The sequence below is a fragment of the Bidens hawaiensis genome, unplaced genomic scaffold, assembly GCF_021521415.1.
Source record: "Bidens hawaiensis isolate Kalapana, Puna unplaced genomic scaffold, B.hawaiensis_p1.1 tig00042797_1, whole genome shotgun sequence".
NCBI classification, from domain to species: domain Eukaryota; kingdom Viridiplantae; phylum Streptophyta; class Magnoliopsida; order Asterales; family Asteraceae; genus Bidens; species Bidens hawaiensis.
In genome coordinates this window covers 20,631-92,719 of record NW_027497573.1, presented here as the reverse complement: position 1 = coordinate 92,719, position 72,089 = coordinate 20,631, and positions in this window count along the sequence as shown.

Here is a 72,089-nt window from a genome sequence, read left to right as displayed (position 1 = left end):
ACAGTTGAGAAGATGATCAATCAATTTTGTCATCTCATTGCTGAAATGTCTACTATTTAGTTAGAGCCAACTGAGGTGGATAAGATCGACACCTTGAAGAATGCTTTGCCTCCAACGTATTCAACCTTCCTACTCGCTTTAAAGGAAAATGTCTACTTCCGTAATGATAATCTCACTGCTGAAGAGTTTATCAACAAACTGGAAGAAAGAGAATATGACATGAAGTGCCAAACTTCATTGAAAGTCAGCCAAAATTCGACTTTATATGGAGGTTGACGTGCGCGAAGTATATATATTTTTAATAATGATTTTTCACACAACTGGGTTTTAAATTTATAGAAATGATTTCACCTCAAAACTAAACCACACACACATAGGCAAGTGTACCTATCGTATAAGTAGTATATCATCGGTAAGAACCAAGTATAGATCCATGGACACGATAGCTCTTGATACTAAATCTTCGCTAATATCTAACCGGCTAAAATCATAAGTTGTTTGGTTTTAACTAAGAATATAATGCAAAATATAAAAACTAAGCTAACGAACACAAAAGCAAACAATCAAGGAAGAATATCACTTTAATCTCGAATCCATTTAGCTCATAAATGACAATAATTATGGATACATGGCAAGATCACAAAATGCATAAGTGACTAGACTCTCGCCAAAGATATCTAATCACGTGACTTGTTGGAAAGTTAGTATGAAAGGTACAAACTAACCATCTAAAGTCATTCAAGCAGGATGAGTGACACGATTATGTCAATGTTTCAAGATGGTATGGGCTAGTTTCCTATCACGGTTGACTAATCCAACAACTCTTTGGAAAGATAACATGAAAAACACATAATCCACCTAAAGTTGATTAAACTAAGCAATAATGATGTACTTCTTCAACTTATGATGTTCATATCAAGATTACATAAACTAGAGGTTCGTGTCAACAATCCTTAGATAAACAAAGCACTTAACATGACAAATCATAACAAATACTTTGTCTTTCCAAACATAAGCATAAGGATGAACATTCAAGAGTTTATCATGAATAATCAATAATCAAGACTTCATTCACCATTCCTAGTTCAAAAGCCATAGACTAGCATAAAAATATACAAATCCATGAATGGATGCTTAAATCATGAGTTTTCCAACATTACATAACCAAACAACCATAAGTCTTGAATATCATGGCACAACAAACCTTTAAATACACAAAACCATTGAAGAATAATCATGAAATTGCTATAACACTAACACAATCCTTGCCAATAATCCATAAATACCATCAAATATTACTAAACTTTATCTAAATCAAAGTGATAACAAAGAGTTTAGCTCAACATGAGCTCATGAACAACATACAAGCTTGAAAAGATAACAAAATTCATGGTAAAATCAACCAAGAATCCAAGCTAGATGATGTAGATGATGGATGATGCTTCTCTTGATGTTGGAATACTTCAAAGTGCTTGCAATTGGATGGAAATCACCAAGGTTTGGAAGTTAAACAGTGGGTTCAAAACTCCCTGGGATTCCCCCTTTCCTTCTGCGTGAACTGCTTATTTTATCTAATAAAAGAGACTTGATCATGTTTTGAGCACAACATGATCATGTTGAAACAAAATACTTGATCTAGCAATCTGATTGGTTCTCAGTCTCCAAGGTTGTTTATTGTAGGTACACCAGTGGCCTAACGGACGAAAGAGTGTTAAAGGAGTGCATACAACTGGCCTGGGCTAGAATTGGGAACCTCAACTTCCGAAGAAGAAAGATACGGCACGCTTTACTTTGTTGAGTTGGTATTAGATCTGGAGAAAGGTGGAACATGATCATGCCACTCCAAAGGCATGGTCATGTGTAAAAGTGCCCAGTGTGATAAAGACATGGTCATGCTTAAAAGTGAACATGATCATGTCTTGCATAAAGGCCATTTTCTTTTCTTTTTCTTCACAAAATATCCAAGTCTTATAAATCACCAACCAACCCCTCGAAAATCAAAATCAATAAATAAGTATATAATCCCACGATATTTCCAATAAACGAGCATGATACAGGATAAAATCGAGCAATAAATATGTGTAATTTTAAGCACATCAACGGTCATCGTTTGAAGCACTATCTTGGTGGACCGGAGGAAGCAATCGAGATGGAGGAAACTCCTCTCAATCCGTCGCATTAAACTATCACACGTGGTTCTTGAGTGAGAACTCAAGTGTAGAGTTTGTATTTCTATCTCTATTTCTATTTTTATTTTTTATTTTCTCTTTATTTATGTTTTTGCGTCACTAACCGTGTCTTGTAGTTTTCGATTTTGTATTTGAGTCGTGTCAAGGGATCATTACCGACATTAGAAGAGGAATCGCCAGGTAAGGGGAAGCGCCAGGTAAGTCTCACGAGTAATAATCGAATCATGCAATCACCTAACCCTTTATACCCTTTATTAAACCCATAATTTCAAAAAATAAATAATAATAATAATAATATACCCAGGAGCGCAGCCCGACCAGGGGATGAATGCCCGCTGCGTGGCGCGACGGGTTCAAACCAGAAATTTTATTTTATTTTATATAATATATTAAACCAATTCGTTTTCCATTTTTCAAATCATTCTTCATCTCCATCCCTAAACCCACGAAACCCTACCCTCTTCACCACCAAATCCACAATTTTTTCACCATTTTTCACCAAATCAAACCTTAAAATCATTAATATAACACCAAATAACCATTATCCACCATTAATTTTCATCTATTCTTCACCATTCAAGTCACATTCACTACTTTATTTTCAACTTTTTTACCTCTTAATTCTTGCATTTCAAGCTCTAAGGTATGATTTCATGTCACCATTTGTACTTGTTTTTGTATATTTAGCCTAGTTTTGTAAGTTTTCTTTGTTAGTTTGAGTAAACTAGTTTGTCGGGTTGTTGAGGAATTGTTTGTTTGTTGAAAGTAAGTTGGTGGGTTTTGATGACCGGGTTAAGCTCAGTTAGAAAATATATTTGGTTTGCCGGTTTGTGTCGATTTGAAGTTATTTGTTGCATTATTGGTTGCGGGTGGTCCGGTTTGGGTATTGCAAAGTGAAATTTGGTTTGAAGATGTTTATGACTTATTGGAGTTGAGATTTGAGTGTTGGCATATTTTTACACAAAGTTTTAATCATGCATTTCCGTTAACTTTATAACTCATTGTTCGGTTTTTGTGACACTTTTACTTAAATGGGACAATTAATGTGCCGGGTGGGGGTGTTGTACATTGAGTCATTGTTGTTTTGTCGGTTAGTTAGTTTCACTTTGTTTTGAATTTTTAATTATCCTTTGAACTTTACTTGCTAAAAATGGTCGCTCGTTCGTACTCAATCTCCATTCGGACGAGTTCGGTCGTTTGAATTTTTGTAACCGGATACTAACTTTCTCCCTTTGTTTGCTTGTTTATTTGTGTTTTTCAGGATGTCAGGAGAAGGTTTATCACATGGAGCGACTAAGCGAAGACGCGGTCCGGCACCTGGTCCGCAAGATGATGAGCCGGAAATAGAGGATGTGGTTGGAAGAACAACAAAGCGAGTGATTAATTACAAGGAAGGAGCGGTACCGTTGAGGCGAAAGACTAGGGATATACGAGGTTGTACGTTACTCCAATTTACAGAAGATTCGAAAGAATATGAGAAGTTTTATGATCTTATGGGGTCGGATATGCTGATTTTCAAAACGATTAATCGGGATACTTTGGATGAGATCCGGCAAAGAGGTAAGATTGAGGAGTTGTTGGGACCGAAGTTCAAAGCGATGTTATGCTTAAAGGAACAACAGTATAAAGAGTTGAGGCTTAAGTTTTTATGTACGTTTCGGTATAAAGAAGGTAATTTTGATCAACCCGACGCAATTTCGTTTGCGTTAGGGCGGGAAACGTACGAGATGACGATCGCCGAGTTTGGGGTAGCAAGTGGTTTTTACACAGAAGATGAAGTTAATACGGTCGAGTTTCACAAAAGCTTGAGAGGGGCGTTTAGAAATAAGAAGCCCTTTAGTTTGACCAGCACGGAGTTGGCTGCTTTTTGGGTAAAGATTGCGGTTTCTCTATTTTTAGGAAGTATGGTGGCATCGGACGTTCGTGACCCGGTTTTAAGGTACATTCATAAAATTTTAAGTACTACATGGTTGGACGAGGGTCGGGTGAGAACAAGGTGAATTAGTTGGATTTGTTTTGTTTATTGGTTATGGTTGAACAAAGGCTTGTTAATGTGGCGAGTGTTTTGGCTTGGTCGTTTCATCGAAATCGAAGGGGAGGTACACAAAAGAGATCAAAGATAGATATGGGCCCATACGTGACATTGTTGGCAAAGAATTTGGGTGTTTTTGAGAAATAAAAACAGTAATATCTGACACGCGGGCCGGTGGTTGAGAATATTGGCGTGAGAGAGTTGAGGTCGTCTTGGATTTTAGCGCCCTTTGATCCATTAGCATGGGAAGGGGCTCGTTTGGGTCATACTGAGCTTCCACCTCCTGATTCTGAGGTCGCCGCAGCGATGCGAGCCGAGTTGCCTACACGACATTAGAGGCCGTTACACATACAAGAAAGACCAGGAAGACAGTTTCCAGTTCGAGAGCCCCGTCCTGAGGTACTTACTTTGGATTCTTTATATGACAGGATGGAGTCAGGAGTCGACCACATGCAGGGTTACGTGAATGAGCAGTGTGATGGGATTAGACAGCTGATGAGGGACAGTCAACAAAGACAAGATGAGAATATGAGGCACTTGATAACTGGGTTGCGTATTGATCTGTCTAATTATTTGAGACAGCCGCATGTGTCAGGGCCTAATGGGCCGAGTGGATCGAGTTTCCTGGGAGGTTCGGGAAGCTATGGTTATGGTCATGGATATGGGTATGGTGCGCCATTTTATGGGCCAGGTTCACGTGAGTTTGAGGAAGCTGAGCCGTATCAGACATTGGAGCAGAGTGAGGAAGAGGACGAAGACTAAGTGTGGGGACGTCTTAGCAAGCATTGGGAGTTGTATCTTTTTATGTTTTATTTTTCTTTTATGATGTTTTTATTTTCGTTGGTCTGTATAATTATTAACCTGAACTTGTACGACTGGGAGGATGGGTTGGTGTGATGTTTTTCAGGGCACATAATTAGACTTTATTTTCTAGATATTCTATTCACTTAGGTATGTCGAGTGGAGAGGCCATGTCCGTTCAGAAATGAAAGAATGAGATAAATAATCATGGTGAGCGAAGCGGTAAGGAGAGAATTCATGGTGACGAGACTGGCACTTTGACAGTCTTCCATACTACCAGCTAAGTCTTTTCCTTTTTACTTTGCTTTTATATTTTTGTTCTTATTTATTTTTGTATTTTTAGGCTTTGTTTTAAATTTTTGAGTCGTGCTGCATTGAGTACAATGAAAATTTTAAATGTGGGGATGGGAATACATATGTTTTTTCTATTTTAGTAATTAAATTTTTTTTTTTTGAAAAATGTCCCTTGATTTTGTTCTTTTTGCGTATAAATGGGAGATGAGGATACTTATCGGGAATTGGTTTTTCAAACTACTAATAATAAGATATAATTAAAGAACATGCACTTAACTTGGGATGTGTCGGTAGGCTCAGCCTTTAGAATGAAAGGGCGGTTTGATAGATGGCTTTTAGCGATAAATATGATTTTTGGTGGGATACATGTTAAGTCTGTATAAAATACGAGATGAAAGGTCGGCCATACTCAAGCCTCATTTTTAGTTCGATTGTAAAAAATTATGAATTTTAAAGAAATCTGAATACGCAATCATACGATGCTTGGGTAGGTTTAAACGTTAAAGTATACCGTGTAGCCTGTGATATAAACTAAAAACATGCACTTCTAGTTTTAGTGGTTAACACTTCATAGGCGTATGGTTTTATGGCCTTAAATCCTGTATTGATGGGATGCCTTGGGTTCGAAGACCACAGGTCATTTTACGGTTGTTCATCTGGGTATCTTCGGATATTTAAAAATCATAAAAGCTTTTAAGCATAAAACCCGCAGTTTACTACAATCATTACACTCACTTACATCAATTACTGTAAAGTAAAATCTTGATGATCCAGTGATCATCCCGCTGTTAGTCATACGTGGTCCTCTTACTTGCGTCCCATACCATTAAGAACAGGATCAACTAGAGACACGACGTATGTAAACCGACAGATGGAAACTTGTAAAATCACGTGTGGTAATGGGTCCGAGGTGTTTCTTGATAACGGGGGTATGTCATGTAGGGGGGAAAGCTTGCTAGTTAGTTGAATAATTGAACCTTAATCGTATCTAATGGCTGCTTGGTATACTTTGATGTTTAAATTTAGGTGGATAAACAATATCCTTGATCGTCTAAGCTATTCATAAAAAATGTGGAACAATGTTTTAATATGCTATTATGAGGTTTAATCAAGTTGGGGTGGTTTGATCCGGTAAAATCTAAAATAAAACGGGTCTTGATTGTGGGTTCCACTAGATTATATACATAATAATAACAATAATAATAATAATAATAATAATAATAATAATAATAATGATAATAATAATAATAATAGTAATAATAATAATAATAATAATAATAATAGTTGGATCTTACTTGTCCCGGTAAAGACAAAGGCATGGATTTAAGTGGACAACAATATCGGTGATCGCAGTTTTTGCGTTGTTCTAAATTTTAAGATAATCTATATGTTTGTTAGACTGTATTTTTCCGATTCTGATCCCATTGCAATGAGACTTTTTCAGGGACAAAAAAAGGTTAAGTGTGGGGATATTTGATATAACGCTCAATATACATTAATCCCGTGTACATTTTATTTATTATTTTATTGGTTTTTGTCTGTTTCTTGTAAGATTTGTATACTACTAACTTAGTTGATTAAATGTAGCTCTCTGGTTTTAATTTCGGTGAAAAGAGGGCGAAAAATAAGCAAAAACAAGCCAAACCGGAGAACCGACACATCAGGAAACGAACTGGACCGAACCAAGAGTGAACCGGACCAGACCACAATGGACCAGCCCCCCTAGACTGAAGCGTCGCGCGGCTAAGGGGAAGAAGGTCATCGCGCGGCGCGGCGAGCTCATGTTCCAGAAACTTCGATCGTTAACCACCTTATCGTATTTTTGGACACCTGTTGCCTATATAAAGACCCCTAAACTCATTAAGCATACCCTGAAGTTCCAGACGATTTTGGTTAGTTCCGAGGAGTCCGAGAGCAGATTTTGGCAGCTTTGGAGTCGAAGAATCAGCTGGTGTTGCGCGTATTGGTTGAAGATGAAGAACACGGGTTTTATCTTTTGTTTCTTTCGTTTTCGTTTATTTTACGCCATGAATTCTTATTTTCTTGTTTTGTTTAAACCTAAGATGCTAGGCTAAATTGCATGTACTTCCTAGGTTAAGATGAACTTACTTTGATGTTTTAATTTAAATTTGGGATTGTTTATCGTTATGATTTTTATGGTTTAGTAAATGATTTATTTATATTTGATTGATGCGTGTGGATGCTTAGGATTGTTTGATGAGTTTTATTCCATAGTTTTCCTTGATTATTGTTTGTCATATGATAGGATTGCTATTAGGTCAATTACTCCGTGTTTTTGATTATTTTATGATTGATGTCATGATAAGGTCATAGGAATAATATTGTTGAATAAACCTAAGTGTGCTGCTAACCTAAAATCTGTAAAGTGCTAGGTTATTGATAAGTCTTTAGTATTTAATCTTGCTAGATTTAGTTCTTCGTAAGGAGTCCGTTTAGGGTTGATTATTTATTATTGCTTTTCAAATCAATTAAATATAGTAAATTGCCTTTGATTTCCGTGCTGTAAGGTAGGATTTCATTATAAAGGAACTAAATTATAAATAATTGGGTGACCGTAAGGGAACTTGATTTTTAAAACTGGTGTGCGTTAAAACTTGTTAGAAATCCATAGGTGTCTCTTGAGAAGGGTCAGGGGTCCTATTCGTGTTTTCTTTTAAGTGTCTAATTTACGATCCCAGTCCATAACTAAATATTTTCCCGAGTCAATTCACTAATGAAATTTAGGGGATTCTAGCCTAGGTAGTTTTCCTATTATCATCTTATTTTCATAACAAACTTTGCTTTCATTTAAATTACTTTTTTTCTTAATTAGTTTTTAATAATAGTATTAAATTAGTATTTTAAATAACCCCCCCCCCCCAAACAAATACAATTAATAAGTCGTGTTTTGTAGTCGAGTCTAATTAGCTAATACACGTAATTTAAAGAGTCTCGTGGGTTCGATATCCGGACTTACTTAGCTTTACTAGAGTCGACCGGTTCACTTGCCGGTTAGTAGTTTAGTCGAGTTTTAGAGAGTCTAGAGTATTACTTAGTGTTTATTTTTAGTTAATTTAGTTAATAAATATTAAACTACTTCAAGCACATCAGATCTCCTTAAAAAATGTTCAAGATATTCATGGAGGTTATGTTGCTTTCGGGGGTAACCACGGGGGTATGATTACCAAAGAAAGAGAAGTCTCGAACGGCTGAATTATGTTCGAGAAAGTAAATTATTGTGAGAAGGTAGATCATAATTGTTGAGCGTTTCACAGATTTGTGATAAAAAGTACACTACCATCTTCACTTATAAGGAATGTGCAATCCTTCAGCCGGGATTCACTATTCTTGAAGAAATGGTTGCCATGTGATCTTCCAGATCGAATGATATTTATGTCCTTGACATGAGTATTAATGTAACAGTTTCACCTTCTGAAATGTGTTTTGTCTCAAAAGCGACTGAAAAATACTCGATTTTATAGCACAGGCGGATGGGACACATCCACGTTCGCAAAATGAATCACCTAATTACGAATGATCTTGTGGATGGTGTGTCTCTTAAGCACTTCAAGCTTAATGATCATTGCATTGCCTGCAAGAAGGGGAAGCAGAAGAAGAAGTCACACCCGAGCAAATCGATTAATTCGATTGAAACTCCACTAGAACGACTTCACATGGATTTATTCTGTCTAGTGAATTGAGCTAGTGTAGTGGGTGATTATTATTGTCTAGTTGTCACTAATGACTTCTCACGTTACTCATGGGTTTTATTTATGCGGTCTACAGATGAGGCACTGGTTTTGATTCAGAACCTTATCACTCAAATCGAATCACTTTACAAACTGAAAGTGAGACGAATTCGTAGTGAGAATGGTACTGAATTCAAAAACAACGTGTTGGACTTATTTTGTATTCAGCAGGGAATACATAGGGAGTCCAGCGCACCGTATTTTCCCCAACAAAATGGTGTGTCTGAACAGAAGAGCCGAACGTTGATTGAGGCGGCTAGGCTGTGAATACCGCTTGCTACACGCTTAATCATGTCCTAACTGTTAAGAAGTTCAAAATGACAAGTTGTGAACTTCTTAATAATCATAAGCCGAATTTAAAGTATTTGGAGCCATTCGTGTGTTTAAGAAAGACGCCGGGAAATTCGATGAGAAGCTGTTTGAAGGATACTTTCTTGGGTATAACTCACCTAAGAAGTGAGTATTCAATTTTTCTAAGGGTTGTGTAGAAGAGTGGTACTATGTTGAGTGTCAGAGTTACACTACACCTCCAAGTGGCAAAGGACCCGACAGGATATTCGATTATGAAGCATTATTTAACTCATTCACACTGTCAATTGAAGAAATATCTGAAGACTTGGTTCAAGCTTATTTGGAAGATCAATGTATTCCAAAGCCAAGTTCTTCTACATATGACGTGAACAAGATATCTATTCCATCGGAGACATCAAACAATGTTTCTAAATCATCCAATGAAGCTAAATTCGTCGATTCTACTTCGGTTCCTTTGTATGAAGCTCACGACGTCCCAAGTCTATTCAAACTGAAGTGGTTTCGCAAACTGTCTCTTTAGACACAGCTGAGGAGAATATCACCAATCTCGGTGATAACGTATCTTTTTCCTACCAATCCTTCCTTAAGGATTCACACAAATCATCCTCAGGAACAGATCTTTGGTAATGTAGGAGATGGTGTTAGAACATGACACCAGCTGGCTAATGTATGTGATGATGAAGCTGATATTAATGTATCTCCTACAGAAGACTCCGTGATGTGTGCGTACGCAGATTGAACCGACGAGTGTCACGATGGCACTTAAGGAACCATCTTGGGTAGAAGCGATGTAGGAGGAGCTGCAACAGTTCGTCAGACTGGGTGTATGGGACTTAATCGAGAAACCCGACATAGTTAAACGGGCTATACCGACAAAGTGGGTCTATAAGTGTAAAAAGGACGATTGCGGGGTGATCGTGCGCACCAAGGCGCGATTGATCGTTCTTGGGTATAATCAGCAAGAAGGCATAGATTACACAGAGGTGTACGCTCCAATAGCACGACTGGAAGTGATACACATTTTCTTGGCCTATGCAGCTTACAAGAATTTCAAAGTGTACCAGATGGATGTTAAGTCTGGGTTTTTTGAACGGGGAAATTCACGAGGAAGTGTATGGGAAACAATCTCCCAGGTTTGACGACCCTGACAATCAGAGCAAGTTTACCGATTAAACAAAGCTCTCTATGGTTTACATCAGGCCCCGAGAGCCTGGTACAACACGCTTGCTGATCATCTTATTGATAGCGGCTTCAAACGGCGAACTGTCGATTGTACACTTTTCTACAAAAATGTTGGTGATGATCTGCTCCTCGTCCAGATATATGTTGACGATATCATCTTCGGCTCCACAAACGAAAAACTGTGCAAGGAATTCGAGACTATGATGCAGACAAAGTTTGAGATGAGTTCGATGGTAGAGATGAGTTCATTTTTGGGGCTGCAGGTTCAACAGTCTGTTAACGGGATCTTTATCTATCAAACAAAATATGTGAACGATGTGTTGAGCTGATTCAAGATAACTGCCGGAGAAATCCCATCTACACCTTTACCGTGGGATCATTGATGTATTTAACTGCTTCTCGACCTAACTTATGTTTGCTGTTTGCTTGTGTGCTAGGTATCAGTCAAGTCCATGAGTGACGCATATGGCGGCGGTTAAGCGAATCTTACATTATCCGAGGGGTAATCCCGACATTGGATTGTGGTACCCTATGGAAGATAGTTTTGATTTAATTGCTTACACTGATTCCGACTACGAAGGTTGCAGATCAACTTCAAATATACAACGGCGGGATGTCAATTTTTAGAAAACCGGCTTGTTTCCTGGCAATGTAAGAAGCAGACAACGGTCTCTACTTCAACAGCCGAAGCAGAGTATGTGGCGTCGAGCTGCTGTTCACAAGTAATCTGGATCCAGCAGCATCTACGGGATTATGGTTTGAAGTTTCTTACTACTCCGATTTATATTGATAATTTTGCCGCTATATCTATCACTAAAAACCCGGTTTGTCAGGACCGTGAGTCAGATGAAACCTTAGAAAGGTTGACAAGAACACACCGACTCGATTACCCAAAGACCTGTTGAATATCCTGGCGGAATCAGGATATCCAACGAGTGGGAACGAACGAGTGTGAATAATAAACACAAAACAGTAATAAATGGTCAACAAAATCTCATTCAATAGACAAAGATTCACTGTATTGAATACATAATTAATGGAACAGTGAAAGGAATGTCTAGGGTTTTGTGTGACGACGGCGGCGATTGTACGAGAAAACAAGGAGAATATTCTTTGGAATGTTTTTCGTATTCAGTGCGTGCCAGCCTGTATTCCGTCTAGAAATCCGTGTCCTAAAAGGTATCCTAGGACCCCTATTTATAGACCCTGACATTCCTTTTAGAAGTTCCTAATCATTACATAATGAAATACGAAATAGTACAAGTGTTGAGTCCTCGAGCAAAATAACAATCTTGCTCGAGCAAGCTCACTATGCTAGGTATGCTCGATGAATGTCTTCGAGCATACTTACTTAGAATATCTTCATAAGATATTCCCTTCCAGTAGACTTCATTCTTCTTGACTAGTCCAAGCTTTGCTCGAACCAATCCATCAAGCAAGCTCATTCTTCTTGATGTCTTCAGCTTTTCTTATTCAGCAATCTTTATCATGCTCGGATGTAAATCTTGCTCGAGAACTGAACTATGCTCAAAGTCCTTGCTTTGATCACTTGATATCTTTTTATTGCATCCATGCTTGTCCCCATGTGCTCGATCATCCTGTGCTCGTAACACTTGGTTAAAACTTGTATGATCAAGCTGTTTGCTCGATTGGCAATCCATGCTCGATAGAAGAATACTCTTGTTCGTTGAAGTGTAGCTTGCTCGAAGCCTTAAAACTTAGAAGAATTAACCATTTAAGGTTCTGAAGACCTTGCTCGAAGTAGTAAAACCATGCTCGATCGTCTAGGCTTGCTCGAATTCCATACTTAGCCGTTTTCTGAGGAGGTTGAGAAGATTCCAATCTTCCTTATCATAAATCCGACCCAACACGGTTCAACATTCAAAGACTAAACATATTGAAATCTGTTATCTCTTTATCCGTGATTGTTTTTAAAAGAAACTAATTGATATTGAAAAGATACACACGGATTTGCAAAAAGTTGACCTTTATACCAAAGCCTTTGACAAAACAAGATTTCAATACTTGCTTGCTATAAACAGTTTAAAAAGTTTAAAAGATGTTCAACTACTCGGTTAAATCACTTTTATTTTCTTTTTCATGTTTTTATGTTTTATTTGTAGTTTTTAGGGGGAGAAAATATAAAAATATTAAAATATTGTGATTTTAGTTTGTGCAGAAAAATTTCAAAATCCAAAAACATACAAATATTAAAAATACAAAAACATTGAAAAATGATAGTACATTGACAGGATTTGATTTAGTACATGAATAAATTAGATTTAAAAATACCGTAAGGCCAACAATATGATATGCAATGACAGGCTTGACAGACTATATAGGAACTGATAAGATATAAATATAATGATCGCCGAACCTAGTGGAATCACATTTTGATGAGTGATAATATATCTGATTGAATAAGTCAAAAAGTTAAAAGATTACTGTGTGTGCAAGCGTTCATTTTTTAAGAAAATTCTACTTTAATTTTTCTTTAATTTTGCAAAGAAATTCAATTTTATTTTTTCTCTATTTTTTATTCAAATATCAGATCCTCTCCTGCGTGATAAGATTATCCGACCTGAGGATTAGTATTTTAATATTCTGCTTTATTTTCTTGGTGTTTAGTATAAAATCTTGAACTTTCTCCACGCGATAATACGAGATTATCCAAATTGAGATTTATGATTTTATATAACTTTTGCTTATTTTTATCTTTTTTATTTTTGTTAAAATGGAACCTTATTTGCGTGTAGTCATACCGACCTTAAGGGAAAATTTTAACTTTCTAATTTATTTTCATTTTATTATTTTTGCATGAGTCACAGTTAATCAAATTTTAAAGTCAAGAAAAACGTGCATGTGAATACTCACTGTATAAGAGATAGAAGTGTTACATCTGATAGGTGGGGTCCACATAAGATTCGTGCTTAATTGAACCTAAATAAATATCGTAAAGTTTTCGAAAAGTCTGTGTAAAGTTTAGGAGGATAACTATATCAGCAATCATCGTCGGGTTACGTTTATAATAATATCAAAATTGAAGTGTCACTTAGTGATGTCTTTTTCAATATGATTCCCTGATTGAATTCACAAAAATATGTACTGCTTTAATAGTTGTTAGTTTTACTATTTTACATTTACAGTATTTCCTTTTTGTTTGATAAATTTCAAAATCCAAAAAGATTTTAATTTTTCTGCTTTATTTTCAATTTACCGAGCTAGGGAATAATTAAAAATAAAAAAAAAGATTTACCTCAATTTAAGTTAATTTGTGCTTAATGTATTATTTTTTTAAAAGTAAATCCGCTTAAGTTAATTATTTTCGATCAACGATTGATCGGAATAAAGTAAATATTATTATTTAATTCAATTGAAACCCTAATTGGGACTTAATTATTATTTAATTAGTTTGAATAAGTTTTGACTCATTCGTTAACGGATATAGTTATTCGTTATAACTGTAGTAACGAATGACAAGTCATTCGTCTTTATCCATAACCCGTATGGTACTCATTCGTTATGGATGCACATCACTTCCGCTGATATAATGAATGAGAAGTCTTTCGTGTATAGTTGTAACGAATGGACAATTTAATGTATCATTCATTAAGATTCAACGAATGAAAGGGTTATTCGTTAAATATATAACAAATGAATCCCTTTCGTGTGAGTTTTACACGATTAACAGATTTAAGTTAACGAATGAGGTCATTCGTTAATTAAAAATTGACGAATCACCTAGATTCGCATGAAATTATTGTATGGGTTTATAATCCCCAGGTGACGAATGAAAGGTCATTCGTCCATTATTATTTCATCGAATTAGAGAAAGAAACTCTTGCAAAATTTACTCAGAATTCCTAGACTTGTTTTTAAGCAAATTCACTAATTCAGTGTTATTCTACAGGTAATGGCGATTACAAGGATACAAGAATTGTGTGATTTGAACTTAGTTTCAGGGTTTAATTGATGAAAATTGTTAACGTTCATACACTAGTCATGAAATTGAATCAATTAGCTATGATTCTTGATTATTTAGAGTTGTTTGTTAATGTATTATCGTAGTCAAATCATTTTCGATTCACTATACTATGTTAGGTTAATTGAGGTTTAACCTGTGAATCGTTCAAGTTTAGAAGATGTTTAATCGTTTTTGACTTTTGAGTTTCTGGTTAATTTTGATCATGACTCTTGATGGTCAATTAACTTGTTAAAGTCATATTCGTTATTGCATAATGAATAACCAGGTCATTCGCTAGTTCAGTGAATGTGGTTATTCGTTTGGGTAACGAATGGCTCACCTTTCGTTTGTTATAACAAATAGGTAAGTGATTTTATAAGGTAACAAATGAATTGATAGTGAAACGAATAGACTTATTCGTTAGGATAACGAATAGCTTGTTATTCGTTAAAGTATTATAATACGAATGAGTTCATTCGTGTGGTTCATTCTAACGAATAAGTTTTCATTCGTTAATCAGAAAGTTTATTTTTGATTATTTCAATACTAACATATTCGTTTTTAACAGTATGGTTGATGAAAACATGCCTAATCTCGTTCTTGAACAACAACCCAATGTGGAAGTTCAAGCTCAAGTTCAACAAGCTGAACCCGAAGAAGAAGCACCTGTTCTTTTACCATGGGATAAGAAGCACAACATTTGTGCGTTCTTACACGACGATTTCTTCGGTTCTCCCATGTTCAGTGCTATGATTAACTTCCTACGACGGTCAAGGATTTACAGGCAATATCTACTGACACGGTGATTTATCAGAGTATAATCAGGGCGTTCTGTGATACCGCTCGATACGTTGAGAGGGAAAACCAGATCGAGGCCACTATTCAAGATAAGCCAATTGTTATGGATGTTGGGGTCATTAGAGATGTATTGGGATTTCATTATACTATCGATGAATGATGTGAGTTTGGTCATGGATTGATAAGGGGTTTATTTAGACAGATCAGGTATTAGGGGGATTTGGATCGTTCCATGTATAACAAGGTTAACTTATGCGAGCAGCACAAGTACTTGTTACACGTGTTGATACATTGTTTGGGAGGACATAAGGGAGGATACGATGAATGTTGTGTGATGCTGCAATCGGCTTTTGTTGCATTGGTGCTGAATAAACCATTCAACTTTTCTAAATTGGTTTTCTATTATTTGAAAGAGAAATGTGCAAGCTAGCACAAATTCTTGATGTATCCGAGGTTTCTCCAGTTGATTATCAATGATTTCCAGCCGAATTTATTTAAGGATTCGACGAATCTTGCCGATTTGATGTAGTTAGAGCATATGAACTGTCACACCCCCGCCTTCGGGCCTAGGCGTGTGACTCACAGTTAGTACCACTTTTGTCATTTTATCAAAGTTTGCAGCGGAAAATGTTATTTTAAAATATTTACTTTCATAACATAAGGAATTAAATACCCTTGTTTTTTTAACAAAATTACTTGTTTAAAAACAACTTTAATATATATATATATATATATATATATATATATATATATATATATATATATGCCTCAATATAAATTTTGCTGAGCCACCAGCTGTAAACTATGCCTAGTGGTCTTCTATCTCACTGGCATATCATTCACTAATCCTTACTCCTGGTTACCTGAAAACAGTTTCAAAATACGTTAGCTATATGCTGGTGAATACGCTGACTCAATAAAACATTTTCATAATTCGTAATGACACAACACCAATAGTGTTCAACGACTCAATGGGTCTCAATCCCATCTCATCGGAACTAACATACGCACAAACCACATAATTGGACTTCACTCGCCCTAGATACAGTCACTTGCCTCATGGTTAGTATGTCTGTAGTGTGCCCACTACAGTACATATATGTAAGGATCCAGACACATGTGTATTTTAGCCTTAGTGCTTAGTACTACCTTGTATCAAAACGTTTTAGAGGATTTGAACTAACCCCTATGCAAATATTTCCATAACTCTTTTACATATGGATAATAGCCCATAGTTTTAAAGAGTAAATATCTTTTCAAAAATACAGTACATAGACGTATTCACGTCATAAAACATTTCACACTATAAAAGGTTTGGACGTATTCACCTTTTGTTGATTTCAAGATTTCTCACCAACAGATATCTGATCTTTATCTCGGACCTATAGTACGAGAACAACATTCTATAAATAACAAGATCTATGATCTAGCTTTTGATCTTAAGTCTATTTGCATAACCTTTACCTTGATATTCATTTCATTTTATAAAACATTTATATACTACGTTTCTTTAACGTAAAGAAACGTATATATAATTCATTACTTCATCCATAAAAATATATCTTTATAATAAATAATAATATTTTATTCATAATCTTATCTTATGAAAACTACATTTCACTTATTATTTGATCAAGGTATAGACTATACCCCCGACTAGGGTCTAAGCCATATATAATAAAATAATCGGGCAGAACCCCTACCTTGTATGGCTTATCTATGAAATGCTTAAACTTCACATGGGTAGCGCTCCTACTTGCACGTACTTCTAGACAACGAGCGTATCGGAAATGACGGGATTTTGGCACGAAAACCGAGGATGAATGTGTGTGAGTTGAGGTGTGAGGGTGGATGAGGATCACCCCATGGCCCATCTATTTATAGAAATTTTTCTGCATCTTCGCCTATCGTGAAGCTGCTTCGCGTATCACGAAGATGCACTAGCTTTGCTGAGTCACCGCATAGGTTTGCCACGTGTCGCCACGTGTCCTGCTTCTTCACGTATCGCGAAGATGTAAAACGTGGATTCTTCACGTATCGTGAAGATGCAAAAATTTGAATATGTTTATTTTTGGTCCCTGATCTTTTGGTAACTTGCCATATCTTGATTTCGTCTCATCCTCCAAAAACAAAAGCGGCTCGCGGCGATGCGAGCGTGCGAAGTGCAAAGTGAGCCATCAAAGCGCCACATTGCGCCCATCGCCCTTCACCCGAGCCCGTGCCCGTGCCCGTGCCCGTGCGCATCGGGTGCTTCGCACCCTCCGGTAGGACTAGTGATAGTGGTTAGCCATACAAGAACATTATCATGGAAAACTCCTTCTTTATAAAGTGATTTCATTTCTTTCCCACTTTTCATGTGGGATGGAGTTTTCTTTACTTATTCCCTTAGTATAAAAATGCTTTCTTTTCTTTACCATACATTTCCCATTACTTATCTCATGCATATTTTAGTCCTTCAACTTTATAAACTTGTCAAATTTGTACCAAAATTTTGTGGATGTTACATCCTCCCCACCTTGAAATAAATCTCGTCCTCGAGATTCTCTAGAACAAATGTGGATACTTCTTTCTCATTTACGATTCTAACTCCCAAGTAAATTCTGGTCCTCGTCGGGAGTTCCACCTTATTTTGACTAGCTTCAACTTTCGTCGTTTAAGTTTCTTTACTTGGAAATCTTCAACTTGTAGAGGTTGTTCTACAAATTTTAGATTCTCATTGATTTCAACATCCTTTAAAGGCATAGCTAAAGTTTCGTCAACTAGACACTTTCGTAAGTTAGAAACATGAAATACATCATGTATGCCTTTCATCTCTTCTGGCAAGTGTAAGCGATAAGCTACAGTACCGATTCATTCTAATATTTTAAATGGTCCTACAAAACGCGGACTTAATTTCCCTTTCTTTCCGAATCGTACAACACCTTTCCAAGGTGAAACCTTTAATAAAACTTTATCGCCTATATGAAATTCTAACGGCTTACGACGAACATCAGCATAATTCTTTTGTCGGTCTCTTGCCGTTTTAAGTCGTTCATAGATTTGTAATATCTTATCTGTTGTTTCTTGGACTATCTCAGGTCCAGATATTTGATTATCTCCTGTTTTATACCAACATACCGGCGTTCTACATTTCCGTCCATACAATGCTTCAAATGGTGCGGCCTGAATACTTGTGTGATAACTATTATTATACGAGAATTCCACCAAAGGAAGATGATCATCCCAACTTTTTCCTAGATCAATCACACAAGCTCGGAGCATATCTTCAAGCGTTTGAGTTGTTCTTTCACTCTGCCCATCAGTTTGAGGATGATAAGCAGCGCTAACATTCAATTGAGTTCCTAACGCTTGTTGGAAACTTTTCCAAAAAAGAGAAGTAAATCTACTATCCCGATCAGATATGATAGATAATGACACACCATGCAATGATACTATGTTATTCACGTATATTCGTGCCAATCTATCCATAGAGTAAGATTCATTGATAGGTATGAAATGAGCAGACTTAGTACACCTATCAATAATGACCCAAATAGCATTATGTTGACGAGTAGTCTTAGGGAGTTTCGTAATGAAATCCATTGTTATCATCTCTCATTTCCAAATGGGTAGTTCAGGTTGTTGAAGCAAACCTGAAGGTTTCAAATACTCAGCCTTGACTTGCAAACAAGTTAAACATTTAGCTACGTACAGAGCAATATCCTTTTTCATCCCGTTCCACCAATAGTTAGGCTTAAAATTTTGATACATCTTATCACTACCGGGATGCATCATATACTTAGATCGATGAGCTTCACTCATAATCCTTTCACGTAAATCCTCAATTTTTGGTACCCATATTCTAGTTCCAAGTCTAAGTATCTCATTATCTCCTTTGACTAAAGAGTCGATTGTACCATTCCGTTTTTCTTCGGAGATTTAGTTTTCTTCAATTGCTTTCTTTTGAGCCTTCTTGATTTATTCAATTAAATCTATTTGTAGTTCCAATCTTAAAGCTCTAACCCTCTTGGGTTTTTCATGTTCTTTCCGACTCAACGTGTCAGCTACTACATTTTGCTTTTCCTTCATGATAGATGATTTCACAATCATAGTCATTTAAGGTTTCCATCCATCTTCTCTGACGCATGTTAAGTTCTTTCTGATCAAAGATGTGCTTTAAACTCTTGTCATCAGTGTACACAATAAACTTAACTCCATATAAATAGTGTCTCCATAACTTTAGGGCAAAAATTATGGCACCCAACTCTAGATCATGAGTTATATAATTCTTTTCGTGTACTTTCAATTGTCGAGAAGCATAAGCTACTACTTTGTTTCGTTGCATTAATACGCAACCCATCCCAGAATGAGATGCGTCACTATATACAACAAAGTCTTCTGTACCTTCTAGCAAAGCCAGTATAGGTGCATTAGTAAGCTTTTGTTTGAGTAAGTCAAATGCTTCTTGTTGCTTGGTTCCCCATTCATACTTAACATTCTTTCGAGTTAAAGAAGTTAAGGGAACTGCTATACGGGAGAAATTCTTAATAAATCTTCTATAATACCCAACCAAACCCAAGAAACTTCGAACTTCGGTTGGCAATTTAGGGATTTCCCACTTAGTTATTGCTTCTATCTTGGCGGGATCTACTTGAATTCCATTTGCGGTAATAACATGACCAAGAAATTGTACCTCATGAAGCCAGAATTCACACTTAGAAAACTTAGCATACAATTTCTCATTTCGAAGTAGTTCAAGCAAAATCCTGAGATGAACCTTATGATCCTCTTCCGATTTAGAATAAATAAGTATATCATCGATGAACACGATTACAAATTAATCTAAATAAGGCTTATAAATTCTGTTCATCATATCCAGGAATGCTGCGGGAGCATTTGTAAGTCCAAACGGCATGACCATGGATTCAAAATGTCCGTATCGGGTTCTAAATGCAGTCTTTGGAATATCTTCTTCTTGGACTTTTAATTGATGATAACCCGAACGTAAATCGATCTTTGAAAAACAATTTGCTCCTTGTATTTGATCAAACACATCGTCGATTCTTGGGAGCGGGTACTTGTTCTTGATTGTTACTTTGTTCAGCTCACGATAATTGATGCAAATTCTCATTGATTCGTCTTTCTTTTTCACGAATAAGATCGGAGATCCCCAAGGTGAAGAACTCGGTCTTATAAATCCTTTCTCTAACAGTTCATCTAACTATTTCTTTAATTCTTTCATCTCCGTTAGACTAATCTATACAGGGATTTGGCTATTGGAGCGGTTCCAGGTACTAAGTCTATTCTAAATTCAACATCAAGCTCCAGTGGTATTCCTAGTAATTCTTCAGGAAAAACGTCAGAAATTCTGAAACAATTGGTACGTCTTCTAATATCTTTTCTTTAAGTTATTCTGTCACGTACACCATGAATGCTAAGCATCTTTTACGTAAACATTTATTAGCTTTAATCATCAAGATTAATCTAACATGACCTCCGTCTTTGTCTCCAGCAATTTGAATAATTTCCCCGTTTGCACGAATTTCAATTGCTTTCTTATCGCATAAGATACGGGCTTGATTATCGGCTAACCAGTCCATACCTAAGACAATATCAAAGCCTGCTAATGTCATGGGTAACAACTGGACAGGTATGACATGTCCTGCTAGTAGAATTTTGCTTATATTTAAAACTTCAGTTATTCTAACCTGATTACCATCGGCCGTTTCTACTACAAAATATTTGTCTAACTTAACTAAGGGTTCATTTAATAGACTACAAAATTTTTTATCTATAAAACTTTGGTTTGCTCCCGAGTCGAACAAAACTCTAGCATAAACATTATTGACGAGAAACGTGCCGGTGATAACTTCCGGCATCTCAACTGCCTTCTCAGTGTTGAGCACAAAAACACATGCATTCCCTTTTCTACCTTCATTCTTGGTGCCACTACCACTTGCACCTTCTCCTCCAGTCTTTCTCTTTGGACATTCATTTTAAAAATGTCCCATTTCTCCACAACCATAACAAGCAATCTTATTATTCCAGCAATCATTGGTTGCATGACCTACTTGCTTACAACTGGTACAAGTGACTGACTGATTAAACCTGCATCTTCCAAAATGTTTCCGGTTGCATATCTTACACAACGGGATTGGTGATTGAGAATTCTTTTTCTCTCCACGATATTGTTTCTTATTGTCCCTTTCATTTTTCTTCAACACAACATCCTTCTTGAAGGTATTTTCTTTCTTTTCTTCTTCACGGGTTCTAATCAACCCATTCATCATATACCCAGCCAACTCCATGGCTGAATCAATGGTTTGAGGTAGAAACGATCTGACCATATCTCTAATTTCTTTTGGCAAACCCCAGATATAACGAGTGACCTTGTTATTTTCAGGTGTTACCAAATGTGGTACTATCCTACAATACTCCAAGAACTTAGTATTTTAGTCCTTGAGATTTGTCCCAACAACTCTATGATTTAAGAACTTGATTTGAATTTCATCTTTCTCGTTCATTAGGCAAAATTTCCTGATTACGAGCTCCTTAAATTCTTCCTTACTCATTTTGTACATGTTTAATCTACCCTTAGCTTGTATAAGGGTATTCCACCATTGCAGAGCTTCGCCTTTGAACGATTGGGAGGAATACTAAATTGCTTCTTCCTCAGAGCACTTACTAATGATATTAATGGCTTCCATTTCTTCAAGCCATCCCAGTGCAGCAATAACACCATCGCTTCCATCAAATTTCTTGGGTGTAAATATCTGGTATGTCTTATAACTACAGCCTTTCTTAGTCTTCTGTTTCTTGGTTTTCTTCTTCTCATAATCACTATCAGCGTTAGAGCTGACATGTTCTTCTTCTTCTTCTTCCCTTTTAGACTTGTTAGATTTCTCATTACTCGATGTTTCCTTCTTTCTCATAGTCTCGAGCATAGCTGGAAAAGCTTTAGCAATTCCTCTAGCGATCAGTTCTTGCATATCTTCTTTTCTTATGAATTGATCACCAACGGGAGGGGTAGCAGTTTCTTCTTGATTATGGACAACTTGTTTTTCGGCATTTTTCTTTAGTCTCCCTCTAGTATTCCTTGAGGGTCCACTACTGACTTCAACGTTTGAGTTTCCTCTTTTTGACATTCTATAGACGAGAAATAGGAGGTAACTATTAGTTACTATCTCTAAGAACAAAGCAATAGCATATATATCTTATCCGTACTTTCATGAGCTTAAATTGGTTAAAGCCTAAGTACTTTTATCAAATACTTAATTCGCTAAAACAGATGGCTCTGATACCATCCTGTCACACCCCGCCTTCGGGCCTAGGTGTGTGACTCACAGTTAGTACCACTTTTGTCATTTTATCAAAGTTTGCAGCGGGAAATGTTATTTTAAAATATTTACTTTCATAACATAGGGAATTAAATATCCTTGTTTTTTTAACAAAATTACTTGTTTAAAAACAACTTTAATATATATATATATATATATATATATATATATATATATATGCCTCAATACAAAATTTGCTGAGCCACCAGCTATAAACTATGCCTAGTGGTCTTCTATCTCACTGGCATATCCTTCACTAATCCTTACTCCTGGTTACCTGAAAACAGTTTCAAAATACGTCAGCTATATGCTAGTGAATACGCTGACTCAATAAAACATTTTCACAATTCGTAATGACACAACACCAATAGTGTTCAACGACTCAATGGGTCTCAACCCCATCTCATCGGAACTAACATACGCACAAACCACATAATTGGACTTCACTCGCCCTAGATACAGTCACTTGCCTCATGGTTAGTATGTCTGTAGTGTGCCCACTACTGTACATATATGTAAGGATCCAGACACATGTGTATTTTAGCCTTAGTGCTTAGTACTACCTTGTATAAAAACGTTTTAGAGGATTTGAACTAACCCCCATGCAAATATTTCCATAACTCTTTTACATATGGATAACAACCCATAGTTTTAAAGAGTAAATATCTTTTCAAAAATACAGTACATAGACGTATTCACGTCATAAAACATTTCACACTATAAAAGGTTTGGACGTATTCACCTTTTGTTGATTTCAAGATTTATCACCAACAGATATCTGATCTTTATCTCGGACCTATAGTACGAGAACAACATTCTATAAATAACTAGACCTATGATCTAGCTTTTGACCTTAAGTCTATTTGCATAACCTTTACCTTGATATTCATTTCATTTTATAAAACATTTATATACTACGTTTCTTTATCGTAAAGAAACGTATATATAATTCATTACTTCATCCATAAAAATATATCTTTATAATAAAGAATAATATTTTATTCATAATCTTATCTTATGAAAACTACATTTCACTTATTATTTGATCAAGGTATAGACTATACCCCCGACTAGGGTCTAAGCCATATATAATAAAATAATCGGGCAGAACCCCTACCTTGTATGGCTTATCTATGAAATGCTTAAACTTCACATGGGTAGCGCTCCTACTTGCACGTACTTCTAGACAACGAGCGTATCGGAAATGATGGGATTTTAGCACGAAAACCGAGGATGAATGTGTGTGAGTTGAGGTGTGAGGGTGGATGAGGAACACCCCATGGCTGATCTATTTATAGAAATTTTTCTGCATCTTCACCTCGCGAAGATACACTAGCTTTGCTGAGTCACCGCGTAGGTTTGCCACGTGTCCCGCATCTTCGCGTATCGTGAAGATGTAAAACGTGGATTCTTTGCGTATCGCTAAGATGCAAAACTTTGAATCTGTTTTTTTTTTGTCCCTGATCTTTTGGTAACTTGTCATATCTTGATTTCGTCTCATCCTCCAATAATACAAAGGCGGCTCGCGGCGATGCGAGCATGCGAAGTGCAAAGTGCGCCATCAAAGCGCCACATTGCGCCCATCGCCCTTCACATGAGCCCGTGCCCGAGCCCGAGCCCGTGCCCGTGCGCGTGCGCGTCGGGTGCTTCGTACCCTCCGCTAGGACTAGTGATAGTGGTTAGCCATACAAGAACATTATCATGGAAAACTCCTTCCTTATAAAGTGATTTCATTTCTTTCGCATTTTCCATGTGGGATGGAGTTTTCCTCACTTATTCCCTTAGCATAAAAATGCTTTCTTTTCTTTACCATACATTTCCCATTACTTATCTCATGCATATTTTAGTCCTTTAACTTTATAAACTTGTTAAATTTGTACCAAAATTTTGTGGATGTTACATGAACATGGAGACAATGAGTTGTTTATGTACGTACAGGAACCAAAGTTTACAAGATCGGCCGAGGTACAAGAGGTTGATTGTCCATCTTGCCAATATCTATTACGAAGTCCCACCTAATGATCGCTAGGCTAACGATGATTCAGACTCCAAGCGTGAAGGTGGTGATGGTGGTGCGGGTGATTGTAATGATGGTGTTGATGATAGTGGTCAAGGACCTAGTGCTGATATGTCATATTCTGAGAAACGTAAGAGGTAGGGAAAGGAGCCTATGATTGAGAAGGCTGATAAACCCAAGAAGCAGAGGCGGGGCTCAGGTATTAAGATTCCTAGCCAACCGGTTATGCCTACGGTGAGACCGTCTACACATGCTACTGTTCTTGCTTATGTTGCTCCTATGATTCCTCATTCTCCGACACCGATTCCGATGCCTACATCTCCTATTCCTCCTACTATGACATTGATTACTACTGCAATGTCTGATCCTCATTTTGGAGATATTCTACAGACTGTACTTGCACAGATGCCAAGTCCACAGCCACAAACTGCTCCTACAAGTCCTATGATGTTGCCAAAACCTGAGCACTCATTTATGTCGTTTAATCGTACTCAGGGTCTAATGCAACCGGTTCATCCAAACTTCTACCATACGTCACTAAACGCTCAGATGTTTCATTTGCTGAACTTGCTACATCTACAGCAAACCCAGATGCAAGCTGATCGAGTATTTCAAGAACAGATGCAGCGGAATATGTATCGACATATTCAGTTTATACAAAGGAGAACAGGGAATTGAAAGACTGGTTGCTGCTCCTGGGGAGAGACTTGATAAGCAGGATGAGATCATTCTACAATTAACATGTAAAGAAGACTAGTTGAAGAAATTGAAGAATGATGACAAGGATCCTAATGATGGTGGAGTTGGTGATCAACAATCGAGCGGTGGTAATACATCGTCGACAGGTAATACAGCGGGGACAAGTGGTGGTGGTAGTGGTGGCGAGAATAATTTACAGATTATCCTATACAAAGACTATATGAGAGCAAAGCCGATCGATACGATTGCGGCTGATATAATTTTGTTTGTGGGCATGGATGGTTTTGTGTATAGAGTATGGTAATACTGATGAGATTAAAGAGGGCGAGTTTGTTGACCATTCATTGACTAAAGAACAAATCGCTCTACTTCTGGACCTGAATGATGATGAGGTGGAAGAGTTAGGGAAATCGGTGGATGTTGAGGTAGAGTTTGAAGAAAGTGAGAATAATGGCATTCCACGTGGGAATGTGCCAGATTTTGAAGAAGTTGAGGTGGAAGACGTTACTGCTGAGGAGTACCCTAATATGTATACCACGAATAACTCTGATTCGGGTATTCCATTCTTTACTACCAAACATTTCGAAGCAGCAGAGGAACGTCTGAGACAAGAATGAGACAAGTGGAATAAGGAAGCTGAGACCAGTCACCTATCTACGAAAGAGAAGGAGCAGAAGCATGCTTTAGATGGTATGCTCGAGCACAACGTCAAACAGATGAACAAGATGATCGAGACACTTCGCTACAACGAGCAAGAAGAAATCAGAAAAGCGAAGGTTTAAGCATCTGCATACCAGATGAAGAAGTACAAGAGTCCGAAGAATGTGAAAGGTGACATGGTAGCATGGCAGTAAGATTCGGAACTTAAAGTATACGTGATCAAATGGGAGCACGGGATATATTATTTTAAACGTATACATGGCGTGTTAACGATGCCGCGATGGGATGTGAGAACCTTGGCCAGCCAACCATTTGTAAATCAGGGTAAAGACCGGTGGGCCTTGTGGTTCTATGATCATCTCTTACATGAAACCCGTTACGGCTTCAAATTCTTTAAGCTTCAGGTGCCGAAACACAAGTACATTGATGAGATAGATCCACGCACATGCTGGAGGAAAATGATTTTGTTGGTGAAGCCGCCAAAGACTATCAAGAGGGCCCTGATGAAGACATTCCCTCAGAGTATATTAACATCGTTCAATAGATGGTATTACGACAACAGAACGGTGAAGCGATAATAGTGTTGGGATCGGGATTGAACACGCAGTTCATTCGTGTTATTGATCCCATGTGGCTCGTTAACTTATCAGAGTCTGATGACGCTTTATTTCACAATCAGGTCTGATTTGCTAACGTAAGCAACTATGATCTTGCTATGCAGTTTCAACGAGTAGTTCGTGTTTGCTACGCGCTCAAGATCTATAGCTGCAATGATTGGATAACGAAGATGTTCAAGAAGTAAAGAATAAAGAGCTCGAATCGAGGGGGAGTTTGTTGATTCACGTTTCGAGCGTCTCGGTCTTTATATTATTATTATATTAGAATATAATGTAAGGGAATTTTGGTAATTATAGATTACAGTCCATTCGCCTTAATTGTAAGGCACATTCGTTACTTAGTAACGAATGTGTCAAATTCGTATAATGTAAGTGCCATTCATTAACTCTTCTTAACGAATGGAACAACGAATGTAGGGCTATTCGTATGATGTAATGTGTAATGAATGAGTATGTTCATTCGTATGTTTAATGTAACGAATGACTCATTCGTTAAGACCTATCTTAACGACTGAAGTCATCCCTATATATATCGGTAAGATATTCTAAAGTAATAACAGTTCTCTCATTAATCGTATTCCTATTGTTACTCTGCCCAAATTCCTCTAGAACTCACACACAATCAAACACTAACGTAATCCATCATCATATCAGTAATCATAACAATATGAGCATGAATCCGAACGTTATGATGTCATCTATGATCTAGATCCGAGGCTCTCTCAATTTTGTTAAAAATATCATTTTTATTCACAAAGTATTTAATATAACAATATCGGTATGAATGTTTTAGTTTAAATAAATCAAAGATCAAGATTTGGTAATTTTCAACTTAAAATTATAGTGCATAATATATCAAAAACTTAATAGAAAAAGTCATAAATAAAAATTATTATATGAAACAATTGAATTTACGTATTACATATAACACTTTTTTATTTTTATTATATTTTTCACCCGTATGAAACACGGGTTCTAATCTAGTTTATTTACTAAAAGAATAACATTTATATGGCACTGATTAAGATTAGAACTTGAGTGATTGTAAGCCTCTAGCCTATCAGGCATTTTTTTTCTTGTTTTCTCTGTAAATGTATTAGGCTTCTAGCTATTGGTTAGGAGGTTCCCGTTTTTGATTGTATATTATTCGACCATTCAAAAAAAAAACCCGAGAAAGAAAGAAAAAATATGAGTGACTTAAAATTAAACATTAAAAATCCTAGGTTACTATTAAGTCAAATATATATTTTTTTAACTTTATATGAACGGTTATTTTGTGACGAGCACTATAATACTTAACTAATCTGTATTTGTTTATTTGTTGAATAATAAATTGCTGTGTGTTTGGTATTTTGGTATAACAAAAACATAAAAACATGACGATTGTTTCGTTGAAATATGTTTTATAGATCTTCTATGCGTACTCACTACTCAATTATCAAATTGAAAAAAAAATGATTTAATCACCATGCATGGTATTCTAATCTTTTCTTCCCTACTTAGTTTTTATTTTGTTAGTTTTGACTTTTGTTTTTCTAACAACTCTCATGAAAATGGGCCTAATTATATAATTTTATAATCTAATAATATTAGGTTAGGTTAGGTTAGGTTAGGTTAGTTGTCTATTATTTTCATAAATCTATCTATTTATTTATAAAGTGATGTATAATATAATAAAACTAGATTTTATCCCTTGTATTACGTGGGTTGTTTTATATTATTCGGTTTTAATATTTACATATGTATATTTGGATTTTAATTTTATTTATTATAAGAAAGTTAAATATTAATATACTTGAGATTTGATGATAAAATGGTTTCACAAATAAATGATATGTTATAATCTGGTTTAAAAGCTATATGGGGTTTGGTGATACCCATTACCCGTTTATTTTCTTTATTATAAAATTGTTTCTTAATTATAAATAATATTTTTTTTAAATAAAATATGATATTAATTTTTAGTATATCCCTATTTTATAGGACTTTCATATCAAATATTTTATGAGATTAATTTTTAATATAATGAGATGTTATAACCCGTTTAAGAGCTATCTGGGTTTGGTGAGACCTTTACCCGTGAATTCGGGTCAAATGCGTGAGAAACCTGCATTTACAAATAAAGCAATCTGATGACTTAAGAGAATGGTTGTTTTGCATTTTTTGTTTTTTAATATTTATTTTTTGGATTTTAATTTTCTTTATTTTTAGAAAGTTAATAATATACTTAGGGTTTGATGATAAAAAGGTTTCATAAATAAATGATATATTATAACCCGTTTAAAAGCTATCTGGATTTTGTGACCCATGACCCGCTTTGTTTTATACTATAAAATTGTTTATTAATTATAAATAATATCTTTTTCTATTTAAAGCGGATATTAAATTATAGCATATCCATATTTTATAGAATTTTCATATCAAATAATTGGTAAGATTAATTTTTAATTTAATGAGATATTATAACCCGTTTAAGAGCTATCTGGTTTTGGTAAGACCCAAACCCATGAATTTGGGTTAAATCAATGAGAGGCCTCCATTTAAAAATCAAGCTATCTGGTGGCTTCCATAAAAGAGGGGAGCGACCACATCCCGACACACGTAGGATTTTAGGGTTTTCGTTTATATATATTATAGATAAATAGATATAAATATACTTGTGAATATTAGTCGACAATAATCCCCTTTATTTATAAAGTGATGTATAATATAATAAAATATAAATATACGTGTGAATCGACAATAACCCCTCGCTCTAGTGTTTAAGATGAAACACTCAAAATTTTCAATTTAAAATGGGAAAAATTTTAGGTTAAAGTTTTGTATGTGACAGAAAATATAGAGTTCTAAGGTAAGTTATGAGTTTCCTCACCTATAATAAATTACATTCGGATGATGAAATAAAGATCATTATGTAAGCTAATTGCCCGTGAGTGATTCAAAGTGAACGTTAAAAAAATTGTGAATATTAATCAAATGATTTGAAGATGACGTGATAGTTATTGAAATTCCAAAATAAATAATAATAGTTGCACCACCCGTTGTTAACAATAGGTTCCAAAATAAATAATAATATTAATCATGGGTAGTCTCAACCACTCACCAAACACTTTTACACGTTGAGTCAAGTAACCCCATAGAATGATAGAAATACTTTCTAGCTTAGCTATATAACCGTTAAGGTGCACTCATCCAAATTAGAAATAAGATCATGAAAAATGCCATTATGTAGTTTGTTTGATTGTATTATGATTCAGGTTTGTACGACAGCTTATATATGCAAGAGAAATCTACCCATTACCTAATCCTCTAGTGGTATTGTGTTTACCATTTTAAATTGGAGGTGCTCTGTCAAATCTTTACATGTACAAATTTGAAGGAGTTTAGTTGGAAATAAATTGGTTGTTCAATAAAAATAATAAGAAAAGAGAGACACGGAATTTACATAGACTATCCTAAATTATGATAATTTACAATTTGGTCTAATACTATCCCGCAAACTAAGCAAGGAACGACCTGTAGCTTTGACCGCAAGAACTTGAATCTTTAAGACGAAAGTGCCTTCGTAAAGATGCCAGCAATTTAATCATCTGATGATGTGAAATGAATACGGAGTTTTCATTGAGCTACCTTTGTGTGAAGAAATTGAAATTCAAATTCAACGTGCTTTATTCGAGCATGGAACGCCAGATTGGCTGCAAGGTAGGTTGCACCCAAGTTAACGTTAGAGATTGGAAGTAACCATGTTCATTGGGTCAGTGAGCAGGGCAGTGCGTGTAGACTAGTCCCTACGTACGACAACATAAAAAAAGAGTGAAATTTTAAGAAAACATTGTTATATGGATAGAGTTTTTGAATATAAAGGAGATTTTTCTTAATTTCACAAACATAAAGAACATCAGATTTAGAGAAGGTTTCTTGAGATGAAATTTTAGAGGAATTACCTTGAAGAGTATGTATTCCCTTACAATAACCAACATGAAGTGAGTCACTACCATAAAATACGTCTGAACTATCAAAACTTGATAGATTTGGTGTTGCATAGTTGTTTGCAAAGTTAGCTATTGGGTTGGTCTGAAATATGGACGGATAATGGTTTGGACAATCACTTGGTATATGAACAATTCCACAACTATTGCAGCCCAAGTATAGTGTTTTGAAAGGACGCCTAAGAAAACTAACTATAGTCGCGTCCTTTGTTGGTACCACAAGAGGAGCCATAACATTCGAGATTATTGTTGTTACGATTGTGAGGCAGGCAATAGCCATAGGAGGCTTGAGGAGCAGTGTTGGGTGTAAGTTGAAAACCATGTTGAGTTGCCATTGGTTAAAGGGCCATTAGTTGGTATGAGGACTGAGAAGGATATGTCGGAGCTAATCTAGAAGAATCACGTGTGGTGGCAGTAAAACATATGCACGAGTTGGTTGTGGAGGCTTTGTAACCATATAATCATGATCGCTGAGAAGACTACACAGTTCAGCGTTGGATCAGAATCTCACTCAATAGCTACACTCTATAAAGGCAGAGTCAATAAGGATTGTGGAGGCTTTGTAACCATATAATCATTGATATATTAAAAGTTCATTACATAGATACAAAAGATATTTAGAGAAGCTAAACTATACAAATGAACAAACCTTCTATTTATAGAACACATAAACAATTTAAGTACAAGACTCGCGTAGATACAAGTTCTTCACCAGTAGATCCATTACTTCACACATACATCTGCCTTTCTTCACTCGTACATTGTGATTTGTATAATCCTTCACTTGTACATTGTCTTCTACGTTCGTATACCCCACACTTTGACAGTTTGGTCACTCGCACATTCAGTAAGTATAAATAGCCACAAGCGTGCATGATCAACCTATATACGAGACACCAATACTTATATTGCTTGTACGAATTGTCCACAAGTACCGGTAACATGATGCATGTACGAGTGAACATTTTAACTTCAAACTTATAAATGCGAGTGAACTATTGCAATTATGAGAAGCTTTATACAAATCATCAACACTTAGACAACATTCTCTGAGAGTCAAGATAATCAACCAACTTTAGATCTTACATTCAGTAAAGGTGAGTAGAGATGATCTTGCAAGAATAATGGACTTCAGGCCATTGCATTACTCATGGACTCTTGAAATCCCAAAGAACATGATGGCTTTGTCTTTGACTGGAGATGCATTAATGTGCACAACTTAAGTAACCAATGGGTGTTTCATCTCCTTTCACGTGAAGCTTAAGAAGTTGTATCTTATGCATGCATTCAAAAGAGGTTATGTGCGAAGTGCATCGGCTCATTTAAATGAAAGCCATAAGTCATGAGTACTACCTTGTATTTGGTGTGGATAAACTCATGTTGCTATCAATGAAGAATTTTTTATGTATATGTTGCAATAGATCTTAATCCAGTTGAGAGAGGAAAGATTTTATAAATGTTTCTAAGAATAAGTATTTATCTTCTCTCACTTTCTTAATTCTACCGGTCTTTTATTTTGTATTTGTCTTTTTTTGTTATCTTCTTTTGTAACCTTTGCTTTATCTTCGATCTTGAGCAGACATATTTAATATCTTCAAACCGTTATTCATTGGAAATAATCATCTATGAAATATATATCAAAATTCATTAAAGGTTAACTCGTCGCACTGACTTGTAACTTAAATTGCTATAGCCATTTAAGCTCTACCATTCTCTCACGTTTTAAAATTTGATAAAAGGGTGTATCTTTAGATAGTAACTAAAAGGAAGCGTAGCTCCTTATAGTAACTTTTTTTAACAGGAACTCCTTATTGTATTGGGGGAAGTGATGCTTAGTTTAATTCATAGTTAAATAACTTGTTTGACTAAGTGTGAGTTTTCCAAAGTAGGTTACTACAAGGGAGTTAGTTCTATAGAGTAGTAAAGTACTACGTGAAAAATGATGTCTGTTCAGAATTGTGTACCTTAGATGGACTGTTAAGAGTTTGTTAAGTGTTGTATTACGGGTGACTTTATTATCTGGGTACAAGCCACTACAGGTAGTAAACTTAAGGGTTTGTTTTGTATTTCTTAAAAGTTAGGTTGTTAGCGTCTGACAACGGGTGGTTATGATATATAAAGGCTTGTTTTAGACGTATGTTTTCATTTCAGTTAATTAGACTTCATTACGTAATCAATAAAGTTGTGTTAGCCCTAATTCAATTTGGGGTTTCATTGTGTAATTATTCGGATCCATAATCTAACTTGAGTCATGTTCTTTCGTGTTAATCGATATAATTTGCACTAATTCATTAACAAGTATGCACTAAGTCTTTTAAATGCCCACTCGAAACTTGTTATAAGTTAGATACCAATTAATTAGTTAACAAATAACCACCCCTAATATTTAAATGAATATTGTGTAAAACACTTATAGACAACTCCTTTGTCTGATATGATAACAAACGAACAACCATTGACCTTTTAAAAGATCATTATGTGAAGAAACTTACACAAGTTTTGCTTAAGTTGGTCAACAAATAACCAACCAGTGGTGCATACATAACCCACGGGAGAATTTTCCTCATACATCGGCCAACAAATGACTAGTTGTTTTTAGATATTTAACTAAACTATCTTTTGAATTCGTGCATTATACGAGATTTACCAAATGATAAAAATAAATAAGATCTTGATAACGTGGGTATCCCTACTCACTCACGAGCTAAAGAAGCCTAATAGCTAATAAGCCACAAGCTCCAACTGAGAAGCTTGAAGCTTCATCACCAAAGCTAGGCTGTCAAGGGAAGCTCCTCGCTACAGTAAATCTCAGGCTGTCACCTCTCATGTGACATAAGCTAAAGTCTGACATTTCTGACGTGACATAAAGCTGAAGGTTGAGGAAAAGCAACTATGTCTGCTTCCAGGCTCAAAGCAGACTACAAGTTACATCTAAGATGGATGACTTGTCTGAGTAAGCTAAAAGGCGGAGTTGACCCATTCATCTTATAGAAGCTTAAGCTTCTTCGAGGAAGCTCCCACGGTGCATATAAAAGGAGACCCTCATATATTGTGTTATCATCTCATTCTCTCCACTCTTTCTTCATTACAACTCACCCACTCTCTCACTATATTCTCATGCTCTAGAATAGTACTCTTCAGAATATTATCTTCAAAATACTACTCACTAAAAGATCTCCCTCTCCAAAGAGTAATTATTATTTACTGAGTTGTTAGTCCTCTGAGCTGCTAGGTCCATGAGCTGCCGAGGCATAACAATATCAGCTCACTCCAACCCCAACGACCAGTCACCGGTTAAGCAGCTTAAAATCGCCTCAGATGCTCTCTAACCGTCAGAGACCTCGGTCTTTGGTCACCTTCTAAGAGTTCTTTCATGTTGTGATTTTAAGCTGTGTAAGTCCCCCCGGGGCGTCGCCGATCGATACGAGATCCGCACGAGGTCTAGGAGTGCGGAATCCTCCTAGACTCGTTAATGGTGTACAAGATGAAGAACACAAACACGTACACGAACAAATACACGAACAAATACAAGAACGGGATAATCAAATCTGCAGATTCTTATATAATAATCAAAACACTTACATACCAAACATGAAAACAAATGACACGGCCGACCCGAGGTGAGCTCTACCTCGGGCCGTCCCACACGGCTCACTCTCTCGGTTTCTCTCTAGCTAATTAAACTTATCACACAATACTCTGATTTCTGGATTCTTAAAACTAAACACGACACACATATATATATATAAACTTCACGGGCTTGGGCCTGTAGGCGAAGTTGTTACAACTTCGCCTATGGCGAAGTTGATATAACTTCGCCTATGGCAGAAGTTGTGCTAACTTCGCCTATAGCGAAGTAGTTCTAACTTCGCCTGTGGCGTTCCGCTGGTCAGAATTGCATAGCGACGGTCACAAAATGCACCAACAGACTCCCCTTTGACCGTTGCTCTCAATTCTAACAAACACGAAAGATCATCTGTTACAAAAACATGCACCAACAGACTCCCTCTTAACTTGTAACACCCCGACCAAAGGCGGATTATACATCGGGGCGCCACATATTGTTTCATTACTCGTGACACTATTGGGTGTCAATATTTAATAAATACATTCATTCGCGCACGCGCAGGGTAAACACAAGATAACATAAATCAGCATAAATCAATATATTATAAGGCAAAATATTCGAACAACAATAACTTGTCTTGATACATTTTAATCTAGGTCCAAAATAAAGAAAACTTCCTACGTGTCCACAAGCTCCAAAACAGCTACTGCAAACCTGAACATGTGTTAAAATAAACGTCAAAAACTTGCGTGTTGGTGAGAAATCAAGTTTAATACAATACATAGATAACCATAAATCTGCGCGCAACACGTGTATGTCTGGTGTTTAACAAGGGTGCAATCAGATTGTGATCAAGCCTAGATAGATCATAGCTCATAGTTCATAGTTCAATCCGTGCTCCCAATTGAGCACAAAAACGAGAAAACATCTGTGCAAGTGTAAACAAAGAAAACCGTAAACGATAGGTCTCCCGTGTTCATCTAATGGATCCATGAAAACTTCGGAATAGGCCGAACAAAGCGGTTAATGATACACACATACAAATAAACAGCCAAGTAAACGTCCTCAACACATGGGATACTGCGCGACTAAAGTTCATAAACAGGTTTAAGACTCTAAGTTTGTATGAACACATGAACATCCCAAAACAGTAAAAATAAAAAGGGATTAGGTACGAGATTACTCACTTGATAAACGATGCGGTGTAAGATAAAGCAAGAACCAACTTTAAACAAGCACAAGTTAACCTATAAATAAGATTATCGTTTTAATGAATTGATTTAAGTCTTGATTATAAGTTAGCATAATTAATAAGTAAATTATTATATATAATATATTACCGAAAAAGCAGGGCAGAACAGGGAGGAAGACGGAGGCAGAGAGGAAGACGGCAGAGAGAGCAAGGGGCAAGAGAACAGGAGAGATTAAGTGTTTTGTGTGTGTAGTGTTAAGAAAAATAAGATTATTATTTATAGGGAAACCCTAGGAGACATGAATCCAGAAAAAGGGGAAAAGATCTCAAGACAAACAGAACAAGACAAAACAAAAGATAACAAAAGATATCAAAAGCAAGTAAAAGATATCAAAAGATATGGCAGCTGCAGGGGGCAAGATAAAGCTGACAGGTTAACAGTAAAAAGCATGGGCGGGTCAGATAAAGGTACTGGTCAAGCATGGCAAAAGCAGATCTCAAAAGATAATGTCAGTCACTTTTTTTGTCAACCAATGGGGTTGGTGCGCATGCTGCGCCAAAAGTGGCTTTTCAGACATAAAGCAGATTAGGTCAGCAGCTCAAAAGATAAGACAACACAAAAGCAACGGCTAGATTAAACAGAAGAAAACTCAAAGGGGTTCAGCGCGAGAAGGCTAAGGCGCGAAGGCAGACACAGAAGGTCAAGAGAGCGCGAGCGCGAAGGCAGACGGAACCAACCTTAACGCGTCGCGGAAAGAAATACATTTCTAAGCGCGCCGCGGGAAGAATCACATTTCTTAGCGCGCCGCGGGAGGAACTAAAATTCCTAGCGCGCCGCGGGAAGAACTATAATTCTTCGCGCGTCGAGCGATGAACTACGATTCTTAGCGCGCTGCGAGAAGAACTACAAATCCTTAGCGCGTCGCGGGAAGAACTACCGTTCTTAGCGCGCTGCGAGAAGAATTACAATTCTTAGCGCGCTGCGAGAAGAGTTCGTCTCGCGTATCGCTGAAACAGGTGGTCTTCACGCAGGATTCCTTGCAAGGGGTCTGCGCAGACAACCTTAGGCGGGAAGGAACAAAAGAGTTAGAAGAAAAAGAGGAAAACAAGGCTTAAGGGCGGGACGGCGACAAGAGGGAAAAGAAGGCGGAAAGAGAGAAGGAGAGGAACGGCGGAAAGAAAGAGAGAGATAGAGGCGGGAAGGAAAATATATTATTATTATTAAAAATAAAGTATAAGTATAAATAAATATTAAATCATAGAAGAAAGAGATCGGGTCAGAGAAACGGGTACCTGGGTCGGGTCGGATCGGGGCAGATGTCACAGTCTCCCCTACTTTAAGAAATTTCGTCCCGAAATTTATCTCGAAGTAGGTTGCGCAGAGAACAGGTGCGGGTACTTGATCTTCATTTGATCTTCCCTTTCCCATGTAAACTCGGCTCCGCGCTTGGACTCCCAACGAACTTTCACGATAGGGATACGACTGCGCTTGGTTTGCTTTACCTCGCGATCCATAATCTCAACATGCTTCTCAACGAAATGCATAGTTTCATCAACTTGAACTTCATCAAGTGGAATGTGAAGGTTCTCGTCAGCTAAACACTTCTTGAGATTGGATACATGGAACGTTGGATGCACATTACTGAGCGCGGGCGGCAGGTCAAGTCTGTAGGCAACTTTTCCTACACGCGCGAGAATCTTGAATGGACCAACATAACGAGGAGCAAGCTTACCCTTCTTCCCAAAGCGGACAACACCTTTCCAAGGCGACACTTTGAGGAGAACAAGATCACCAACTTGAAATTCGAGAGGCTTTCGCCTACGATCTGCGTAACTCTTCTGTCGGCTTCTGGCAGTCAGCAGATGATCACGGATCTTGGCGATTTTATCGGTTGTCTCTTGAACAAGTTCGGGTCCTGTGATTTGAGCTTCTCCCACTTCGCTCCAACAAATCGGGGAGCGGCACTTACGACCGTAAAGTGCTTCAAATGGGGCCATACCGATACTGGAATGATAGCTGTTATTATAAGAGAACTCAATCAAAGGCAGGTGTGAATCCCAATTACCTCCAAAATCAAGAACACAAGATCGAAGCATATCCTCAAGAGTCTGAATAGTTCGCTCAGACTGACCGTCAGTCTGGGGATGATATGCCGTACTCATGTCCAAGCGAGTTCCAAGCGCAGATTGGAGAGATTTCCAAAAGCGAGATATAAAACGGCCATCGCGATCGGATATGATGCTCAAAGGAGTACCATGGCGGCAGACAATTTCCTTGACATAAAGCTGCGCGAGTTGCTCAACACGGTAGTTTTCACGAATGGGCAGAAAGTGAGCAGACTTAGTCAAACGATCCACTATTACCCAAATGCTATCATGTTTGCTTGCTGTCAAAGGTAACTTGGTAATAAAGTCCATCGCTACACATTCCCATTTCCACGTAGGAATTTCTGGTTGTTCGAGCAAACCAGATGGGCGTTGATGTTCAGCTTTTACTTTAGAACAAGTCAGACATTTAGCTACGAACACAGCAATATCCTTCTTCATACCGGGCCACCAATAAGTAATGCGCAAATCCTTGTACATCTTATCAGCGCCAGGATGAATAGAATACCGAGATTTGTGCGCTTCACTCAGGATATCAGCGCGAAGATTCTCATCAAAGGGAATCCAGATGCGATTGAGATAGCAGAGAATTCCACTCAGATTAGGCACAAAATGCGCTTCCGCGCCACACGCTAACTCGGCGCGAAGGTTACCATTACCGATGGATGCGCGCTGCGCGTCACGAATACGCGATTCAAGGTTGCTTTGAATCGGCGCGAAGTGAAGCTGCGTGCGCGGCAAGATACAGTTAAGCTGGCAGGGTTTTCGGCTGAGCGCATCGGCTACCACATTAGCCTTACCAGGATGATACCGGATCTCACAATCGTAATCGCTGATGAGTTCGTTCCATCGGCGTTGCCTCATGTTAAGTTCCTTCTGATCAAAGATATGCTGAAGGCTTTTATGGTCAGTGTAGAGGATACACTTAGTACCATAGAGGTAGTGTCTCCAGATCTTCAAGGCAAAAACAACTGCACCCAGTTCGAGATCGTGAGTCGTATAATTCTTTTCATGAACCTTGAGTTGCCTTGATGCGTAAGCGATAACCTTGCCTCATTGCATAAGAACACAACCGAGACCTTGGTTGGAGGCATCGCAGTACACGACAAAATCATCATTACCCTCAGGTAGCGCAAGAACAGGAGCTTCACACAACAAACGCTTGAGCGTTAGAAAGGCTTCTTCTTGCTTCGATCCCCAAATATACGGTTTACCTTTGTGCGTTAGAGCTGTTAAAGGCAAAGCGATCTTCGAGAAGTTCGAAATGAAGCGCCGGTAATAACCAGCTAAGCCCAGAAAGGAACGGATCTCGGAAGGAGAAGAGGGCGTCAACCAGTTCTTGATTGCTTCAATCTTGGATGGGTCGACATGAATACCCATCTTGTTGACAACATGACCAAGAAACTGTACTTCATCAGACCAGAATTCGCACTTGTAGTCTCGGGCACGCGTTCCGGAAATGACTGGGATCACCACAGTTAAAGCACGATCTGGGTCGTGGGTTTTGGTAGGTTGGTTGTGGGTTCTGCGGGTAGACTGGTGGTATTGGCGCAATTGGGTTGGCGAGAGGGACTCTACAGTATTCGGCATAGTGACCAACGCGGCCACATCGGTTACATTGTCGACACGGGGTTTGGGTTGGGTGGTGAAGTCTACAGGTTGGGCAAAAGGGTTGATTTCCTGTGTAAGGTTTCTTAAGTGGCGGGGCAGGGAGTGCGGGATTGGTTAAGGCATAGTTATGGACTACAGGAGGTGTTGGGTAGGCTGACAGAGGGTTAGGCGCGTAAACTGGAGGTTGGTAGATGGGTTGCTGGACAATGGGCGGGTTGGTAAGCGCATAGACCTTGCGCCTGCGCTTGAGGTTGTTACGGTTTGAGGGTTCTGGTTTGGTTTCTGTTGGTTCAGGGGCAGTCTTGGTGAGTTTGGTCTTCTCAGTTCCCCGCAGGAACAGGGTTCCTGCTCTGACATGGTTGTCGCTGAGCACAGCGGCCAACTCGATGGCATCAGAGAGGGTAACTGGGTTTCTGTCCCATACAGAATCTTGAATTTCCATGGGGAGACCCCCAAGGAATTTCTCTATGGCTCGGCGGTAAGGGGTAACAAGGTGAGGGACCAGTAAGCTTAGCTCGTGGAAGCGCGTCGCGTACTCGCGCGCTTCACCGCTGTATTGCTTAAGATTCCAAAATTCTTCCTCCAGGCGCTTAACTTCGTTGGGAGGGCAGAATTCTCGCGTCAGAATTTCCTTGAATTCCTCCCATGTCATGCTAGAAGCAGCTTCTGCGCCACGCGCATGAGCTACTCCATTCCACCATGTAAGCGCTCTAGATTCCAGGACACTGGAAGCATACAGGGTTCGTCTGTCTGAGGGGCATTGGGTGTGGAGGAAAGTGTTTTCTATTTTCTCAAGCCACTGGAGCATCACGGTGGCTCCTTCAAGACCTGTGAACTTTGGAGGGTTACCCGCGTTGAAGGATTTAATGTTGTAACTGGAGGTATTGTTTTGGCTCAAGGCTTGGGCTATCGCGGCGGCCATTTCCTGGGAACGTTGCTGTCTACGCATGCGCGAGGCTTCTCTTCTCTGAAATCGGCGAGATGGCGGAGGCATTCTATAAAAATTTTAATTTTAGTTAATATCTTGGTTTTAGCGCAAAGTTTTAATCTTATAAAGCTAGGTTTCACGGAGTCAGTTACAGTCAAAAGTAAAATAAATGACCCTAAATGCAGATTTAATAAAGGTAACAAATTCGAATCAAGAATCGACAATTCATGTATCACCATGACTTTCCGAATTCCCAATTTAAAATATACGAGCAAACGAGTATTGGAGATTGACGATTCATGTATCACCATGACTTTTCAATCTTCAATATAAAATACACAAGAAAATGAGTATTGGAAGTTGACAATTCATGTATCACCATGACTTTTCAAGTCTCCAACCTCAGAACATAATCGTAAATGGGAATTAAAAATCAACTATTCATGTATCACCATGACTTTTCAATCTTCAAACCCAACAAACGAATATGTAAGTAAAATCAATAAAATCGAAATTCAACAAAAATCGAAATATCGCGAAATAAAACATAAAATCATATACTGCGCAAGCGCGAGCATATTCATAAATAACGAGTAATTAACAATAAGCGCGCAAACATGAGATTTCTCTCATGCGCGAGAAGGGACTCTTAGGTATTCTAGGCCGTTACGTCTAACCACCTATCCTAAAGTCAACGAGCTCTGATACCAATCTGTAACACCCCGACCAAAGGCGGATTATACATCGGGGCGCCACATATTGTTTCATTACTCGTGACACTATTGGGTGTCAATATTTAATAAATACATTCATTCGCGCACGCGCAGGGTAAACACAAGATAACATAAATCAGCATAAATCAATATATTATAAGGCAAAATATTCGAACAACAATAACTTGTCTTGATACATTTTAATCTAGGTCCAAAATAAAGAAAACTTCCTACGTGTCCACAAGCTCCAAAACAGCTACTGCAAACCTGAACATGTGTTAAAATAAACGTCAAACACTTGCGTGTTGGTGAGAAATCAAGTTTAATACAATACATAGATAACCATAAATCTGCGCGCAACACGTGTATGTCTGGTGTTTAACAAGGGTGCAATCAGATTGTGATCAAGCCTAGATAGATCATAGCTCATAGTTCATAGTTCAATCCGTGCTCCCAATTGAGCACAAAAACGAGAAAACATCTGTGCAAGTGTAAACAAAGAAAACCGTAAACGATAGGTCTCCCGTGTTCATCTAATGGATCCATGAAAACTTCGGAATAGGCCGAACAAAGCGGTTAATGATACACACATACAAATAAACAGCCAAGTAAACGTCCTCAACACATGGGATACTGCGCGACTAAAGTTCATAAACAGGTTTAAGACTCTAAGTTTGTATGAACACATGAACATCCCAAAACAGTAAAAATAAAAAGGGATTAGGTACGAGATTACTCACTTGATAAACGATGCGGTGTAAGATAAAGCAAGAACCAACTTTAAACAAGCACAAGTTAACCTATAAATAAGATTATCGTTTTAATGAATTGATTTAAGTCTTGATTATAAGTTAGCATAATTAATAAGTAAATTATTATATATAATATATTACCGAAAAAGCAGGGCAGAACAGGGAGGAAGACGGAGGCAGAGAGGAAGACGGCAGAGAGAGCAAGGGGCAAGAGAACAGGAGAGATTAAGTGTTTTGTGTGTGTAGTGTTAAGAAAAATAAGATTATTATTTATAGGGAAACCCTAGGAGACATGAATCCAGAAAAAGGGGAAAAGATCTCAAGACAAACAGAACAAGACAAAACAAAAGATAACAAAAGATATCAAAAGCAAGTAAAAGATATCAAAAGATATGGCAGCTGCAGGGGGCAAGATAAAGCTGACAGGTTAACAGTAAAAAGCATGGGCGGGTCAGATAAAGGTACTGGTCAAGCATGGCAAAAGCAGATCTCAAAAGATAATGTCAGTCACTTTTTCTGTCAACCAATGGGGTTGGTGCGCATGCTGCGCCAAAAGTGGCTTTTCAGACATAAAGCAGATTAGGTCAGCAGCTCAAAAGATAAGACAACACAAAAGCAACGGCTAGATTAAACAGAAGAAAACTCAAAGGGGTTCAGCGCGAGAAGGCTAAGGCGCGAAGGCAGACACAGAAGGTCAAGAGAGCGCGAGCGCGAAGGCAGACGGAACCAACCTTAACGCGTCGCGGAAAGAAATACATTTCTAAGCGCGCCGCGGGAAGAATCACATTTCTTAGCGCGCCGCGGGAGGAACTAAAATTCCTAGCGCGCCGCGGGAAGAACTATAATTCTTCGCGCGTCGAGGGATGAACTACGATTCTTAGCGCGCTGCGAGAAGAACTACAAATCCTTAGCGCGTCGCGGGAAGAACTACCGTTCTTAGCGCGCTGCGAGAAGAATTACAATTCTTAGCGCGCTGCGAGAAGAGTTCGTCTCGCGTATCGCTGAAACAAGTGGTCTTCACGCAGGATTCCTTGCAAGGGGTCTGCGCAGACAACCTTAGGCGGGAAGGAACAAAAGAGTTAGAAGAAAAAGAGGAAAACAAGGCTTAAGGGCGGGACGGCGACAAGAGGGAAAAGAAGGCGGAAAGAGAGAAGGAGAGGAACGGCGGAAAGAAAGAGAGAGATAGAGGCGGGAATGAAAATATATTATTATTATTAAAAATAAAGTATAAGTATAAATAAATATTAAATCATAGAAGAAAGAGATCGGGTCAGAGAAACGGGTACCTGGGTCGGGTCGGATCGGGGCAGATGTCACATAACTGATGATCTTCTGTTTGCCCTTCAACCAGCCGTGTCTGAAACTGTCATGTAGCTTCACAAATCTACCAATCACCCAGCGTCTTCCATATCAGATCTCCCCTTCAGTGTAAGCTTCTCTGACTATAACGATTGAGGTCTTTGAAATGCATGCATCCTCGTGCCAATAGATCATCTCAACCAATCACGTGAGTCCATCTGACTTCACCAACACGTGAAGTTGGGCTTCCTCCACAACTTCACCAACTCGTCGGCATACGATAAGGTTTAATCTTCAACTACTCAACATCAAGTGATCAATTTCATCACAAAACCACATTGACAGAATCTAACACATGACCATTAATTAATCCGAAGCATCTTCAATCACCAGGGATAACGATCAAGAACATAAACACTTTAGTTCCCGATTAAATCCAACTTGTTCCAGAATTTTCACTCTAATAAATAAGCATCACGTTTCAGGATCCAATTCTCGAACGCCTTGAAAATAACATAAATAATATGCTCTGACCGCAATCCAGTAATGACAAAAACCTTCAGTTTAATTTGACTTTCTTCAGTTGGTCAACCTCGAACAACAACAATTTCATTGCCCACAAACACCCAAATATGTGTCAATATCCAGTTTCAATCAATATCCCATTCACAAACTCAACTCCATATCCAGAGTTGACACGTATTTGTTCACACGTAAGACCCAGAGATAACAAGTTTCACTCGTTGACGGAACAACATCTCCGGTCTCACAATAATCGTGTACACCTGGCCATACAGACGAAAACACCAACATACTTTTTTTTTTTTTTTTTTTTTTTTTTAAACTCGTTAACTTCGCCTAAAGTTAACATCGCTCCTCCTTAACTTTGCCTGTCCATAACTTCGCCTGGCTGATAATCGAACTTGTGAGGTAGGCGAAGTTGTTGATAACTTCGCTTAACCTTATATCTTCGCCTAAACCCTACGAACAGTGACGGAAACTTCGCTTGATGAACAATAACTTCGCCTGCGGCGCTGTTCGGCCAGAAACGCACAGAAACGTGCCAGAAACACCAAAACGCAGATCTCGAACCATAGCATAAGAGCCTAAGGCTCTGATACCACATGTAAGTCCCCCCGGGGCGTCGACGATCGATACGAGATCCGCACGAGGTCTAGGAGTGCGGAATCCTCCTAGACTCGTTAATGGTGTACAAGATGAAGAACACAAACACGTACACGAACAAATACACGAACAAATACAAGAACGGGATAATCAAATCTGCAGATTCTTATATAATAATCAAAACACTTACATACCAAACATGAAAACAAATGACACGGCCGACCCGAGGTGAGCTCTACCTCGGGCCGTCCCACACGGCTCACTCTCTCGGTTTCTCAATAGCTAATTAAACTTATCACACAATACTCTGATTTCTGGATTCTTAAAACTAAACACGACACACACATATATATATAAACTTCACGGGCTTGGGCCTGTAGGCGAAGTTGTTACAACTTCGCCTATGGCGAAGTTGATATAACTTCGCCTATGGCAGAAGTTGTGCTAACTTCGCCTATGGCGAAGTTGTTATAACTTCGCCTATGGCGAAGTTGTTCTAACTTCGCATGTGGCGTTCCGCTGGTCAGAATTGCATAGCGACGGTCACAAAATGCACCAACAAGCTGGAAGCTGGAAGGTGACCCTGAAAGTGTCCATGCCATTACCGTATCATACTCTCATTGTCGCTATACCCGTTGTAACAATAGATCCATTATTTAAAATAAAGAAACAAATTAAAGGTAAAAAAGAAATGAAATAAATATTACAACAATGAGAAGTCTAGAATCTTAAATTTACATCATTTGTTGTTTATCACAAGTGTTCCCATCGTCATCCAATATTAACAACTTTAGACTATGCCTGCTTCGATAATGCAACATGTAGTGTCCGCGGAAAAAAACTGGACATTGAAAGAACAAACCAATTTTAGAAAAAGATTATTCTTGGCTATTTTGTACTTGTTAACTTTCATAGAAAAAAGGGGAAGGAAAATGTATAATCTTATTCCTTGTTTCTGAGTTTAATAAAAAGAAAAGGGAAAGAAAAATAAATTAAACCTTGGTGTTTCCGAGTTAAAAGTTTCCGAGTTAAAAGGAAAAAAAAAGAAAGATATAGTTTTTCTAGTGTACCTTCTAAGTAAAACTATAATAACAAAAATACATCTAATAACAACCAAAATCTTAAACTCGTTAAATAACCACTAAATATAATATATAAAATCTGTAACATTAGCTGAAAACACATTCTATCACAAAAACAAATATAACAAAATAACAAATCATTTTATACACATATAAAATGCAACTAACTTGTGAACTCCAGTTTATCTTCACTTCTTTTAATCGAATTATTGTTTATACGCATGAACAAAATTATTTACAGCCAAAAAAAAATTTACATTTTTACTACTATACCCTTTAACTAAAATTATAACAAAGAATACTTGTGATAAACGATCTTGGCTCGTTTGACTTATAAGGGCTCGAGCTCGTTTCAAGCTCTTTTTCTAAAGCTCGAGCTCGATTCGTGAGTTGTTAACCCCAGTTTCTTATCTTCAATTTTTTAATCCAATTATTGTTCATACGCACTAACAAAATTCTTTCCAGCCAAAACAATTTACAATTTTACTATTATACCCTTTAAGAAAAACTAAAATAAAATATGCATTTGATACATGAACTTGGCTCGTTTTGACTTACAAGGGCTCGAGCTTGGCTGGTTTTGAGCTCTTTTTTCTAAAGCTTGAGCTTGACTCGTGAGTTGTTTTTTAAAGTTCCGTCTCGTCCCTTTTACTATTTAATAATTAATTTACATTTGTTTTTTAATTATTTATATCAAAGTAACTAAATTTATTATTATAGCCCGTTTAAGAAAAAAAACTTACTATTAGAACCCTTTTAAGAAACATAAAACCTATTTCTCCAAACACTAAAAATTTATAAATGCAACTTAAGTTTCAAAACACATACTTACGTAATAGATGTATAATCCATATAATTTCAGCTACAGTGTTTGCCATTTTCCTATATTCAAATTTACAACTCGAGTGAGCAACTATTGGATGCTTTTTTGCACTCCTAGAGACGAGATTTCCTCTAAGAAAAATAGAATAACCATAAGTGGAACGTCGGGTTTCGATGCACCAGGTCCAATCTGCATCAGAGTAGCCTACGAGGGAGGATTTGGCGGGGCATGAGAAACGCAAGCCAAAAGTAATAGTACACTTAACGTAACGCGTTATGCATTTGACCATTTCAAAATGGTGTTCCATTGGATTATGAAGAAACTGGCTTGCCTGATTTACAGCGTATGATAAATCTGGAAGAGTAATTTTGAGATATTGTAAAGCACCAACCAAGGACTGGTATAGTGTTACGTCATGAAAGGGCATCCCGAAAGTAGTGAAAATGTTAGTGGTGGCAAGGGGAGTAGACCCTTGTTTGGAATTCAATAATTTAGCTCGTGTAAGAATATCATGAGCATATTTAGTTTGACCGAGGAATAAACTATCATATGTGTAGGAGACTTCTAGACACAAAAAATAATTCAATCAATCAATCAATCAATCAATCATGCCCAGTAAAATCCCACCGACATCAAAGCTATAAGTAGGGTCTGGGGAGGGTGGGATGTAGGCACACCGTACCTCTATCCAAAGGAATAAAGATGTGGCTTCCAGAGACACCCACGGCTCTAAGTACATGTGTATGAAGCAAAATAAAGGAAATCAAAGTTTAACAGTTATATAAAAACTACTACTAATTATAATAATATTAATAATAAGATCACAGTTTAACAGCTATATAAAAGCTAATAATAATTATAATAATAATAATAATATATGTAAGGGAAATACCATTATGGTATGTGACCTAAATAAGTTAAGTCTAAGCCCTAAGGTATTCAATTCTCTCTAAAAATCATTAACTTTAATTCTACTTCTCCACGAATTCCTATCCTCAACCATGTCCTCGGAGAGGTTTAGGTCTATCAAATCATGCTTAATCCTCTCATCCCAAGTCAATTTCGGTCGTCCTCTACCCCTCCTCCCCTCTATAGTAATGTTTTCTACGGATCTAACAGGATTCGTCGTCTGTCTTCTCTTTACATGTCCAAACCATCTCAATCTCCACTCTCTTATCTTGTCTGCTATGTTCGCCACCCCTAATCTCTCGCGAAACACAACGTTTCTTTTTCGGTCTAGCCTTGTGTGCCCACACATCCAACGAAACATTCTCATTTCTGCTACCTCCATCTTCCGCACTTGTGCCTTCTTGATGGCCCAACAATTTGTTCCATATAGCATTGCAGGTCTAACTGCCACCCTATAGAATTTTCCCTTTAGTTTAATTGGGAAACTCTTGTCGCACAATATACCTGTGGCTGCTTTCCATCTACACCATCCTACCTGAACTCGGTGGGTCACATCACTGTCTAATTCCCCATCGCTCTGTACAAATGATCCTAAATACTTGAACTTCGTTACCTGCGGGACCACCTGCCCTTCAATTGTGATCTGTGCGTCTTCATTGTCGTTTATCCCACCAAAATCACAGTGGAGGTACTCCGTCTTAGATCGGCTAATCTTTAAACCTTTTGTCTCTAAGGTTGTTCGCCACTCCTCAAGCCTCATGTTTAGATCTTGTTTTTTCTCAGCAAGTAACACAATATCGTCTGTGAACATCATGCACCACGGGAGAGTCCCCTGAATCGACTTTGACAACTCATCCAAGACTACTGCAAAAAGAAATGGGCTCAACGCTGACCCCTGGTGAAGACCTACCTCTACAGGAAAGAAATCAGTATCCCCCACTGGCGCACGGACACTTGTTTCACTCCTGGTATACATATCCATAATTATCTCTATGTATTTCCTGGGCACTCTTCTACCCTCCAAGCACTACCAGAGCACCTGTCGTGGCACACTGTCGTAGGCCTTTTCTAGGTCAATAAACACCATATGTAGATCACGCTTCTTCTCCCTATACTTTTCCATTAATCTTCTTATAAGGTGTATTGCCTTTGTGGTGGAACGCCCCGACATGAAGCCAAATTGGTTGACCGTAACCTGAGTTTCTCGTCTAAGTCTAACCTCAATCACTCTTTCCCATAGCTTCATAGTATGACTTAGTAGTTTGATTCCTCGGTAGTTACCACAACATTGGGCGTCTCCTTTGTTCTTATAGATAGGAACTACAACGCTGCTCCTCCACTGGTCTGGCATCTTACCTGATTTGAGAATACTATTGAACAGAGTAGTTAACCACATGACTCCTTCCTCCCCCAGACACTTCCACACCTCGATGGGTATGTTGTCTGGGCCAACCGCCTTAGACCTTCCCATCCTCCTAAGTGCATCCTTCACCTCTTCTCGTGTGATCCGTCGGCAGTAGCAGTTATTCGATTGTTGTCGTTGAAAGTTTGTGTTGTCATGTTCTTCTTTGTAAGCTCTCCCATTGTTAAAAAGATTGTGGAAGTAGGTTTGCCATCTTAGCTTGATGTCCTGCTCCTTGACCAGTACATGCCCATCTGTATCCTTTATGAACTTCACCGGTCCTAGATCTTGCCTTCTACGCTCCCTGGCTTTGGCAATCTTAAACATAGCATGTTCCCCCTCTTTTGTTTCTAGACTTTCATACATCCGTTTAAAGGCCGCCTTCTTTGCTTCCGCCACTGCCTTCTTCGCCTCTATCTTGGCCGTTTTGTAGTTGTCCCTCAATTCCACTCGCTCCTCCTCATTCGTGCACCTCATTAGCTCCCTAAAACATCCTTGTTTGTCCCTTATCTTGTCTGCACTGCGTCATTCCACCACCAAGACTCCTTATGCCCACTTGTCTTTCCTGTTGTGACCCCGAGAGTCTCCTTTGCTACTTGGATGATCTTTGTCTCCATAGCTTCCCATATATGAGTTGAGTCCCCATTTAGTCGAGCCCGCGTATGCAGTATGAGTTTATCCTTAAACAGTAGGAGATTTTCGTCCTTCAAATTTCCCCATCGAATTCTCGGTGTACCTTTCTTCTCTCGAACAGTCAGCTTATTTCTGAAGGCTATATCTGTCACTAGTAGTCGATGTTGAGTCACAACTGCCTCCCCAGGTATGACTTTGCAGTCCTTCCACCAACGTCGGTCTCCTTGCCTCATCAAAAGGTAGTCAATTTGCGTGTCGCGTCCGCCACTGCTAAAAGTGATTAAATGAGAATCTTGTTTCCTAAAATAAGAATTTATAATACCTAGGTCATGTGCCACCGCAAACTCTAGAAGATCTGTTCCGGTCTCATTCCTATCACCAAAACCGAAACCCCCATGTACGGCTTGAAAACCATCGTTAGCCTTACCAATGTGTCCATTAAAATCACCTCCTATGCAAATCCTCTCCCCCCTAGGTATGCCCCCTACCACTGCGTCTAGGCAATCCCAAAATTCTCTCTTTTCCTGATTCCCTAGGCCTACATAAGGCGCGTAGGCGGAGACTACTGCCACTACTTCCTCTCCTAGTACTAATTTCAACACAATAATCCTGTCATTATGTCTTATCACCTCCACCACATTAGTGTGTATTTCCTTAGCCACTAGAAACCCCACTCCATTTCTAGCTCCATCAGACCCCGAGTACCACAACTTATACCCATTACACTCAGCCCCTCTATGTCCTTTCCACTTAGTCTCCTGGAGGCATGCTATCTGAACCCTACATCTTTTAAGCACATCTACCAATTCTAGCAACTTACCATTTAATGTTCCTACATTCCAAGAAGCCAAACGCAATATACGCTCCCTATCTTTACTCTTTCCTACACCCCTCGTTTCAGGACATGGCAAACTCAGTTTACACCCCTCTTTCCTACACACAAAAAATAATTCAATTTTCCCAATTCTTTGATGGCAAACTCAGTTTGCAACTGATCATTGAATTCACGGATAGAAGGCTCATAAGTCCCGGTAATAATAAGATTATCAAGGTACACTAGCAAATAAGTCAAGCAAGAGCCACGATGAAAAATAAATAAGGACGTGTCAGCTTGACTGCAAAGGAATCCTTGTTGTAAAAGGAAACTACTTAACCTTTGAAACCATGCTCTAGGAGCTTGGTTGAGACCGTAAAGAGCCTTAATAAGCCGACATACATAATCTGGATTACGATAGTCAACGTAACACGGTGTTGTTCCATATAAATAGTTTCACAAAAAATTTTCCATTTAGGAATGCATTTTTTGCGTCCAGCTGGTGCAAGTTCCATCGATTTGTAACAACTAGACCGAGTGCAACTCGTACCGTGGTGGCCTTAACAACGGGGCTGAACGTATGAGCAAAATCAAAACCAGGAATTTGCGAGTACCCTTGAGCCACAAGACGGGATTTGTAGCGACCTATAGAGCCATCCACGCGATATTTGGTTCGGAAAACCCATTTAGAGCCAACCACATTTGCATGCTTAGGGCGAGGAACTAAAGTCCACGTGCAATTATTATGAAGAGCAATGAGTTCCTCATGCATTGCATCACACCGATTTTTATGCTTAAACCTTTAGGTTCTTTAGTGGCAAGCAACGCAGAATGAAGATAGGTATAAGAGAAAGCAATTAAATCAAGAATATGTTTGTTTTTCACTATGCCATCTCGCCTCCTGGTGATGATATTAAGACACACAGTTCACTCGTTCCCCCCCCCCCCAAGTTCAAATTTTCAATTTTGTAACATTTATTAATATGTAACCTCCTCGTATTAATTGTATTTACTTTCCTTTATCTTGGCCATAAACTACGCCTTGATCTTAGCTATTCTCTTGTATATGTGACCTTCCATTGTAAATGAAAAATATCAAGTTGATTGACCATCATTTTATGTGGTATTCATGTGTGGGTGAAATATCGTGTGTTCAATGAGTCATATCACATGCTTTGTGTGTTTATATGCCAGAAACATGATTACTTTGTGTGAGGAGCTTAAAAAAGCTAAAATGGGAGCATATGAGATGGAAAGGAAATGAATATTTTATTTCATGGAATGATAGAGCAAGTGAAGACGAAAATGTTGCAAAAAACGGGGCATAAATCGGAGTTCGAACAAAGAAGTTACAGGCAATGTACCACAGTGGGTGACAGGCCACCGTAAGGCAGAAGGTGAAGACCGTAGGCTACGGTCCCCACCGTAGCCTACGGTGGGGTGACCGTAGCCTACGGTCGCCTGGACGGGGAATGCGATTTTTAGGTTTCTTGGGAGCTATTTAAAGCCGCTCAATCCTAAGACGCCTATCTTTGATATCACAGCATATTGGACGTTTTGGGAGGCTCTTTCCACCATTCTAACACATCTTAATCACCCGAATCATCTATGGTATCATCTATTCAAGAATCAAATAAGACATTCAAGATGCAAATGCTAGGCTAATCCACTCGTGACCATCTCCGGGTGTAAGGTTAAGTTGTTCATTGGAGTGTTGGTACTCTAAACCTAACTTTTGGATTTTGTTTGTGTGCTTGAAAGTATTTTTGGGTAATCAATGAGATTTACAGTTTATCAGTTATTGATATTGGTCATCAACAATTAAGATTAAGTTCTTAGTGTCATTGGCCTAGTATCTTTAACCATAATACTGAGTGATTCATCATTACCTAGGATTAACAATCAAAAAGATTATTGTTTAGCCGTGCCAATCAATTGGATTAAGTTCTAACGATCAACATAGTCAAACATTTAGTCTCTTGGTTTATTGCTTCAAACAAAGGTTATAAATTCAATAGGTTTAATCATCAATCCAATTCACTTCAAAACCTGAAACCTAGAGATTGGTTACCCTTTCTATAATCGTTTACAAATCAAATTAATAGTCGTTTCATTTAAACAAATCTTATAAACCGCTTGACATCGTTTTTTCGCCTAGTATATTTAGTAATTAAGTATTAAACTTGATTAGCACTTTCCACTGATTCCCTGTGTATTCGAAACCTTACTTGCCCTAGCTAGCGAAGGTAATTTATAAATGTTTTTGATTGACCTTTCGACATCGATAAAAATGGCGGCGTTTCGGGGAATCAACGCGCAAAGTGCTAGTTTAGTGTTTGTTTTTTTTAGTTTTATTTCTATTTTTCTTCGTTTGATTTTACGCGGGGTTTGGTGTTTTAGTGTGTGTAGAGAATTCTCCTGGTTAATGAAAACAAGATATTCTCGCGAGAAGGAACCGCTTCAATTTGATCCTGAGATTGAAAAGACAGCAAAGAGGAATCGAGCATCTCAGAAAACAACTTTCAACAGAAAACTGTAGGAGGAGAACATAAGTACAGAAAACAATCAAGAACCATTGTTACACCCACCTGAACCCCAAAACCAACCATTGAACCAAGAACAACCAATCCCACAAAACGAGCCTGTATTCAACCAAAATCCTAATGTGAACTGTCTCAGACATCAAGTGAACCGTGGGATTGGCAATCGGAATCGAAGACTAGCCTTGACGATAATCAATCAATTCATTGGGAAACAAGAAATCATCAAGGGCCGTTTCAATTTGCGGAAGACGATATCGGATTCGATTTGGGTAACGAAAGAGTTAGAAACGAGGATGAGATGGAAGAGTGGGATCCTGAGTATGAAAATTAAGAAGAGTTGAGGATTACGATGGGGGTCAGTACTACGAGAGGAATCAACAACAATACCCTCAAGATAATCGGGTGCCTAATAGAAATCGTCAACCGAATCAGCAACCGAGGTATCGACAAGCACAAAGACATCTAATTGTTAGAGAGCCACAAGCTCCTGTCTATGAGTTTGATGACGGGGTCCCGAGAGCTTTCGTTCCACCACCTGTCCGAGGGGTTCAGAGCCATTTTATTCCACAGGCCAATCATTATTTCGGTGTGAAATGGAAGAACTTTTTTGGTCAGATAGAGTAGCCTAACCGGACTACCCACATTTCATGGAAAAGCCACATAGGAGCCGTATTTACGTTTGAGTGATTTAACTCGATCTGTGCGACAATATCCAATCAAGGGTTTACTGCAGATGAGGTGAAGATGGTAGTCTTCCAATTCAGTTTGAAAGATGCGGCAAAGCAGTGGTTCCTCATTGCCATCATCCAGTATTTATACGTGGCAAGATTTGGCACAATATTTCTTAGATGTGTATTATATGCCATAGCGAACCTCAGAAGTTAGAACACCTATCAGAAATTATCAGCAGCGTACAGGAGAGACTTTTTATGAATCTTTTCAGCGATTCAAATTGTTGTTGAGGACTTGCCCTCACCATGGTATAGCATTATAGGAATTGATAAAGGCATTCCATGACGGTTTATCGACTGACGATTTGCAAGACCTCCAATCTACCACTAATGGATCTTTTTTTATTAATGATGAACATGTGGATTAGGGGCATCTAGAGAGACATGCTTTGAATTCTAAAAGGCAGGCCTAGTCGAACAGAATGATAAAGAGGTCGGTGGTGAAAGCAGTAGATAGTGGAAGTTCAGATGATCGGATGGCAAGGTTGCAAAAGAAGCTGGATCAGTTAATAGGTGCTGGTATGAAAGAAAAAAGGAATCGGGAAAGGCATATCCAGCTTGTGAACAATGTGGTGAGTTGGGGCACGATGTAGCGAGTTGTGGAGTTATGGAAGAGTTGGAAGATGAAGAGGAAGAAGAGGTAAATTTTGTACAATGAGAGAAAAGGTATAATAATAGTGGTAATATGAACACTAACACAGACCACCCGGGCCTCAGAAACCACCCTAATTTCATCTATGGAAACCCGAATACCCAACAAAACCCAAATTTCCATGGCACTAACCAGAGAACCAGTTATCAATCAAATTAGAGGCAGTATGGGAATGGTTCAAGTAACGGGCAAAGCGGGCACAATCAAAGAGAGTCAGGTGGGTACAACAAGAGTTATCAGAAGAATTTTCAGCAAGGTCAGCAGAGTCAAGGGGTAACTCAAGGTCAAAGTTTTTTGAAAGATTTAGAAATTTTGACACTCTTAAAAGATTTGAGTCGAAGAATGGAGATTCAAGAAAAGGCAAACACCACAAGTGACAAACAGATGAGTCAATTGGCTGAGGAGTTGGCCACACTGAAGAAAGACCCGAAGAAGCTACCAAGCGACACATTAAAGAACCCGAATCAACAAGGTAGCAGCTCATCGAATGGGAAGAACGCTCACATCAACCATGTAAGTACCCTTAGGAATGGTAAGACTTATGATAACGGGGTAAATCCACCACCCTTCATTGAAGGCATGGTGGAAGATTTAGGGGAAGATGGTAAAAGTGATGATGATGTGGAAATCAAACCTAGAAATCAACCGAGAAAATCAATTAATAAAAATTTAAATGAATCAGTATGTAAAAAGGGAGCACCAATTACCAAGGAGGCGAATTTGATGAGTAAAACCATTCCGTTTCCTCAGGCTTTGGTGAATCCTAAAACATCATCGTCGCTTAGAAAGAAGGGGCCACAGTAGGAGGAAATGTGGGAAATTTTCAAACAAGTAAAGATTAATCTATCCCTCATTGATGCTATAAAACAAGTCCCCGCGTATGCTAAGTATTTGAAGGACTTGAGCACTCAAAAACGAACTCATAAAATGCTTAAACAAGTTGACTTAACTGCTAATGTGAGTTCGGTTTTGATGGGAATCCTCCCACCCAAACTTCTAAGATCGGGGAACGCCAATAATACCTATTCAAGTGGGCGATTTCAAAATGACAAGGGCGTTATTAGATCTTGGAGCTGGGGTGAGTATTCTCCCGGGAAGCTTGTATGATCAATATGATTTTGGTCCACTTAGAAAAGCCGATACCACAATGGTGTTGGCCGATTTAACACTTAAGCTTCCTAGGGGAATAGTGACTGATGTGATTGTAATGATTAAGGATTTTTATTATCCGGTTGACTTTCTGGTTTTAGACTACGTAATAGTTGACCTGAAATGGCAACCGAACGTGATTCTCGGTCGGCCCCTTTTTGGCAACTACAAATGCTTTAATAAACTGTAGAACCAGGGTGGTCGACATTGTATTCGGTAATAAAAATCTTCGGCTCAATGTGTTCTCAAATGTATCTAACCCTATGGTGAGTGATGAATGCTTTGCGGCTGAAGTCATTGAAGGGTTGAATCCTCACGAGAGTGAGGAAGATGCCATAGAGGAGTACGTTATTTGTTACAGGGAATCTGTTGAGCATGTGTTATAGTTTCAAGAGGAGGAAAGGGTATTTGAGTTGTTCGCTGCGAGTATTGGGAAACCACCCTGGTCTTAGCAGGTGGAGAGACTACCGGACACCATTGACTCAAAATTGAAACCTTCACTTGAGAGTCCACATGTAGTGGAGTTGAAGGAACTCCCAAAACATCTCAAGTATGTGTTTTTGGGAGAGGGAGAGATGTTATCGGCTATCATTGCTTCGAATTTAACAAACGAGCAAGAAAGGGCATTGATGGAAGTTTTGAAGCAGTATAAAGCGACTATTGGATGGACGATAGCGGACTTAAGGGGTATTAGTCCGTCTGTTGTGATGCACAAGATTATCACAGACCCCAAGGTAAAGCCCGCACACGATGCACAAAGACGGTTGAATCCGAATATGCGGGAGGTTGTGAAGAAAGAGGTGTTGAAGTGGTTGGATGCGGGAATCATTTTCCCGATCACGGATAGTACTTGGGTGAGCCCGACACAAACGGCTCCGAAGAAGGCGGGTATTCAGATAACCCGTGATGAGAGAGGTGAGGAAATCGCTACCCGACAGTAACCGGGTGGCGGATTTATGTTGATTATCGGAAGTTGAACGCAGCGACCTCCAAGGATCATTTCCCTTTACCATCATTAACTAAATCATCGAGAAACTATTAGGTCAGAAATTTTATTGTTTTCTAGACGGTTATTCGGGATATAATCAAATTGCCATTCACCCCGATGACCAACATAAAAACACTTTTACTTGTCCATGCGGGACATTCGCATTTAGGCGAATGCCTTTTGGCTTGTGTAATGCCACGGCCACATTTCATAGGTGAATGATGAGTATCTTCTCAGATACGGTCGGGGAATCACTAGAAATTTTTATGGACGATTTTTCAATTTTCAGCTCATCTTTTGAACTATGCTTAAATGAACTAATGAAAGTTTTGAAAAGACGTGTGGAAACGAACTTGGTCTTAAGTTGGGAAAAGAGCCATTTCATGGTTCAAGAGGGAACTGTTTTGGGTCATGTCATCTCAAGTAGGGGGATTGAGGTTGACCGGCGAAAGTCAATGTCATAGCTAATCTACCACCCCTTAAAAATGTGAAGGGAATTCGGTCATTTTTGGGACATGCCGGATTTTACAGATGGTTTATTAAGAATTTCAATGATAACTAAGCCGTTATGTAATTTGTTACTAAAAGATGTACCATTTGTTTTTTATGAAGATTTTTTAAATACTTTTAACGTGCTTAAAAATAAATTGGTAGAGGCCTCGATCCCGCTGTAGCCCGACTGGTCACTTCCTTTTGAGATTATGTGTGATGCGAGCGACTATGCGGTTGGGGCTGCTCTTGGTCAATGGGTGGACACTTGCAATATACTACGCGAGCAAAACCCTTTCCGATGGTCAAATTAATTATACCACCACGGAAAAGCAGTTGCTCGCGGCAGTGTATGCGTTGGATAAATTTAGATCTTATTTGTGGGGAAGCAAAGTTGTTGTGTTTTCAGATCATAGCGCAGTGAAATACTTGATGGAGAAGAAAGATGCAAAGCCGCGCTTGATAAGATGGATTTGCTACTTCAAGAATTTGATGTGGAGATTCGTGATAAGAAGGGGAGTGAGAACGTTGTTGCGGATCATCTTTCTAGATTGGTAAAAAGAGAAGGGGAGGAAGATGCCCGAGAGATAATGAGTCATTTCCGGATGAACAACTGTTCTCCGTGTCAACCTTGCCATGGTATGCTGACATTCTTAATTTTTTTGGTCCAGGTACCATTTCTGATTTCTGGCCAAAGAAAAAGAAACACCAATTCTTGGCTAAAGTGAAACAGTATGTATGGGAGGACCCAGACTTGTTTAAGATCGGAGCGAAGATGTATTCCAGATGAGGAGATTCAGAGCGTTTTGTCACACGCCCATTCACTTGCATGTGGTGGCCATTTCAGTGGGCAGAAACTGGTCACAAGATTTTAGCATGTGGTTTTTACTGGCCCACTATTTTCAAAGATTTGGCAGAATATGTTAAAAACTGTGTGAGATGTCAATAGTTGGGTAGCATTTCCAAGAGAAACGAGATGCCCATGCAACCAATCATCGTAGTTGACGTTTTTGATATTTGGGGGATTGATTTTATGGGCTCGTTTCCAAATTCGTACGGGAATTATTACATTTTGGTGGCGGTTGATTATGTTTCAAAATGGGTTGAAGCAATCGCCACCAAAACAAATGACCATGCCGTTGTTTGTAAGTTTGTCCAAACAAACATATTTTCTAGATTTGGTGTCCCCCGCATTATAATAAGTGGTAGGGGATCACATTTTAAAAACTTTAATTTTGGAAAACTACTTAAACGGTATGGCGTAAACCACCGAATAGCCACATCATACCATCCTCAGATGAGTGGTCAGGTGGAGGTGTCCAATAGGCATATTAAAGAAATTTTACAAAAGACGGTGAGGCCCGATCGAAAAGATTGGTCTACATGTTAAATGATGCTTTATGGGCCTACCGAACGGCTTTCAAAACGCCTATCGGCACCACCCCCTATCGGTTGGTTTATGGAAAGGGTTGCCACTTTCCCGTAGAACTTGCTCATCGGTCATTATGGGCTGTGAAGAATGTTAATTTGGATTATGAGTGTGCAGGTAAGGAGCGGAAGTTGAATATCTGCGAGTTAGAGGAGCTTAGAGATGAAGCGTATGACTGCGTTTCAGCATATAAAGATAGGATGAAGTGAGTACACGATGCGAAGATTAATTAGAAGGAGTTTGAAGAAGGTCAAAGGGTTTGACTACAATTCGAGAGCAAAGCTGTTTCAAGGGAAGTTGAAGAGCAAATGGTTGGGGTGATACACTGTTAAGCGTTTAGGTAAGTTCAGTGAGGTTGAGATTGAATATTTCGACGATCACTTAAGGCAAGTGGTGAACGGGCATCGATTGAAACCGTATTTGGAGGATGCAGATTTAAATAAAAGCATACATGAGTCGTTGGTGAGCTTTATAGCGAGTGCACCGACATATTCAGCTGAATGCTAAGGGCCGGGTAATGTCGGGCTGTAGACAATATATGTAGCGCTTTCTGGAAGGCAACCCGATTGTGGTTTGCTCATTTTTGTTTTTTTCTTTCTTTTTATTAATATATATATATATATATATACACACACTATATTATAATTCATAAAGGATGGGCAAAAAGATAATTTCATAAAAACTCTACAACTCTTTAAGCTTAAGTTACAACCAATAGAGCATAAAATTGAAAACATATGTATCTGCCTGTCTTGTCTGCTTTACTGCTTATGAGATTCAAAATTTAAATTTTAGATTTGGCCTCGATATTCTCTCAAGAAACCCAAAGCCTTCTGTTTTCAGACCCTGATCCTCACTGATCCGTTGTTTCAATTAGAGCCAAAATCAAAGCCGTCGGCTATGTCAAAGCCGCCGGAGAATGCTCCGACGGTTAACAAGCCAAAATCAAAGTCGTCGCCTTCGCCTACTCTGAGGAACAAAGTTCGTGAGAGGAAGCTTGTGGTCGCAAAGAAGAGTTCGATGAATTCTGGAACCTTAGAACCCATTAATCGTAAGTGTAAATTTAACTCTAACTCGAAAAAGTGTGTGTGCTGCTTAAAAGATTAGTGGTGTAATTGAAACTTACAAGATTGAACCAGATGACTACTTATACGGAGTAGACTTACTCCGAGTAAATGGTTTGATGGCAGGTGCAATAAAAGCTCCCATTCGTTGAGCAATTCAAACTTGAAGAAGAGAAACAACAAAAGGTAGAAAAAGTAAATAGAAAGAAACTTAGTTTTATATGATATATTATTGATATCGAATATGTTACAAGAGAAATTTGGTATATGTGAAGATGGATATGAAGAAACTGTATGTATTTCAAAACCTCACAACTGATTTGGAGAAATTTCTATTTGATGCAACATTCTTCAGCCTTGCACAGTTCGACTTTGTGAGCTTTGTAAACTTCTTTGAATCGATAGTCGTATTCAGAGGTAATTGGTATTGTTACTTCAATAATTAAGCTTATGGAATTCAGTTTTTGAAAATAAATATATTCATGATGGCTGCTTAAAATACCAATGGCCTTTTGAAGCAATTACAGACAGATTAACAGTGCAGTTTATGGTGATTTGTATCAGTTGAAAACGCTTGATTCGTGCTGGAGCTGACCCAAACAAGGGTTGCAATAGATGATGGATGCGGTAAAGCAAGTTTTGGTGCTTGTTTGTTTTCAAGAAACGTGCTCACGATACGGTTGCTCCAAAATATGTACACGAGAACCAGATTCAGTTTGCATTAGAGCGTAGCATGCCTGCTATGGTGGCAGCTTTTACAACAAGATGGCTTGTGTTCTTAAGTTAAGCTTTTGACTTAACTCATTGCTCAAGATTGTGTCAATTGGGCTTGTGATGGTAAGCCACACGCTCTACTTATATTATTATTAGTTGAATCAAATAGAAGCTACATTAGAGAAGGTGTGCCCTCAAACTGTCTCATGTGCTAATCTTTTGGCTTTAGCACTAGAGACTCGATTATTCTGGTACTATATCCTAGCATAACCACAACTCATGAATGCATGCTTTATATTTGTGCAGACTGGGGACCAAGTTGGGAAGTCCTATTCGGCAGGAGTGTCTCTACATTAATGATTTTGTGGCACTTTTGGTAAGATTTAAACAATAAGGAATAAAAAAACTTTATTTTCATTTAATGTCATGTGTTAGCATATATTCAAGTCTTTTTTTCAATCATAGTCATCAGAATTAAACAATAATGGTAATAATCTATTTATTAGACTGAGTCTGTGGGATGTTTGGAATTTGTTAGGCCGATAGTAAGATGATTATTTATTTTTATTTTTGTCTCGCATGCCTAATATTTCTCTAAATGTTTATTTTATTTCATAATAAAGGATGTTACTAAGCTTGCATTGCTCATATTAATTCTTAAAAAGCTTCACTCGAAAGGGTAAGGTGGTTATAAACAACAATGACAAATTTAAGGACACTTGTACCATTTAATTGACTTTATTAAATAACCTATTGTTCTTCATTTCAGAAAACATCTGTTTGCTGCCGACTTAATTTGTATGTTTTCTCTCTCTCTTATATGTATCAATTGATGGTACAATATCACACACTACACTATAATATCACTAGCAAAAGTAGTTTATGTTTATGCAGAATGGTGTGAAAATGATAGTATTTCTTTTGGCTGTCGTGCATGTTTATGTTTTGTAGGATGGTGTAAAAACTATAACATTTTGTTTGGCTAACAAAAGAAAGTTTGATGAGCTGGCACCTAATGTGAATGAAGTCATGTCCGTTTGTGTTGGTTTACATTCACGAACTTATTGTTTAGCTTTTAAACGAACGAACACGAATAAGTCCATTTTCTTAATTAACAAACATGAACAGAAAATTTTTTTGGATTATATGTTCTGTGTTCGTGTTCGGGGGTTAACGAATGAACGCAAACATGCCACGTTTTGTTCGTTACAGGCCTAATACTGTGAGTTTACTACTTTGCTCCTGAAAGCAACTTATTTGAACATGCAAATATCCTGTTTTGACCCGAACCAAATCAAAGCTTTTTAAATCGACTCAGTCTGATCCTGTTTTAACCTGGGAAAAGTGAGTCGTTTTTACACCGACCCATTATGACCCGAGCCTCTTATGGCCAGTTATCGGACCTGAGACGAATGAATTTTTAGTCTGATCCTGTTTTGACCTGGGAAAAGTTTACGTCAACCCATTTTGACCTGAGCCTGCCTATTATGACCACTTACCGACCTGACCCGTTAAATAAAGTACTTTTATCTATAATAACTGATGCTTTTAAGATGCTCTTATGATCTTATCTAATTTGATTCTATATTTATATGCAGGGAGTTATGAATTGGTTAATTTTGTTATTTGCTCACGCCTCACCCCAATTAGTTACATCACAAAAAGATCGGGCGGCCTAAGGAAAAGAGGAAGAAAGCATCTAATGAAATGAATCAAAGGGATGCAAAATATGGCAAAATGATTAGAGTTGGGAGCAATGTAAGTCGTGGTATATGCAAGGGAAAATGTCACAACATAAGGTTAGGCAATGGTTGTTGAAGAGGTAGGTCCCAGCAGAGACCAGTTGGTCCCGCAAGACTCACCTTGAATAGGGACGTCTGCGCAAAGGCCTTCTGCTCCCGCAGGACCCACCATGCTCATAGAATCTTACGCGCAGTACGCAAGCTGTACACGCATGGAAAGCCTCCCAATGGTGAAGTACCCCGCCTGTTCCCGCAGTTGCGGATACAAGCCATCAGGGAAGGCTACCCGCAGACAGCAGGGCTACACGCACAAGGCAATAGCTACTTCAGTAGTCACATGAAGGAATGAGCAAGGCGGGAACAATCCCGCCAAAATGAGCCAGTCCGTATGATTCTGAAAGATCTTTTGTACTATACCTACCAAGGTATGGATAGGACAGACGATCTGACCAGAACAACCCATGAGCCAATCACAGGGTGACAGCTCACCGACAACAGTACGAGGAGGAGCACCCTCTAGTACTGTTTGTCACTATTAGCCGCTGCCTACTCACCAACTCTTACTGACGGGCGTACGTAGCCTACAGTTGGTAGAATAGTGTTACTGTTGGCCGTAACCTATTCACCAACCAGCATGGCCTGCGTATAATCCACAGTAGGTGGGACGTGCATAATCTACAGTTGGTGGAATAGTGCAGCCGACTTTGTTACTGTTGGCCGTAACTTATCCACCAACCAGCATGGCCTGTGCATAATCCACTGTTGGTAGAACAGGAATACTATTCAGCCGGCTGTACCTGCTTGGAAACCTACCTTCGGCTATAAATACTCCAACATCTTGGAATGGTAAGATCATCTGCTATCCAGTTATCTAGCAATCTCCTAATATACACTTATATTCAGAGCAATCTAGTCTGATTCTCACGCCGGAGGGTGGTCACAAGGAGGAACCCCCCCTTCTCAGTGACGAGCTTACGGTGTTTGTTTTGCAGGTCTCCTGAAGAACAGCCTTCTCAGCTAGACCTCATCCGTGGGAAACATTACTTAAACCCCAGATTATCTATAATCTGTCCAGGGTTCACTTAGTGTTTCTTCATTGGCGCCATCCGTGCATAAAAGCTAGAACTATTTTAGTTTTTTTACAATTTCTGAAGAAATGGTTAACGTTACTCCGGTCCAAAGGCCAGTAACCGACCAAGAAACCCCGGTAACAACCCCAGCAACTAGCAACTGGGGGGAATACCGGCGGTTATTCAATCCTTACGAACACTACCCCGACTACCAAAGCCGGGGCAAGTGCAGTAAATATTCCACTGGGGTTCACCGACACCCAGTTGGAAAAACGAACAAGGGCCCCTCGCCAAACACTAGATCAGGTGAAGGCGTGGGCCGAAGCACGGCAAAGAGAATTCCAAGCCGAATTGGATGAACGCTTGCGTTCAGCTCAACAGGCTGACGAGTTCGGCAGTACTCGCCAACACCTCAATATGAGCAGTGACGGTGAGTACTCAGATGAGTTGGAGTCCGATACCGACGCAAACCCTCGCCATAAGGCGAAAGGGAAGCGTAAGGAAACGGACGTCCAACCAAAAAGGAATTTTGGGGAAGCTTTTAAACCAATCACGGAGAGAAACCCGCGTGACTTCTCCAAAACCTTTAGACCAACTGCTACAAATGCAGGAAAGTCAAAATTCGCAAGGGACATTGCGGAAGCAATCGCCCCGAGAAGTGCCAAACAGATGTCCAACATTGGCACTCACGAAGAGCGTCACGGAGATATTTGCCACGGAAAAATTGCCATGGCCAAAAGCCCCATTGATCCGGCAGAAACCTAATGCGGATCAAAGCAAGTCCTGTGATTTCCACGGGACAAAGGGTCATGGTACTGAAGAGTGCACATCCTTGAAAGACATTGTTGAAGCATTTGTCAAGGATGGACGACTTGCACATCTCGTGGCATCAATCAGGAAGGGAGGAAAGAATGACAACCGGTACAGAGGTAACGGACGAAAGCCCGTCGACATCAGCATCAACATGGTTCATGGCAAGGTCGGAGGAAGAAAAAGACGAATGACAGAACCATGCGCGTGGAAGGAAGCTGAGGTGCGCTTCCCGCGAGTGCCAGGAGGCCCCAGCAAAGAAGGCCCCATCGTCATCAAAAGCCAGCTGGGGCATTACATCACTTCCCGCACTCTTGTTGACAACGGCGCTTCGTCAACAGTGATGTACAGGCAGTTCTTTGACAAGCTGGATAATGAAGACAAAGAACGCCTGGAAACGGTCTACGCTTCAATGGAAGGGTTTGACGGCAGTACAGAAACCCCCCTGGGTATCCTATCTTTCCCCGTCACTCTTACAGATGGAAAACACTCCCGCACAGAGGATGTGGACTTTGTCGTGATGAGGAAGCCACACCACACGTACGACATCCTCTTCGGGAGAGACGGGATGGCAAGATTCAACGCCGTGGTATCTTCAGTCCACGGCATGATGGGATGGCCAACAGCTGAGGGTGTGGCGATGATCACTGGCATTCCCCAGGTATGCATCGCATCTGTCTCATCTAAACCCAAACCAAAGATGGCTAAACCAACCATCACCGAACCGGAAAAATGGGCCTTCAATGGCAAATACCCCGACCAGGCCGTTACCATTGGACCAACAATCGTTGATCCCACCCGCACCCTACTCAAACCCTTACTGTAGAAAAACGCTGACATCTTTGCGTGGGCACCAGCTGACATGACTGGTGTACCCCGAAGTAAGGCGGAGCATAAGCTCAAGTGCGATCCGGCTGTCACGCCAGTCGTACAAAAGCGCAGAGTAATGGGGCCTGAACAAACTAACGCGTGTAGAACCCAAGTCAAGGAACTCCTTGACGCAGGCATCATACGCGTTAGTAGATATCAAACATGGGTTGCAAATCCCGTAATGGTACCGAAGAATGACAAACAATGGCGCATGTGCATAGATTTCAAAGATTTGAACAAAGCATGCCCCAAAGATTGTTATCCGTTACCAGAAATTGATCTTAAGGTGGATTCGTTGGCACCATTTCGCCTTAAATGCTTCCTGGATGCGTATAAGGGGTACCATCAAATCCACATGGCCGTAGATGACCAGGACAAAACCGCATTTCGGACGCCCGATGGTACATTTTGTTATAAAATGATGCCATTCGGACTTAAGAATGCAGGGTCCACGTACCAACGACTGATGGACAAAGAGTTTCGTGCCCAAATCGGGAGAAACTTGGAAGTCTATATGGATGATTTGGTCATCAAAAGCCCCGAGCCAGAAGCGATGTTGAAAGACATTGAAGAAACTTTCAACACGCTTAGGAAGATAAACATGAAGCTCAACCCGAGCAAATGTTCATTTGGGATGGAAGAAGGGAAGTTCTTGGGAGTCATTGTTACTAAAGATGGCTTCAGAGCGAACCCTGAAAAGGTCGAAGCCATTGTTAAAATGGAATCACCTACCACCATCAAACAGGCTCAGACACTGAATGGACGACTAGTCGCACTTAATCGCTTTTTGGCAAACCATGCGGATAGGTCGTTTCCTTTCGTGTCAACATTGAGAAACTGCTTAAAGAAAACGCACTTCCGCTGGACACCAGAAGCGGAAGCAGCTTTTCAGGAGATTCGGTCACGCTTGATCGAACTCCCAACACTTACAGCACCACAAGCGGGAGGGGAGTTAATCCTATACCTTTCCGCAACAGATAGAGCAACCGGGGCAGTCCTGCTAACAGAACGAAAAGGCATCCAGATGCCAATCTATTATGTTAGCCGTGTACTAACAGACGTAGAAATCCGGTACTCTACCCTCGAAAAATTGGTCTTAGCACTTATACACGCTTCACGCAGGTTAAGATGATATTTCCAGGGCCACCCAATCACCATCCTCACCAACTTCAAACTCTCAAACGTTCTAGGCAAACCCGAATTATCGGGACGTCTAGCCAAATGGGCAATTGAATTGGGAGAATATACAATTAAGTACAAGCCAAGACCAGCCATAAAAGGCCAGGTCCTGGCCGATTTTATTGCAGAAGTCCCCGCTTCGCGGGAGAAAGAGTGCCAGGAGGAGGCTCAACCCTCCCCAGCACAGTTAATCAATGATGTCTGGCGACTCTACACTGATGGAGCAGCCAATAACGAGGGTTCAGGCGCAGGGTTAAAATTAACCAACCCAGCAGGCCAAGAATATACTTACGCTATTCGGTTGGATTTTCCAAGTACGAATAACGAAGCCGAATATGAAGCATTCTTGGCCGGTTTGAGAATTGCGCGTAAGATGGGAGTGAAAAACTTGGAAGCCCACGTAGATTCCATGCTGGTGGCCAACCAAATAAATGGGACGTACACGGCTGTGAACGACACAATGGCCCTGTACCTCGCCCAGGCAAAAACCCTTATGCGTGATTTTAGTGATTGTAAAGTCATACACGTCAAGCGCAGCGAAAACAAATCTGCGGATGCGTTAAGCAAGCTTGCGTCACTAGCCTTCACCCACTTGGGAAAGGACATCCGCATTGAACTCCTCGAAGCACCATCAGTCCCGCACAAGGAAATTTGTGTCATCCAAACCGGTACAGAAACGTGGATGACACCAATAATAAATTACCTTGCAGCAGGAACACTACCAGAGTCAAAAACACAGGCAAGAAAACTACGCTGTAAAGTACTGAATTATCAGCTCGTCAACGACATCCTTTACAGACGTAACTTTCTTGGCCCACTCTTGAGATGCGTGGACAACCAAGATGCCGACTACCTCCTAAGGGAAGTACACGAAGGCATCTGTGGAGTACACGCAGGTCCTCGCGCTGTTGTAGCCAAGCTAAACAACGCGGGATACTTTTGGCCGGGGATGCATACGGATGCACTGGCATACATCAGAAAATGCAAGTCTTGCCAACTTTATTCACCCAACACGCACCGCCCGAAGAATGAACTGGTTCTAGTCACTTCTTCATGGCCATTTCAGAAGTGGGCCATCGATGTGACAGGCCCATTTCCTACAGCAGCAGGAAATGTTCAGTTCCTAGTGGTAGCCATCGACTACTTCACCAAGTGGATAGAAGCAAAACCTTTAGCCCAAACAACCGCGAAGCATATCAAAAAATTTATTTGGGAATTTATTATTTGTCGTTTTGGACTTCCACAGAATTTGGTGAGCGATAACGGCATCAACTTTGCTGACAAGAAGCTACAACAGTGGCTAAAAGAACTTCAAATTACCCACACCTTTACCTCAGTGGCACACCCGCAAGGTAATGGTGAGGTGGAAAGAGCAAACAAGAGCATCGTCGATGGCATAAAGAAAAGACTCTTAAAACACAGATCCGGCTGGGTGGACGAGCTTCCGCACGTCCTCTGGGCAAACAGAACGCTGAAGAAGGCCAGTACGGGAGAAACCCCGTTCAGCCTCACTTATGGCACTGAAGCCATGGTCCCGGTCGAAATTGGTCTACCCTCGCCAAGGGTCTTGATTCAGCCAGAAGACAATGATGCGGAAAGACGGTTGGATCTTATGCTAACCGAGGAACGCAGAGACTTAGCCGCAGTACGTGAAGAGAACTACAAACGACAAATGCAAAAGTACTACAACACGCGGGTAAAACTCTGCAACTTCAAAATAGGAGACTACATACTGCGTAACAACGAGGCTTCAAACCAAGAGCGCCCGGGAAAGCTGGCCCCGGTTTGGGAAGGGCCATACATTATCAAAGAAGTCCTGGGAAAGGGCGCATACCGGCTCGAAAGGCTCGATGGCACTCCCATCCCAAGAACATGGAATGGAGCTCAATTACGCAAATGTTATATGTAGATCAATTCCAAAACTTGTAAAGGCCTAGAGCCACTTCTAATGGAAATGATTCTCCTTTCATAATGTGTTTGCCTTTATCCTTATGAACTTCCCACTGGTGCCGGTATTTACCGCATAAACGGGGAGAAGTAAGTCGTTACGTGTGGAAGGCGGCAAAACCCGCATAAACACAACGTTAAAAATAAGGGAAACCTACACGCAGGTATGATGTAAGTAAAGTTTAGCCATCCTTGCAAGTGCAAGTGACGGTCTTACCCGCACAATCACAAACAAGGAAGCAAAACTTCAACCTATCATCTACCACGTTCAAAGGTTATCCTAAAAAAAAAAAAAAAAAAGATAAGGAAAACCTACACGCAGGTCAGATAAGGGTAAAGTTTTGCCATCCTACTAAGTGCAAGTGACGGTACTACCCGCACAATCACGGAAGAGGAAGCAAAACTTCACACCTATTATCAACCACGTTCAAAGGTTAACTTATCCTCAAAAGATGAGGAAAACCTACACGCAGGTCAGATGAAGGTTAAAGTTTAACCATCCTACTAAGTGCAAGTGACGGTTCTACCCGCACAATCACGAAAGAGGAAGCAAAACTTTAACCCATTATCAACCACGTTCAACAGGTTAACTTATTCTAAACACTTGGAAAATTGCTAATTTAAACTAAGTATGCAAGTCATAAGTTTATAAAGCAAGGAACCCAAAGAAAGAAATAACAATCTTATACGCAAAAAGATTTATATTTCACAAATAAATTATTACAAGAATGGCCGGGTAACTACCCGCCTACGAAAAGAAAAATAAATACATCCGTACAAGACTATCCTAGCAATGGGAAGGGATCTTCGGGATCAAGCTTCAGGGCCGCTTCCACTTGGACCCGCTCCATCAGAGGAACGGGGCGGTTCAAGGAAAGCTTTAAGGATAGCTAACCCATCATCAGCAGCAGCTACTTGGTTCACCTTCTCCACCACCGGATGCGGGAAGGCGGCGTATTGATTTACTGCTTGGTCATATATGGCTTCGGTATCTACGTTGTACAAAGGGAAGTTGGATGGCGGGACGCCTTTCTCAACAAACCCTAGACCAAGCAGGAAACCGACCCGTTCCCCATCCTCGTGAGAAGCGTTGAGGGCTGCGCTCATTGCATCATCGTAAGATGTCTCTGAGAAGACCCGATGCACAACCTACATAAGAAAATATACAAGTGTCAACACCCTAATTACAAAGATAAGCGTGAAGACATGAAGATAGACTTACCTGAGACAACGCTTCTCGAAGAAGCCATTCCTTGGCAACCAGAGCTTCTTTAAGGGCGGCTTGAGCTTGGGTGCAGGCGCGTTCGGCTTCGCTTTTGTTAAGTTTGGCAAGTAGCACTTCCTTTGTGGCAGCCTCTTCGACGCCCTTAAGCTTCCGCTCGGTGTGATCAAGCACGCCCCTCTGGTCCAGGATCTCTTGAAGTTTCTTGGCATCCTCCATCGCCAAGGCATCATGAGCACGTTGGAGAGCCTCCAATTTGGCCTTGAGTTCCTCGTTCTCCACGCGTAAAGGCTCAGCAACGGCTTCAGCCTTGGTAGCCCTCTCGGTTGCGTTCCTCGCAGTCTCCTTAGCCAGCCGAAGCTGTTCGTTAACAGCTTGGGCAGCCTTGGAGCGGGCCTCGAGTCGCGCTTGAACCTCAACCTCGAGGGCCTTGAAGGCCTTCTCCTTCTCCGCAGCAGCTGCGGCCAACTTTTGGTTCTCCTCCCGAAGAGCCCGCGCTTGAGATACTTCCTTGGCGCGAGCTGCTTTTAACTTGTCGTTTTCACGACAAAGCAGCTCGACGCGCGGCTGCATCCGGGCTTGGAGAACCCGAAGCTCATTGGTTAGCCTATCCTCCTGGTAGCTAGCCATGGCTTCCCCCAACGCACCATGGGGAGCAGCGTGGCGAGCCCATTCCACGCACTCCACAGGGGTACGAAGGGTTGTTCCTCGGCGTATGTTCCATCGCGGAACATACACTTCATTGGAATCCGAAACTGCAGAAAACAAAAAGCAGTTAGGAAAAGATGATAAAATATATAAGTGAAAAAGGGCCAAAGGAACCCTACGCACCTGTAGGGTCAATTACAGGCCGATAGCCGCCGAACCCATCACCTGAACCCAATGGAAATCCATCCAAGAGGTCAGGCAGATGGGAAGGTGGCGGAAAGATGCGAGAAGCCCCACGCGTACCTGAGGGACCGGCCATCGTTGCCGGGGGCGTAGTAGCAGCAGCCGTGGTTGCCGCCGCGGTCGCTGCCGCAGAATCTGCGGCAAAAGTAACCGCCGGCTCTCTGAAGGATGCTGTAAAAATTGCACTCACAGCCGGTGGTGACGTCATCTCGGCTGGAACAGTCGGCTCAGAATGAGCAACTGAACCAGCGGAAGCAAGCGCAGGCGCCTGGGTCGACGCCTCAGGTAGGCTGACCAAGCCTACCGTCATTGGCGGAGAGGTAGTACTCGGCCCCTCACCCTGGAATGCGCCAACATCCACACCTGCGTAAAGAAGAAAAGTGTTAAAAGACTTGGAAGATTAAATTACGAAGATAAAAGCCAAGAGTTGTACTTACGGGTTTTCTTGAGCTTGAACGTACGGACGGGCGGGGACGAACCCGATGGAGCCGGTCTCTTGATACCGGTCACCGTCGTCGTCATTGGTTCTCCGGAGGTAACAGTCGTAGCCTCCGGAACAGTGGTCTTCTCACCACCGGGGTTCCCCGCCACCTCTTCACTATCTGACTCAGTGTCAGATAGGAGCACTGGATCGGCTGTGGAGGCCGCCTTCTCCTTCCCTTTCCCGCCGGCAGCCCTCTTCTTCCGCACTAACGGAGGACCATCTGCGGATTCCTCAGAAGAAGACAGGTCAGGAATTCCAGCAGCGGGTACAGCACTGAGGGGGGGAGGAGAGAATAACGCCTTACCTGGCCGCCGGTGGCTCAGGATCTCGTGGCCCAGCGGATAGACCTCCACAAACCGATCCGCTGTTTGCTCCAGGATGGGTAACTCATTCTCGTCAAGAGCACGAGTACCCACCCGCACGGGATCGTCAGCTTCCCGCGGGTACAGGAGCGACTCCAAATTGTTCCCCTCTGAAAGAAAAGAAACAGTTAGAAGACAAACTCATATCAGCAAGAAAGACAAGACATACCATAAGGAGTAGAGTTCAAACCGTATTCGAGAAGGATGGGAACCTGAGACGCCTCCTTCCATACCCGGCTCATCCCCAACATCACCATCCCGGACTCCGCAAACCGGTAAACCGGAGATTGGACCCGGGATATCTTTGCAAACCATTCCGCCTCCTGGTAGTTGGTGGCGTGGTGGCTCGGAATGGCTTGGCCATTTTTAAACTTCATGGCAATGGGGACGGCGCGAGCAGAAATGTAGAAGAACTCCCGCTTCCACGATCGGAGACTGCGCTCGGTCGCGCAAATCTTCAAACCCTTGATCCGGGTTGTCAGGGTGTACCACCCCTGGATGCACCTCCAAGTATAGAAGGTCATCAGGCGGTCCACGTAGGGCTCAACACCCAATATCCGGCACACCCACTCGAAGTGGCGAATCTTCGCGATCGCCATTGGGTGCAGCTCGGTCAGATGAACACCGTGCCTTTCGAGGACACGGTAAACAAACTTTGTCAATGGGAACCTAAGGTTCCCATAAACAAAGAATGCAGCATATACCCCGATCTTGCCACTGGGGCATCGTACACGGTCTGATGGGGTTCAGGAAACTCAGGCTCGAGAGGATCGAGCATGAACTTCCTAACAACATACCGGTACTGATCGCCGGGCAGAGCACACTGGCACTCGCCAGCAGTACTCCTGTCATCGGTGGTAGACTCGAGATCATGTGAAGACATCTTGCAGAAAGAAAGCGATTTCGGGAAAATGCTTGCCTGAAAAGGGGAGTATTTGCCGGAAATCGCTAAGAAGAAGAAGAGAAGGGTGAAGGTGTGAATTAAAAAGGACCCTCTCCCCCTTTATATACTAATCGCAATTAATGCGGTGAATTTAATGCGGAGGAGAGAGAAATCGAGGGTGCAATGAAACTATGACGCGTGGCAAAAAGCAAGCTGGCAACAGCTGTAAAAAGGACGCGTGCCAGTAATTTCGCGGCCACGCGCCCGGAAAATCGCGCCCACGCGCCTGAAAAAGCGTCTGGAATGACCATGTACTGTCACGTCACCATAACTTCCTGCATGTCCTGACACAGTCAGAAGAAACCGTCGCACGACGTTTCAGATGTTTGGACTGTTCTTATCCTCACCAACCTTTCGAATTTCAAAATTCAAAATTCAAAAAGATTCAAAAGTAAGCGGGAAAATACCCCTTACCTTGGCAACCAAGTAACCATAAGACGGATGCGGGTACAGTGTTAAGGCAAAACCCTTCACATACCTAGCACCCGCAGGGAATTTAAGCCAAGAAAACCCCGGAAACAAAGTAACTATAAGGCGGGTGAGGGTACAGTGTTAAGGCAAAACCCTTCACATACCTAGCACCCGCAGGGAATTGACGCCAGGGGTACCTTGAAAGTAAAGTAACCGTAAGACAAGCGCGGGTACAGTGTTAAGGCAAAACCCTTCACATACCTAGCGCTCCGCAGGGAATTGAAACCAAGAAGGATCTTCTGGGCAATGCTTGCGGAAACGGAAATAACATCCCCGCATAGCGGGAACGTCGAGAACTACATTGTTTGAGGCTCCAGGATGGAATTGGTGGTTTAAACATAATTGATCACTATGTTCAAAACCACTAAAACCTCAAGGAGAATCCACACAAGTGAGACTCAACGCTCCTGACTTGCGAGAAGGTTACATACCTACCCGCATCATACCCAAAGATCAAGCAAAAAAATCGGGAATTTTTGCAAGTGACATTAGGAAACCCGCGGGAAGAATCCCCACGGAGAACCTAAAAACTAAAAACCCTTTTCAAAACCCCTTGCTTAAAGTCCAAAAGTTCACCTCACTTTATTAAACATTCATGAGAAGAACATTGGACTGGGGGGACTTGAAGAGGTAGGTCCCAGCAGAGACCAGTTGGTCCCGCAAGACTCACCTTGAATAGGGACGTCTGCGCAAAGGCCTTCTGCTCCCGCAGGACCCACCATGCTCATAGAATCTTACGCGCAGTACGCAAGCTGTACACGCA